The 72,089-nt window shown below is 41.9% G+C and overlaps 3 protein-coding genes across 5 annotated transcripts in view; 2 read left to right on the forward strand and 1 right to left on the reverse strand.

Moving 5' to 3' along the window:
* The first annotated feature begins 11,846 nt into the window (after positions 1–11,846).
* CHRNB1 (cholinergic receptor nicotinic beta 1 subunit) lies at positions 11,847–40,046 on the forward strand. Of its 2 annotated transcripts, XM_063449819.1 has the most exons (11): positions 11,850–12,155; positions 23,876–24,015; positions 25,070–25,114; positions 26,319–26,428; positions 26,528–26,636; positions 26,722–26,869; positions 27,070–27,261; positions 33,213–33,436; positions 34,006–34,169; positions 37,459–37,606; positions 39,734–40,046. In XM_063449819.1, the coding sequence occupies exons 1-11, from the start codon at positions 11,927–11,929 to the stop codon at positions 39,872–39,874; spliced, it is 1,650 nt and encodes a 549-aa protein (XP_063305889.1). In that variant the 5' UTR covers positions 11,850–11,926; the 3' UTR covers positions 39,875–40,046. The 2 variants fall into 2 exon arrangements, with proteins under 2 accessions (XP_063305890.1, XP_063305889.1); XM_063449820.1 differs by lacking the exons at positions 37,459–37,606; positions 39,734–40,046 and adding an exon at positions 36,643–36,806 and having other exon boundaries at positions 11,847–12,155.
* LOC134601568 (atypical kinase COQ8A, mitochondrial-like) lies at positions 18,635–20,561 on the reverse strand. Its single transcript, XM_063446089.1, is given in 4 exon segments — positions 18,635–19,326; positions 19,329–19,422; positions 19,424–20,032; positions 20,210–20,561. Coding segments are annotated over 4 exon segments (1,584 nt in total). The 5' UTR covers positions 20,498–20,561; the 3' UTR covers positions 18,635–18,733.
* A 29,854-nt stretch (positions 40,047–69,900) lies between the features above and the next one.
* LOC134601569 (thialysine N-epsilon-acetyltransferase-like) overlaps positions 69,901–72,089 on the forward strand; it is a 23,091-nt gene continuing 20,902 nt past the window's right edge. For both annotated transcript variants that reach the window (XM_063446090.1, XM_063446091.1), the window contains exons 1-2: positions 69,901–69,968; positions 71,518–71,569. In XM_063446090.1, the coding sequence (XP_063302160.1) occupies positions 69,906–69,968; positions 71,518–71,569 (115 nt within the window). In that variant the 5' untranslated portion in view covers positions 69,901–69,905. The remainder of the gene's footprint in view (positions 69,969–71,517; positions 71,570–72,089) is intronic.

Genomic DNA, 72,089 nt, shown 5'->3' on the forward strand with positions numbered 1-72,089 from the left:
ATCCTAACTATAAGATAAGGCCAGGGACTAATGAAAGTATTTAGAAAACTGGGCAGACTAGATGGGCCGAATGGTTCTTATCTGCCGTCACATTCTATGTAAGATGAGATATTAAAGGGAATTTTACCATCTACACCCTGTTCCAAATTATTATGCAAATTCTATTTAAGTGTCACAAAGATTAAATATTTAGTTTTTCAGTTTAACTCATTTTGATCTCTGAAAACAATCTCTGACACCTGTGATAATTAGATTGCCAGGTGAGCCCAATTTAAGGAAAAACTACTAAAGGAGGGTGTTCCACATTATTAAGCAGAGCACCATTTTCATGCAATATGGGGAAGAAAAAGGATCTCTCTGCTGCCGAAAAGAGTGACATAGTTCAATGCCTTGGACGAGGTATGAAAACATTAGATATTTCACGAAAACTTAAGCGTGATCATCGCACTATTAAGAGATTTGTGGCTGATTCAGAGCACAGACGGGTTTGTGCAGATAAAGGCACATTGAGGAAGATTTCTGCCAGATCCATGCATCGGATCAAGAGAGCAGCTGCTAAAATACCATTACATAGCAGCAGATATTTGAAGCTGCTGGTGCCTCTGGAGTCCCACGGACATCAAGGTGTAGAGTCCTCCAGAGTCTTGCAACTGTGCATAAACCTTCTATTCGGCCACCACTAACCAATGCTCACAAGCAGAAACGGCTGCATTGGGCAGAAAAATACATGAAGACTAATTTTCATACAGTTCTGTAGCCCATGGATCAGCGCAGCTAAGAGGAATAGGCCTTGACAGAGCCAGGAGGTAGGCATAGCAGCCACAGGAAGTTAGTGACAGCTAGCATGCTGGGTAGGGCGGAGCCATAAGGGGAGTATTTACACCAGCCATTATATGAAGTGGCCATTTTAACTGAACCTAAGCTTACCTGTCAGTTGTCCCTCCCACCCTCCCTGTATTTGGTTAGGTTAGTTGATTTCCCGTTTTTTCACAGCGGCGGGGAATGGCCTGGTTAAATCGGAGGGTAGATGGAGGAGAAAGTGGGCATCCTGAGGTTTAGTGTGGATTGGGCAGTGTTGCACGTGGTTGGTAGGTTCAAACCCATCGGTGGCTCCGAACCTGGGGGTGTGGTGGTGTCTTGGTACACCCTACACTGGAACTGGTGGGTAGCGGTGTCTTGGTACACCCCTACAATGGATATGGTGCGTAGCGGTTTCTTGGTACACCCCTACAATGGATATGGTGGGTAGCGGTTTCTTGGTACACCCCTACAATGGATATGGTGGGTAGCGGTGTCTTGGTACACCCCTACAATGGATATGGTGGGTAGCGGTGTCTTGGTACACCCCTACAATCGATATGGTGGGTAGCGGTGTCTCGGTACACCCCTACAATTTAACCTGGTGGAAATGTGGTCATATTGGGCGGCCAGTTTCTGTATTAACATGTTATTTAGATTGTTATCTATTGTTATTATTGTGGGGTTATTGCTAGAGGTATGTTATGTAAATGGGGGGATGTTAACTGTAATGAGATTTGTTGGCAATGACCCCATTTGTTATTCCTTAATAATTTTATTAATAATTTAATAAAGCTGTGGACTAATTATTTCCAACATTATAACCTGTGTCCGTGTTTTAATAGGGGTTTGGGTAAGGTTAGCGCATATGCCGGCAAATCCGACTGTGCGCCTGTCATGTTCACTGATGAGTGCCGTGCAACCCTGGATGGTCCAGATGGATGGAGTAGTGGATGGTTGGTGGACGGAATCATTTGCATAATCATTTGGAACAGGGCGTAAACCTAATATTGTTTTTAGAGAGGCTCCCAACCTAAGATCTGTTTTAAGACAAAATTATACTAAAAAATCTAGCAAGCACAAAACCAATTTTTTAGACTAACAGAGTTTTTTTTTTTTTTTTAATTTAGATTTTGTTCTGCCTGCAGATATGCAGATAATTATTTTAACACTTTAAGTAATTTGAAATCTACTGCCCTTCGCCACTTGGTCCTGGAGAGGCCTGCTTGCCAGCCTCCTCCCCTGTGACTATGCCCCCTGGGAGATTGTACCCTCTTAAATCAGCATTTGGGTTTATGGACTTTTATTGGACTGTGTATGGCCCTTTAAGAACCGTCTGTGGGCACATTGTGACTTTGGTGAACAATGCCCCTTTAAGTCCCTAGACGATATTGCCTGTTAAAGACTATTTTAGCAGATTGGATTTTAAAAGACTCTTTAACCCTTTAAATTACCCTTTAAATTGTATTGGAGCAGTTCTGCAGCTTTAAATTGGCACTTCGGATGCAGCCGAAGTGTCGAAGTAGTTGAAGTGGCCGCCATTCGACAAAAGAAACACGTGGCGGCGGCATCTTTGTTCATTCGAACGAGGTCAGCGGTATGTGTAGCCAAATCCATGGAACTGAAATCGGCTACACATTTCAACGAACACCGCTGACCCTTACCTTCTCCTACACTCCATTTTCAGCCACAGAGACTAAGTCCCGTTCGAAGATTCTAACGCACGTTCGATAATATGTGTTTTTTATGAAGATTGGATGTGTGGTTTTAAAGTTACAGTGTATGTGTAAAAACGGTATATTTTCTGCCTGTGATAATTAAGTTAGTCTATTGTGTTGAGATAATTGTATCACAGGCAGAGGGGAGGATTTCTGCTGGGATGAATGGGAGTGGTTTACTTTATGTTGTAAAGTTTTTATTGGTTGTTCTGAAAAACCCTGTGGGTGGTCCTATGTAAGGAAAACCTGCATAAAAGAAGGCCCTTTGGTGCCAAGTAAATGAGATCCTGTTTGACCCTCAATACGTAGCCTTGTCTCGTTACTGGAGGGAGCTGCTATAATCACACTGGGGATTTCTATGCTCTGCATACTCCTTTGAGCTTTTAATCACTTAGCTCTTTTAAGAGCTTGTTCCTGATGCGCTCTTGTGGAGGAGAAGTCTTCCCCACACGGTCCTGGAGGACAGAAGCTGATCCAGGGTGGACGGAAGACGGCGAGACTCCAGTTAAGCTATGGCGGTTGTGGAGTCTGCGGTGGTTATGGTGTCCGGTGCGGTGCTTGTGGTCCTCGCCGCAAGCTAGGAAGCGTGCATCAACGGATGGTACTCGGTCGGAGTACAGGGAGTTCCGTTACACATACATTTTTACAAACCCCAAAAAGTACCCTAAAATACAACACATCTCCTGTTCAAGGAGAAACGTGACAAGTGTATTATACTGTTTATATATATATATATATATATATATATACAGGGAGTGCAGAATTATTAGGAAAATGAGTATTTTGACCACATCATCCTCTTTATGCATGTTGTCTTACTCCAAGCTGTATAGGCTCGAAAGCCTACTACCAATTAAGCATATTAGGTGATGTGCATCTCTGTAATGAGAAGGGGTGTGGTCTAATGACATCAACACCCTATATCAGGTGTGCATAATTATTAGGCAACTTCCTTTCCTTTGGCAAAATGGGTCAAAAGAAGGACTTGGCAGGCTCAGAAAAGTCAAAAATAGTAAGATATCTTGCAGAGGGATGCAGCACTCTTAAAATTGCAAAGCTTCTAAAGCGTGATCATCGAACAATCAAGCGTTTCATTCAAAATAGTCAACAGGGTCGCAAGAAGCGTGTGGAAAAACCAAGGCGCAAAATAACTGCCCATGAACTGAGAAAAGTCAAGCGTGCAGCTGCCAAGATGCCACTTGCCACCAGTTTGGCCATATTTCAGAGCTGCAACATCATTGGAGTGCCCAAAAGCACAAGGTGTGCAATACTCAGAGACATGGCCAAGGTAAGAAAGGCTGAAAGACAACCACCACTGAACAAGACACACAAGCTGAAACGTCAAGACTGGGCCAAGAAATATCTCAAGACTGATTTTTCTAAGGTTTTATGGACTGATGAAATGAGAGTGAGTCTTGATGGGCCAGATGGATGGGCCCGTGGCTGGATTGGTAAAGGGCAGAGAGATCCAGTCCGACTCAGACGCCAGCAAGGTGGAGGTGGAGTACTGGTTTGGGCTGGTATCATCAAAGATGAGCTTGTGGGGCCTTTTCGGGTTGAGGATGGAGTCAAGCTCAACTCCCAGTCCTACTGCCAGTTTCTGGAAGACACCTTCTTCAAGCAGTGGTACAGGAAGAAGTCTGCATCCTTCAAGAAAAACAGGATTTTCATGCAGGACAATGCTCCATCACACGCGTCCAAGTACTCCACAGCGTGGCTGGCAAGAAAGGGTATAAAAGAAGAAAATCTAATGACATGGCCTCCTTGTTCACCTGATCTGAACCCCATTGAGAACCTGTGGTCCATCATCAAATGTGAGATTTACAAGGAGGGAAAACAGTACACCTCTCTGAACAGTGTCTGGGAGGCTGTGGTTGCTTCTGCACGCAATGTTGATGGTGAACAGATCAAAACACTGACAGAATCCATGGATGGCAGGCTTTTGAGTGTCCTTGTAAATAAAGGTGGCTATATTGGTCACTGATTTGTTTTTGTTTTGTTTTTGAATGTCAGAAATGTATATTTGTGAATGTTGAGATGTTAAATTGGTTTCACTGGTAAAAATAAATAATTGAAATGGGTATATATTTGTTTTTTGTTAAGTTGCCTAATAATTATGCACAGTAATAGTCACCTGCACACACATATATCCCCCTAAAATAGCTAAAACTAAAAACAAACTAAAAACTACTTCCAAAAAAATTCAGCTTTGATATTAATGAGTTGTTTGGGTTCATTGAGAACATGGTTGTTGTTCAATAATAAAATTAATCCTCAAAAATACAACTTGCCTAATAATTCTGCACTCCCTGTATATATATATATATATATATATATTACCTTTTGTGACAGAACCATCCGTCTGTCTATTTTTGGTGGATTCGTCTATTTTAATCCGTCCGTCCAAATGACTGTTTCCAGTATCATAACCATACGAATGACTGTTTGCCATGAATAAAACCACCCAGAAGAGAAGTGTGCTGCTGGTTAACCTTTTGATCCCAATTAGAACGTTGTGGTTAACCGCAGACACTTCTCAATTAAGCCGACTTCAGGGTGGCTGTCGTTCGTATGTCGACCACGAGGCAGCGGCCATTTTAAACCGCACGAAAGCCCAGCGGTGTTCGGCTCTGATTCCATGGAACTAAAAACGGACACTCTTTCTGTCGAACACTGCTGAAACTATGGGTCGCCTGGCTGTCTCGACAAATCCGTGCGAACACCGGCTGTTCGGGAGTTTTACCTTCGACGAAAAGTAGTTAACCCAGATAGCCTTCCCATGGAGTCAATCGCCTGCCGAAAGACTGTAAGAACTTTGATTCCATGGCGATTGAACTATACGTATGGGATCTGAGCGCTATTCGTCAAGAATGTGCCCTCAGATCCCGGCTATCTGGGGATATGTGATGTGGATATAAAATGTACAGTTATTATAAAGTTATGCATTTTTATGTATTTTCTGGGTTTATATTTAAAATGGCCTTTGTCCTGGAGATAATTGCATTTCTTCCCAATTATCTCCAGGGCAGGAAGGAGGAAACCACATTGCATTGTGGGAAAAGTCTGTAACTGTATGTCTGGAATGTCCTCCTGTACTTCTGTAATTTCAGTCTTCCATTTGGTCCCCTAGGGGAGTGTCCACCAAGTGGGAGACCCGCATAAATACGGGCGGGTAGCCCACAGTAAAGCCAGATCCTGTTTGACCCTCAATACGGAGCTTCTGTCTCGTTATTGGGGGATTTATTATTCCCGCTTAGAGACTGCTTATGGGAAACGTATGCCGCTTGGTGGATGTCGTGGTTCCGCTGTTAGCAGCAGTTCGTGGAGTTCTGTTCGGGAACCGGAGTCCTTTTACGGATCCTGTTCGGGAGATTACCGCTTCCCCTGGTTATGGTTCGTGGATTACAAATTATACGAACAGAGAATTGATACGGTGAGAGGGGAAGGCGAACTAAACGGCGCTTTTATTTATAGACACGGAAGGTGTCTTAACACCGTTTATCTCTGATTTTCTTTTTTTGGAATAGAAGTACTTTTACTGGACATGATCTTTTGCTGCTGAATCCTGAGCTATCCTTGGTGGGGATAATACCACCAAAACAAATTGGATTGCGCACACCTCATTTTGCTCTAAAGCATGTAGTTAGGTTTTTATTACTTTTACTGTGCTTGACACTCCAATTTTATGGTATGCACTATTGTGGTTTTTTTAATGTCTCTTTTATATATTCACGTAGGAATATCCACATCAGCTATATCCTAGAGAGGGGATCATACCACTTCACACATTACTTCTAGAACCAATACTTAGGCTCGAATACTAATAATAATAGTAATAATAATCTAAATAACATGAGTACAAATAATAATAGTAATAATAATCTAAATAACATGAGTACAAATAATAATAGTAATAATAATCTAAATAACATGAATATTATTAATAGTAATACTAATATAATTAACATGAGTACAAATAATAATAGTAATAATAATCTAAATAACATGAATATTATTAATAGTAATACTAATATAAATAACATGAATACAAATAATAATAGTAATAATAATATAAATAACATGAATATTAATAATAGTAATAATAATATAAATAACACGAATACTACTACTACTACTAATAATAATAATATAAATAACATGAGTAGTAATAATAATATAATTAACACGAATACTAATAATAATAGTAATAATAATAATATAAATAACATGAATACAAATAATAATAGTAATAATGATCTAAATAACATGAATACAAATAATAATAGTAATAATAATATAAATAACATGAATATTAATAATAGTAATACTAATATAAATAACATGAGTACTATTAATAATAGTAATAATAATATAAATACCATGAATACTACTAATAATAATAGTAATAATAATATAAATAACATGAGTACTAATAATAATAGTAATAATAATATAAATAAAATGAATATTAATAATAATAGTAATAATAATATAAATAGCACAAATACTATTAATAATAGTAATAATATAAATACCATGAATATTAATAATAGTAATACTAATATAAATAACATGAGTACTATTAATAATAGTAATAATAATATAAATACCATGAATACTACTAATAATAATAGTAATAATAATATAAATAACATGAGTACTAATAATAATAGTAATAATAATATAAATAAAATGAATATTAATAATAATAGTAATAATAATATAAATAGCACAAATACTACTAATAATAGTAATAATATAAATACCATGAATATTAATAATAGTAATACTAATATAAATAACATGAGTACTATTAATAATAGTAATAATAATATAAATACCATGAATACTACTAATAATAATAGTAATAATAATATAAATAACATGAGTACTAATAATAATAGTAATAATAATATAAATAAAATGAATATTAATAATAATAGTAATAATAATATAAATAGCACAAATACTACTAATAATAGTAATAATATAAATACCATGAATATTAATAATAGTAATACTAATATAAATAACATGAGTACTATTAATAATAGTAATAATAATATAAATACCATGAATACTACTAATAATAATAGTAATAATAATATAAATAACATGAGTACTAATAATAATAGTAATAATAATATAAATAACATGAATATTAATAATAGTAATACTAATATAAATAACATGAGTACTATTAATAATAGTAATAATAATATAAATACCATGAATACTACTAATAATAATAGTAATAATAATATAAATAACATGAGTACTAATAATAATAGTAATAATAATATAAATAACATGAATATTAATAATAATAGTAATAATAATATAAATAACATGAATATTAATAATAATAGTAATAATAATATAAATAGCACAAATACTATTAATAATAGTAATAATATAAATACCATGAATATTAATAATAGTAATACTAATATAAATAACATGAGTACTATTAATAATAGTAATAATAATATAAATACCATGAATACTACTAATAATAATAGTAATAATAATATAAATAACATGAGTACTAATAATAATAGTAATAATAATATAAATAACATGAATATTAATAATAATAGTAATAATAATATAAATAGCACAAATACTATTAATAATAGTAATAATAATATAAATACCATGAATACTACTAATAATAATAGTAATAATAATATAAATAACATGAGTACTAATAATAATAGTAATAATAATATAAATAACATGAATATTAATAATAATAGTAATAATAATATAAATAACATGAATATTAATAATAATAGTAATAATAATATAAATAGCACAAATACTATTAATAATAGTAATAATATAAATACCATGAATATTAATAATAGTAATACTAATATAAATAACATGAGTACTATTAATAATAGTAATAATAATATAAATACCATGAATACTACTAATAATAATAGTAATACTAATATAATTAACATGAGTACTAATAATAATAGTAATAATAATATAAATAACATGAATACTAATAATAGTAATATAAATAACATGAGAAATCTTAAATGTGTGTTGGCACTCTGCTACTAAATGGTGCTGGTATTAGAGGTGTTCCCCATAACAACATCAAAAATAATACAAAAAATATCAATCAATTCAATACCGCACTCAATATCAAGGTTTTGTGAAAAAGAGTTGAGAGTCAATTGATATATATGCAAAAAAAGGAAAAGTTAATTTATTATACAAATTCTATATATAAATTCATGGGTAAGCAATCTGAAGATATCCTTATAAATTCATCAATTTTACAAATGTCATCGTATATATACATCCCAGAGCATGTACAATTATTTACAATCTATGTACATAATACGAATGGAGTTCGACAGTTCATAGGTATTTTCAGGTGGATCCACCACTGAATAATTCTTTGCATTAAGAGTGATCCATAAGCTTCTCAAAAATTCAAAAATAAATGAAAATTTTAGAAAAACAAGAAAAAATAAGAAATGTAAAATATAAAAAAGAATCAGCACAAAAAGAAAAATCAAAAATCAAAAATCACAAAAAAATATTGGCAGAAATTAGGATAATTAATAGTTCAATGTATATGTAATGAAAAAAAGGGTATTGAATGCGGTATTGAATTTATTGATATTTTTTATAAATAACATGAGTACTAATAATAATAGTAATAATAATATAAATAACATGAATATTAATAATAGTAATAATTTAAATAATATGAATACTAATAATAATAGTAATAATAATATAATTAACCTGAGTACTAATATTAATAATAATAATAATAATAATAATAATAATAATAATATAATTAACCTGAGTACTACTAATAATAATAGTAATAATAATATAATTAACCTGAGTACTAATATTAATAATAATAATAATAATAATAATAATATAATTAACCTGAGTACTACTAATAATAATAGTAATAATAATATAATTAACATGAATATTAATAATAGTAATAATTTAAATAATATGAATACTAATAGTAATAATAATATAATTAACCTGAGTACTACTAATAATAATAGTAATAATAATATAATTAACATGAGTACTACTAATACTAATAGTAATAATAATATAATTAACCTGAGTACTAATATTAATAATAATAATAATATAATTAACCTGAGTACTACTAATAATAATAGCAATACTAATTTAATTAACCTGAGTACTAATATTAATAATAATAATAATAATAATAATAATAATAATAATAATAATAATAATAATATAATTAACCTGAGTACTACTACTAATAATAGTAATAATAATATAATTAACATGAGTACTAATAATAATAGTAATAATAATATAATTAACCTGAGTACTAATATTAATAATAATATAATTAACCTGAGTACTACTACTAATAATAGTAATAATAATATAATTAACCTGAGTACTAATATTAATAATAATAATAATAATAATAATATAATTAACCTGTGTACTAATATTAATAATAATAATAATAATATAATTAACCTGAGTACTAATAATAATAGGAATAATAATAATATAAATAACACGAATACTAATACTAATACTACTAATACTACTACTACTACTAATAATAATATAAATAACACGAATACTACTAATAATAATAGTAATAATAATAATATAAATAACACGAATACTAATAACAATAAGGTAGTGGAAGGTTTCCTGCCTGTTTTTAATTGCTGGTAAAGGTCCCGAATGAATCCTGAATTTATTTATTACCAGCTATTTCAATATCTGGAAACATTTGGAATGACATTGTGAATAGATAAAGTTTTTTTTTTGAGGTACAGAACAATCTTTCATAATTTTGAATTAATTGATTTATATATTTTCTGTGTTAATAAAGTATTTTAAAAGTCAGTCAAGTTTATGTCTCTCTCTCTCTCTCTCTCTCTCTCTCTGTCTCTCTCTCTCTCTTTCTCTCTCTCAGTGTATCTTTCGCCATCTCTATCCCCCTTACTCTCTGTCTCTCTATGTCTGTCTGTCTCTCTCTCTCTCTCAGTGTATCTTTCGCCATCTCTATCCCCCCCTTACTCTCTGTCTGTCTCTCTCTCTCTCTCTCTCTCTCTCTCTCTCAGTGTATCTTTCGCCATCTCTATCCCCCCTTACTCTCTGTCTGTCTGTCTCTCTCTCTCTCTCAGTGTATCTTTCGCCATCTCTATCCCCCCTTACTCTCTGTCTGTCTCTCTCTCTCTCTCTCTCTCTCTCTCAGTGTATCTTTCGCCATCTCTATCCCCCCTTACTCTCTGTCTGTCTCTCTGAATGTTTCTCTCTCTCTCTCTGTGTCTCTCTCTCTCTCTCTCTCTCTCTCTTTCTCTCTCTCAGTGTATCTTTCGCCATCTCTATCCCCCTTACTCTCTGTCTCTCTATGTCTGTCTGTCTCTCTCTCTCTGTGTCTAACTCTCTCTCTGTCTCTCTCTCTCTCAGTGTATCTTTCGCCATCTCTATCCCCGCTTACTCGCTGTCTGTCTCTCTGTCTGTCTGTCTGTCTGTCTCTCTCTCTCTCTCTCTCTCTCTCTTTCTCTCTCTCAGTGTATCTTTCGCCATCTCTATCCCCCTTACTCTCTGTCTCTCTATGTCTGTCTGTCTCTCTCTCTCTGTGTCTAACTCTCTCTCTGTCTCTCTCTCTCTCAGTGTATCTTTCACCATCTCTATCCCCGCTTACTCGCTGTCTGTCTCTCTGTCTGTCTGTCTGTCTCTCTCTCTCTCAGTGTATCTTTCGCCATCTCTATCCCCGCTTACTCGCTGTCTGTCTCTCTGTCTGTCTGTCTGTCTCTCTCTCTCTCAGTGTATCTTTCGCCATCTCTATTCCCCCTTACTTTCTGTCTCTCTATGTCTGTCTGTCTCTCTCTCTCTGTGTCTCTCTCTTTCTGTGTCTCTCTCCCTCTCAGTGTCTCTCTCTTTTTGTCTCTGTCTCTCTCTCTCCTTGTCCCCTTCTGTCTCTCTCTTTTTGTCTCTCTCTCTCTGTCTCTCTCTCTCTGTCTCCTTGTCCCCCTTTGTCTCTCTCTGTTTGTCTCTCTCTCTCTCCTTGTCCCCTTTTGTCTCTCTCTCTGTGTCTCGCTCTGTCTCTCTCTCTGTGTCTCGCTCTGTCTGTCTCTCTCTGTTTGTCTCTCTCTGTGTCTCGCTCTGTCTGTCTCTCTCTGTTTATCTCTTTCTCTCTGTCTCTCTCTCTCTCCTTGTCCCCTTTTGTCTCTCTCTGTGTCTCGCTCTGTCTGTCTCTCTCTGTCTCTGTCTCTCTCTGTCTCTCTCTCTGTCTCTCTCTCTGTTTGTCTCTCTCTGTGTCTCGCTCTGTCTTTCTCTCTCTGTTTGTCTCTGTCTCTCTCTGCCTCTGTCTGTGTGAATGGGGTACGCTGTGTGTATTTTCAGACATGTTGGCATGGAGGGGGTCTGGCTGGCAAACAGAGGACAGGTGCAGGGTGTTTGTGTGCGGTAAAGTCACAGACACCTTGTCCTGTCTGTCAATGGCGTATCCGGCAGCTGCTGCCAATCCCTCCGGGTTCAGGGAGAGAGGGGGGAGAGGAGATCAGAGACACAGAGACATGGAGGGACTGTGGACAGGAGCTCTGCTAGCACTGATCTGGGGAACACTCCTAGAAGGTGGGTGCAGAATCAGGAACTGAAAGGGGGAATAAAACACAGGGGGCAGGGGGTGACTGGGCATGGGGTATAAATGGGGAGAGACTGGGCATGGGGTATAAATGGGGAGAGACTGGGCATGGGGTATAAATGGGGAGAGACTGGGCATGGGGTATAAATGGGGAGAGACTGGGCATGGGATATAAATGGGGAGAGACTGGGCATGCGATATTGATGGGAGAGACTGGGCATGTGGTGTAAATAGGCAGATACTGGGCATCGGGGTATTGGTGGGGAGGGACTGGGCATAAAGTATAAATGGGCAGAGACTGGGCATGGGGTATAAATGGGGAGAGACTGGGCATGCGATATTGATGGGGGAGACTGGGCATGTGTTGTAAATAGGCATATACTGGTCTGGGCATCTGGGTATTGATGGGGAGGGACTGGGCATGGGATATAAATGCGGAAAGACTGTGCATGGGATATTGATGGGGAGGGACTGGGCATGGGGTATATATGGGGAGAGACTGGGCATGGGGCATAAATGGGGAGAGACTGGGCATGGGGCAGATAAGAACCATTCGGCCCATCTAGTCTGCCCATTTTTCTAAATACTTTCATTAGTCCCTGGCATTATCTTATAGTTAGGATAGCCTTATGCTTATCCCACGCATGCTTAAACTCCTTTACTGTGTTAACCTCTACCACTTCAGATGAAAGGCTATTCCATGCATCCACTACCCTCTCAGTAAAGTAATACTTCCTGGTATTATTTTTAAACCTTTGCCCCTCTAATTTAAGACTATGTCGTCTTGGTCTGGGCATCGGGGTATTGATGGGGAGGGACTGGGCATGGGGTATAAATGGCTAGAGACTGGGCATGGGATATTGATGGGGAGGGACTGGGCATCAGCTATAAATGGGTGAGACTGGGCATGGGATATTGATGGGGGAGATTGGGCATGTGGTGTAAATAGGCAGATACTGGGCATCGGGGTATAAATGGGCAGGGACTGGGCATGGGGTATAAATGGGGAGAGACTGGGCATCGGGTACTGATGGGAGAGACTGGGCATGTGATGTATATAAGCAGATACTGGGCATCGGGTATTGATGGGGAGAGACTGGGCATGGGGTATAAATGGGGAGAGACTGGGCATGGGGTATAAATGGGGAGAGAATGGGCATGGGATATTGATGGGAGAGACTGGGCATGTGATGTATATAGGCAGATACTGGGCATCGGGTATTGATGGGGAGAGACTGGGCATGTGATGTATATAAGCAGATACTGGGCATGGGGTATTGATGGGGAGAGAATGGGCATGGGATATTGATGGGAGAGACTGGGCATGTGATGTATATAGGCAGATACTGGGCATCGGGTATTGATGGGGAGAGACTGGGCATGTGATTTATATAGGCAGATACTGGGCATCGGGTACTGATGGGAGAGACTGGGCATGTGATGTATATAGGCAGATACTGGGCATCGGGTATTGATGGGGAGAGACTGGGCATGTGATTTATATAGGCAGATACTGGGCATCGGGTACTGATGGGAGAGACTGGGCATGTGATGTATATAGGCAGATACTGGGCATCGGGTATTGATGGGGAGAGACTGGGCATGTGATTTATATAGGCAGATACTGGGCATCGGGTATTGATGGGGAGAGACTGTTCATGGGGTATAAATGCGGAGAGAGAATGGGGAATTGCAATAATCCTACTAAACAGCTGTGACTATAGAGATCTTTGTAAATGTTATTTGTCGCAGACAGAAAACGTAAATGATAAATTAAAGGCAAGGTTGGGGTGCTGAGTATTGAATACATTGGGGCACAATACATTGAAAACAAGGGCGGAAATCATTCTTATGCCCCCCCTGACCCCACCAGTCAGCAGGGGGAGATACTTACTAAAACAGGAGGCCTAATGTCCCCCCTCTGGTCCCCACCTATTAGCTCTAAAAATCACATACAAAGGGGGGTGGGAATGCCATTGTCGTCCACCCCAGTTGGCTAGCCACCCACCTAATCCTCTAGCCACTTCCGCTTAAAATAAATTAACCCTACCCACCCTAATAATATTAAGGAGGTCATTAAAAATAATACTTAGAATCTTCTGTCTTGTAAACTTTCTTATCTTCAGCCCCAAAAAGACCAAATAAAAAATAAACCATAGTACATGGTCCTAAAAATAAAAAAACAACTGATTAACAAAAAAAAACCCAAGAAAACCAAAACCCTGACCCAACAAAAACAGATCCATTTGTGAAAAGTGCTTTTAGGCGCTTCAAAGAAAACACGTCTGAAATGCCAGTCTATCAGCTGCTGCAACACTGATACCCACCACGTATGGTATACAGGGCAGGTAAGGTGACGTAACAAGAATTGGGGGGACGTAACATATATGAGAAAAAAAAGGGGAGAATCTTATGGCGCAGTACGAATGGAAAGTGGAATAAACTGCAGATATATAAAAAAAACACACTCTCACAAGTAGAGAGCCAAGAATGGGAAGGTCGCTTTGGTGTACTTAGGTGACACCTTTCCCTCTTCTCGTTGGTTTCCTTGTGCTCAAAGAGAAAGCAGAGAGGGGGACTTCTAGTGCAGTGAATAAGACACCATTGGTGAAGTGCTAAATATATTATATATTGCTCACCTTTGCCAGAGAGTAAAATAAACCTGGCTCTGGGTGTAAACGCCTATTACCCACTAAAGGGGGGTAACCTGTAGGCACCCAGACCACTTCTGCCCATTGGAGTGGTCTGGGTGCCAACTCCCATCACCCTTAATCCTGCAAGTGTAATTATTGCAGTTTTTATAATTACCTTGCAGGGTTAACTCCTCCTCTAGTGGCTGTCTATCAGACTATCAGACAGCCACTACAGGGACTTACGGGTTCTTAAAACACAAAAAGTGTTTTAAGCAACACTGGACGTCCTCACGCTATGCATGAGGACCTCCAGCTTCGCCCGAATCCTCATAGGAAAGTATTGAATAATGCTTTCCTATGGGGAGGTCTAATGAGCGTGCGTGGCTAATGCCTTGCATGTGCTTTAGGTCTCCCCCACCGTCTGATGTCGGTGGGGGAGGAGCGTGGGCGGAGCCTGACCCAGCACCGAGGGCCATCGGCGCTGGATTTAGGTAAGTCACTGAAGGGGTTTTAACCCCTTCAGCAACATGGGATGGGGGATGGGAGGGAGAGGGACACTGCAGGATTTGTTTTCCTTGCGCTAGAGAGTCCCTTTAAGGACCAGGGCTGTTTTTACATTTCTACGGGGTGTTTGTGTTTAGCTGTAATTTTCCTCTTACTCATCTAAAGTACCTACACATATTATATACCATTGTTCTCACCATTAAATGGTCTTTCTAAAGATACAATTATTTCCATCATATCATATAATTTACTAGAATTTTTTTTATAAAATATGAAGAATTTTTTTTATAAAATATGAAGAATTTTTTTTTAAAACACACTTTTTCTAACTTTGACCCCCAAAATCTGTTACACATCTACAACAGCCAAAAAACACCTGTGCTAAATAATTTCTAAATGTTGTCCTGAGTTTAGAAATACCCAATGTTAACATGTTCTTAGCTTTTTTTGCAAGTTATATTATTATTATTATTACCATTTATATAGCGCCAACAGATTCCGTAGCGCTTTACAATATTATGAGAAGGGATTTAACCAAAAATAGGACAATTACAAGAAAACTTACAGGAACGATAGGTTGAAGAGGACCCTGCTCAAACGAGCTTACAGTCTATAGGAGGTGGGGTATAAAACACATTAGGACAGGAAACAGCAATCAAATAAGGTGGGAGTGAAGCGGAGCTGGAGGAGAGAGTAGAGTGCTGCCCTTTAGGAGAGAGCAAGAGACAGGTATGTGAGGTAAGGGTTAGTCTTGGAGGCCATAAGCTTTCCTAAAGAGATGGGTTTTAAGGCACTTCTTAAACGATTGAAGACTAGGGGAGAGTCTGATGGTGGTAGGCAGCCTATTCCATAGGAAGGGAGCCGCCCGTGAGAAGTCCTGCAAGCGTGAGTTGGCCGTACGGGTGCGAGCAGCGGACAGGAGAAGGTCACGGGCAGAGCGGAGAGACCGAGAAGGGACATACCTATGGATCTGTGAGGAGATATAAGAGGGGCTGGAATTGTTCAGTGCTTTATAGGTGTGAGTTAGTACCTTGAATTGACTCCTATAGCATACAGGAAGCCAATGTAAGGACTGACAGAGGGGTGAGGTGTGAGAGGACCGACTAGAGAGGAAAACCAGTCTGGCGGCAGCATTCATTACAGATTATAGCGGGGCAATACGGCTATTGGGAAGACCAATCAGGAGAGAGTTACAATAGTCCATGCGAGAGATTGCTAGAGCATGGGCAAGCTCTTTAGTAGAATCTTGTGTAAGAAAGGGGCGGTTGCGGGCAATATATATATATATATATTTTTTTTATTAATCTTTTAATGTAAATCAAAACTGTAACAATTCTGGCAAAAATACATATTTGCAGAGATGGTCAAAATATTTAGTGCAGCAAAGTCTAAGCTACAAACCAGACTGACTCGAGCAAAGCTTGCAATGCCCTCGGAAAGAACCGGTCATAGAAGGTGGATGGAACAAGAAGTCTAACTCCGTTACTGTAAATACTGATTGGAGCATGTGGATTGCTAGCAGTGAGGAGTTATACATTCTGCTGTCATACAAAGGACGGGTCTGGAATATCTCCAGTAATTTGGCACTTTCAGTAACAATGCAAGTTTGTGCATCTATAAACTGCTTCAATCCTCTCTGAAGAAGGGGACATTTCCCATTTTTTTTAACAAGGCTGAAGTTGCATTACTTTATTATCCTAGAAAATTCAAAGCAGTTATTTGTAAAAAATAAAATAAAATAAACTAAAAATAAAGCAATGAGAGAATACTAAAGCTATGCTTTCAGGATTAGCTTATCTTCCAAATAAACAGACGACAATGGTCTCCCAAGTCCCATAGTAGCAACCTTTGGAATTCTACCCGGAAGCTCTGCTAACACAAGTAGAAATGACAAAAGATCACTGCGTGTGTCACATTACCATCCAAACCTACATAAGAAAAACCCCAAAACACTGCCTGTATCCCCGATTACCACAAAATGTATTAACTTGTACCCTTCGTGTGAAACCAATAAATTCTAAACCCAATGAATCTAGTCCCAGTAACGATCAATAGCAAGCAGATTATCTCTTTCTTGATCACAAACATAACGTCACCAAGTATGTGATCTCTGTGACTGTATTAAGTGCTATTTAACCCCTTAAGGACCAAACTTCTGGAATAAAAGGGAATCATGACATGTCACGCATGTCATGTGTCCTTAAAGGGTTAATGGCATGGCACATACTGTCCAGCAATAGTCTATTAGATTCATAACTGCTTACGGCATACTAAACCTTGTGCATGTTAACAGGAGGGATTTTCAGACAGCCGCAAGCTCGTTACAGTGGAACTAATGGGGGTCTTTTGATTAGGCCAACGTTTCTCACAATTAAAAGTTAAAAAGCAAAATTCTCAGTCTGCTAAATTGTTGCCGATAGGATATCAAACTGTATCTTCTCGTTCCAGAACACATAGATTTGCAGTGTGATGTCTCTGACTTTTTAATTGAGATGTGTAAAGCGTGGAGGAATATAGGAATATATATTTAGCAAGTCAAGCAATATAGTTGGATTTTTAGGTTTTCATTTTGTACGTGGTTTCATTTTTTGAACCATGCATTTAAGAAATTGGTTTTTAGAGGCTCTTGTAATCCTCACCCTAGCAACTCACGACTCCTCGGATTAAAACCTATAAACCATGTCGTTGTGATCCCACCTAGTACCAAAGGACATTAATGTTCAGAGTCCACGGAGGAAATATCCAGATTGTTGGTTCTAGAGTATGGTAAAGTAAGCATCATATCTGCTCAGTCATCGAAACCAGTTGTTTATTTCAAAATAAGGTACAAAATGCCAATGCCAAAAAAATTATAATAATAAGAGTCCTATATTTAGTAATGTTCTCCCTCAACCTCCAAGGGTTTCCTTAACCAAGACAAAAAAAATAGCTTCTAAAATCATTTAAACCGAGAGCCCACTGTGATTAGACTGATCGCTCCAAAATCGGTTTCACTGTACAAAAAGCATTTAATTTGATTAGACAAAACCAAAGATGATTACAGAAAACTGAAGTGCACTGCAGTTGTAGCTTACATAAAGTAAAAACAAAATCTCTCCACCACGTTGCAGAGCAGTCTCCTTACTTTACTGTAGCGTTCAAACAGCATCACTTTACATCTTTCTACATTGGTCAGTGTATCTCCACATTTTGCCTCTCCTCTCAGAGCTAAAGATTTCTTCATCATCATCTTATAGTCTTTAAAAGGTCCAGATCTCCTGCTCACTTACAATTTACAATCTGGGATTTCCAAGCCCATCTTAAGCCACGGGGAAGAAAAAAAGGTCAAGGGTTGTTGTACCTGTGGCTAGAGGGACCCCCGAGCTTTATATACTGTTTTACTAGGATTAACAGACAAGAGACATCTGGAATAAGGTTAAATGGGCGAGAAGTTATGGTTTCTTGTCTTCCCTTCCCTTCCAATAATTCCTGTAGATCTCCTCAAACATGTTCTTGCAAGGAATCTGAGCCTTTAGCTTGGAGCAGATGAGGAAGGAGCCTCCCATCTTGCGATGCAGAGAGTATGTTTCCTCTGGTGGTGGGACGAGCCAGTGTTTTAACATGACCGGTATCAGACCGTGGATCCGCTCTGTGGTACTCTGGCAACCAAAATTGAATGGAGTATTTGAAGCAAAGGCTTCACCCAGAATCAAAACCGCTTCCAAGTGTGCATTTTCCATTGCCTTGGATTCATAACCAGTCAGGAAATTCATTTCAATGGACTTTCTTAACAGCTTCTCCCGGTCTCTGTCAGCAGCAGCCCTGATTACCTCAATGTACATGTCCGTGAAATGCTCATCAAAGCCTCTTGTTGCTCCAAAGTCCAACAAAGTAACCTTATGAAGTTGTGGGTCATAAAAGAAGTTGGACCAGTTTGGGTCAGTCTGCATGAATCTGAACTCAAACAGCTCTCGCAGACACAGGAGTAGAATATTGGAGCAGATTTCTTGGCTCAGGCCCTCTGCTTGGTCAAGGGGGAAACCAATTCAGTGGTCAAGACATGGTCACTGCACAGCTCATCAACCACGCTGGGGACGGAGAAGAATGGATGGTCCTTCAGCAACTCTTTAAATTTTTTTATCACAAGCTGCTTCCCTTTTATAATCGCACTCCAAGGCCAGCTCTCTGCTCAGAACGCCAATCAGGTGCTCCGGAAAGAGGCCTTCAGGAAGAGCGTTGCTCATATTCAGAACAGTCATGAGGTTAGTCACATCACTATGGATGCTCTGAGCCAACCCAGGATACTGAATTTTCATGGCAACCTCTCTTCCATCTTTGAGTCTGGCGAGATGGACCTGTCCAATGGATGCAGCAGCAAAGGGACGCTCCTCAAAGAAATCGAGCTGGTCTCGCCAGTTGGGGCCCAGATCTGCGTTTAACGTTTTCATCATTTGCTTAATGGGCATGAAGTCTGCACTCTGACGCACCCTCTCGAAGATCTTTTGCAGCTGGGGATTGATGAAGGCATCATCTTGAATGCTCAGCATCTGTCCCAGTTTTAAAGCCGCTCCACGGACCTTGCGCAGAGTCCTCACAATCCGCTCTGCATTGGCTTTGGACAAGAAGGGACTGGACTCCATTACAGATTTTTTACCGTTACTGTCCTCGGCTTTTGGAGATAAGCTTTTCTTTGCTACTTCAGCCAACGCGCCTAAACCCAGACCAACGCAAAGTAGATGGTGGGAACCGCACTCAATCCCAGCGGCCAAGGGTGCTCCGGATCAGGACCAGCAATCCCAGAATTATACACGAAAGAAGAAAGGACCACAGGCACTTCCAAATTGAAACCGTATGCAGATTTATTAGGAAAAAAATGCAACGCCAAGCAACGTTTCGACCAACAAGGGTCTTTTTAAACCCAGACCAACAGCCAAACCTCCAAAGTTGGCAAGCCTGCCGATCCGCGTGACTGGTACCTTCCGCTCACGTGCTCGTTCACTGAGCATATGTTTGTGGGGTTTGGGTTCAGTTTTGTTTTTCGCTTCTCTGGCCTTTTCAATATCCTCTGCTGGTAAGCCGCTGACAGAGCTGTGGTCCTGGTGGAAGCCCCTCTTTTGGCCTGCTGCAGCAAATGCACCAGCCGTATGTCTAATTTTGCCAAATAAGGTCCCATTGTCCTTTTGAGAATCTGGGTCCGGATGAAAAGGGTTGTCCATTTGACTTTGGCTCCTGTAGGTGTTATCAGTGTTGTGAATTTCCGATTTTGCTTCTGTGTGGTGGCTACTGATATGTTTTAATGCAAAGCAATAAATAATAGCTTTTTTTGTCAATGAGTAACATTGCATAGTTTATATTAGAGTAACATTGTGAAGGGCATAGGTGAATAACATCTGTAACATTAGACTGTAACATTGGGTTGAGTGCAGAGTAACATTGTGTGTAGGAGACTAATGTGTAACTTGTAGCTGAGTAACATTGTGTAGTTTAGAATAGAACTGTGTAGAGTACAGAGTAACAATGTGCAGTATACAGAGTAACAATGTACAGCGTATAGAGTAACAATGTGTAGTATACAGAGTAACAATGTACAGCGTATAAAATAACAATGTATAGTATACAGAGTAACAATGTACAGCGTATAAAATAACAATGTATAGTATACAGAGTAACAATGTACAGAGTATAGAGTAACAATGTGTAGTATACAGAGTAACAATGTGTAGTATACAGAGTAACAACGTACAGAGTAACAATGTGCAGTATACAGAGTAACAATGTACAGCGTATAGAGTAACAATGTGTAGTATACAGAGTAACAATGTACAGCGTATAAAATAACAATGTATAGTATACAGAGTAACAATGTACAGAGTATAGAGTAACAATGTGTAGTATACAGAGTAACAATGTGTAGTATACAGAGTAACAACGTACAGAGTAACAATGTGTAGTATACAGAGTGTAACGGACCGTTGCACACACAAGAGGATAAAACCCAGTTTAGGCGATATCCCCCTTTCCCATAGACCAGCAGCTACTGCAAGCACCAATCTCCCGGACTGAGTCTTGGGTCAATATAGGCAAAGTGTATTTGTGAAGGCAAAGTGTTATTCCTAACAACGGGAATATTATTATTATTATTATTCAAAATGTAAGCTCGTATAGTCAAAACGGGAATAAGATCCATCCCCTCTTTGGACCAGGGTCCTGGATTACCATTCCACCCGGTGATCTGGGGCCAGGTCAAAAAAAACCCAGTGGCAAAAACTCATATTTGAGGAAAAAAGCACATCTGGGGAAACTCTGAGTGAGGGCCATCCCCTCACGTTGACAGCATTAGTGACTTATAAAACCCTGCATTTGTAAGTAAATAGCTGGGTATCGGGATTGGGAAACATTTCTTGATTAGTTTCAAAAGGCCCATTTACATATTAAATCATGAGATAACTTATAATCAGCTTGTAATTCTAACAATAATCCCAATCATGACCTTGCATCCTATGTCTCCTAATTACATCCCTATTTCGATGGTCCAGTCATATCCACACTTAATAAATGGGAATCCATCCTTGGTACACTCAACATACATCAATGACACACATAGTACATCCATGCCTGAGTAAGTTAACACTTCCTCTCTCTCCGGCTAACTCTACAAAAATAAAAATAACAAAATAGTTCAATAGTCCAGCATAGTCCAGCATAGTCCTAAAAAATAGAATAAGTCTTTCAAGGAGAATAAAGAATGTTAGACACCATAAACTTTGTTCCATAATCTTAGACACCATAACATAGCTAAGGGTAGCAATATGGCTGACAACAAGACAATGTCAGCTTCCACGTACGAATCTTGTACGAATCTTCCAACTCCCGAACTGGAAACACACGAACCCTGGAATCAGCCGAACAGGAAAAGCATACAATCCGCTTACACTCCTGGCAGTCAGCATACAATCCAATTCCCCCAAAAACGAGACGACACATCGGTTTGAGGGTCAAGCAGAATCTGAGGTCCTGGCACACCCAGCCTGGTTTTTATTACGGTTGTGCACATACAGGACACACCCAGGGGGAGGCATAAAATAACCAATCAAGTAACAGTACAACCCACACATCCCCTCCCCTCAGATAAGCAGTTAACATAATTACTACATACAGTAAAAATACAGTTTCCACACATACTCTGTAACTTTAAAACCATACATCATATTCACATAAAAATACATATCCACAATCAATCCATTCAGGGGAACAACATATTAAAAAATGGCATGAATCGGACCAGAGGTTCAAAAGTTAGTAAAAGTATCTTTTGTTCCCCCTGGCTGGCAGTATTTTAATCTGGTCACACAGTAAAAGTAAAAACATCCCCACAATGCATCCTGGTTTCCTCCCTTCTGCCCTGGAGATAATTGGAGAAGTAATCCAATTATCTCCCAGGTCAAAGACAAAACTCCATTACACATGTGGGGACCTAAATACAGGATTATGTTTTAAAATATATAAAGTTACTTTTCATACATTAAACACAGACATGTAACATATCCCCAGATAGCTCAGGTCTGCGTGCACATTATTAGGTGAATGGCACGCAGACCACACAAATACAGTTTAATTGCCATGGAGCCAGTCTTTCCCATAGTCTTTCATTATATGAATAGGCTCCATGGCATAGCTATCTGGGGGTATCACTGCTCACACAGGGTAAGTACCGAATGGCCCCACTGTGTTTAAAGGGCCAGAATGAGTGACATGCACTCTGTTAGGACCGAATACGTTTTGTAAAAGGGCCCAATCTCCCAGGGCCATAGTCCAAAGGCAAGAGGCGGGCAAGCAGCCCCCTCCAAGGACACGTGGCGAGGTCGGTTTCGCCACACAGAGTAACAATGTACAGAGTACAGAGTAACAATGTGTAGTATACAGAGTAACAACGTACAGAGTACAGAGTAACAATGTGTAGTATACAGAGTAACAATGTACAGAGTACAGAGTAACAATGTGTAGTATCAATGTACAATGTACAGCGAGTAACAATGTACAGCGTATAAAGTAACAATGTATAGTATACAATGTATAGTATACAGAGTAACAATGTACAGCGTATAGAGTAACAATGTGTGGAATACAGAGTAAGAATGTACAGAGTACAGAGTAACAATGTGTAGAATACAGAGTAAGATGTTACAGAGTACAGAGTAACAATGCATAGTATACAGAGTAACAATGTACAGCGTATAAAGTAACAATGTATAGTATACAGAGTAACAATGTACAGAGTATATAGTAACAATGTGTACAATACAGACTAATGTGTAACTTGTAGTAGAGTAACATTGTGTAGTTTAGAGTAGCATTGTGTAGCAGAGTAACATTATAGTAAAACTACCTCAGTTGTCCCATCATGCTTTTCCCTCTTATTTCCCTTGCCCCCTCTGCCTTCTCTGCCCCCTTTGAGCCTGTCCTTTTCCTGATGGGTGGTTCACTGTGGTACGGCAATGGGGAGTCAGTGCTGCTAATTACAGATCTCTCTCCTGTCTCAGCGGGTATTTAGATATCGTAGCAGTAAGTACATTGACTGGTTTGTTTCCTGTTAGGCTTTGTAGCTGCTCACGATGAAGGCTCCCTGAGAGACAAACTCTTTGAAAATTACAGCGCCAACATCCGTCCGACCAGGAAACACAACGAGAAAGTTACAGTGCAAGTGGGCATGACATTGGCTCAATTCATCAGCCTGGTAAGGAAGCAGGTCTAATATATATAATAATATATCCCAACCCCTGACAGGAGCAATTGTAACAATATAATAAACGTTATACATTAAACGTTAACATTCACCTGTCCGTGGGATTAATGTCGTGACCAATTAGTGTATGTAAAGGGGATATTTTAGTTTTTCTTTTTAATAAGTGTAATACAATATTTATCTATTGTGTGTAGATAAAATTAGTAATTTGGACAATTGTATAATAAGGCTACAAGATACAAAAGACTTGAATAAAAATTGAAGGGGTCTGAATACTTTCTGAATGCACGGTATATAACTTTATTAAATAATTAAATACTGGATTTTGTTTTTGTGGTCATTATTAAAATAATTGTGCTGGAAAAGGTCCCAAAATATGCTACATTAAGGTTTTACAGGAAATGCATGTTCTTTTAAAGTTTTGATTTCTTCTTTCATTAGCTAACTTTACCTAAACTCACACAGGAGCCTGCTCTTCACTAGCTGACTATTAATAAAAAAACAAACAAACAAAAAACAACAACCTGTAAACAGGAAGTGTGTAAGGATGCGATCTGATTGACAGCCAAGGGGGGTGTGGCTAGGGCTGAATAAACACAGTTCTTTAAACTATATCACAGAGAACTGAGCAGATAGAATGATTTATACACCAAAACCACTTCATTAAGCTAACATTATTTTGCTCCTTAAAGTGTGCCTTGAACACCAAACACTGGCCTCCATTTAATTTTTTTGGATAAGCTCTTCAAATTATTCAAATCTGTTACAAAAACTTTCCCAATTACCTATCTACAAAAAAATTCCGAGATGTTTTAATGGGGAATTCTGTAGATAAATTATTTGTAAAGTTTTTTCTAACAGTGTTGAATCATTTGAAAATGAATGCAAATGATTAAATTGAAGTCCATGGAGCATTAAAATTATGTAACTGTAGGTGCTTATTGTGTAGTACAGTAGAAAGGAAAAGTCCAAGATTCCAGTAGGACCCATTCAGGGAAATCCGTAGTGTTTCACACCTTCTCACTAACCTCTTCTCTTTCTATAGAATGAAAAGGATGAGAAACTCAATACGAAAGTGTACATGAATCTGGTTGGTATGGCGTGTCTACAGCCCCGTTACAGTGTTACTTGGTTGCATCTATCTTGGTGAAGGACTGTGTGCACTCTGATAATAATGTATTATCAATATATTATCAATATATTAGAAGCCATGGCAGGTACAGGTTCCAGCCGTTTCATTGATTTGGCAACATTATAAACTCATTAATGTGACAACACAACCGATGATGTCAAAAAGTGGGGCACACTCGGTTCCTCCAGGAAAATTAAGAGGATAACCCTAAAAGGAGACCAAATAGTTTTGTTGGGCCCGACACTAATTATGTTTAAGATCACTGGGGGAGATGGGGAAGGGGGCCAGCAGAACCCCAAATCATTAATTAAAGTGAATAAAACAATGGAAATTTTTATTAATTCATTGTAAAAACACATAAAACAAAAACACACCAAAATAGTGAACTCTCTATCATAAAGTGTACGCACTAATGGAAGAAACTGGACGTTTGAGTAAATATAGATTTCTAAGGGCTCATGGAATGACTTGATATGTGGATCGTAGTCAACAGGCAATTCCTCAGGTTTCGGAGACTAATGATCACTCCAACTCAACTCTTGTTCACTCACAGGGAGATGTCACCACTGCCAAAGGGTGGTCAAAGAATGAATTTGACATGATACAAGTATGGTGGTATTGTAACCAAGTAATCATTTCACAAAAAAGGCATTGTACGTAACTACAAGCATATTGTTAGATTCTAGAAGAAACAGATAGGGAGTAGATAGCCTGGCAATCAGCTTTGTACACTTCACAGAGGACCAGGCAACGTACAGGAGTAAAGTCAAATGTAGATAGGTAAGTTAATAAAGACTAGTTTAGGTAGATCCTACATAATACATGGTGTATCATGCTTATCAGCCACGAGAGTGGGAACACTACATCGAATGACCCCACAAAATCCCCACAAAATCCACCCCAATCACATGACCATATCCTAAGTATTCGTTACTACCACTGGACCTGTACATAAACTGGTCCAGTTTCTTTAATCAGATAGAGGGTTCACTTTTTGGTGTGCTTGTTTTCTGTGTTATACCTCGTTCATAGCGTTTTCATACCATTTTATTGATTTGTCCCTCCGTCAGATCTATTTCCTAGGTCCCACTAGTTGTTTTTTTTCCATCTTTCCTCCATTGCTTCCGATGTTTTAATCAACTTCCTTTCCCCATTTCCTCAGGTCTGGACGGATTATCGCCTAACATGGAATCCCAAAGAGAATGATGGTATCACATCTTTACGAATATCCTCGGGAAACGTCTGGAAACCAGATATCATCTTAATGAACAAGTGAGAGACCTTGTGGGCTAACGGTCACAAGATGGGAGGTTCCTTCTATGCTTGTCTCCAACATTCTTTGCTTCTCTTTACTTCTCTCATTTCTCGTAGTTATGATGGGAACTTTAACATGGCTCTGGATGTAGATGTTTTGGTCGCATCCAATGGAAGTGTGACTTGGGAGCCACCGGGTGTGTTCCAGAGTAGCTGCAGCATTGAAGTGAGTTACAGGACAATTAGTGTGATGTGTAAAGTGCTTGTTGGGTCTCACGTTGGTTTAAACAATCCTGTCTCTGTCTGAAAAGGTCCAGTACTTTCCCTTTGACTGGCAGAATTGCAGTATGGTGTTTCGTTCTATCACGTATTCTGCGGAGGAGGTAACACTTGTCCATGCCAAGGATGCTCAAGGAAAGGACATAACACAAGCCGTTATTTTCTCCAACACATTCGAGGGTGAGTGATAAGGACTTCTAAATGAGTAAATCCATAAACCAATTCAATATTGATTAGATCAAGCACAGGGTCCAATCAACGACAAGTGACACTTATTATATCATTATAATCATTTGTGTTTATAGTCCTTGGTCTAGAATAAAGTTATTTTTTTTGTTTATTTTGTTAATATTTTTCATTTGTATTTTTGTTTCCTACAGAGAATGGGCAGTGGGAGATTCGACATCGCTCTTCACGAAAGAACACAATCCCCACAGATCCATCGTACGAAGATATCACGTTCTACCTGGTGATTCGGAGGAAACCTCTCTTCTACATCGTGAATATCATTGTTCCATGTGTTCTCATCACCATCCTGGCTATTTTTGTCTTCTACCTTCCCCCAGATGCTGGTTAGAACCCAAATCTTATAGTAATATTCCTACAAGTTATTTTACTGATGAAAGTGTCTTGTCAATCCACATTTTTTATTAACCATAAAAATATTAATCTCCAATGGGACGTGGGACACAAAGGAACTGGGGCAAAGAGTGAGATGGTAAACGATAACAGGTCAGTAGTGAGTGAGAACTGAAATCAGCAGTTGGTAAGAGGAATCTAAAGATTATAGCTGTAAAGACAGATTAGTAGTTTGTGGGGATATTTATGGGATAATAATTGTAAACAGAGAGAATTGCCCACGAGTTTCAATTCTCAGATCCCTAATCGTTATCGTTATAAGTGAAAGGTAAAACCATATACCGGTAATTAAAATCACAAATTGTTATAAAAATATAATTTTTATTTTTAACAATTTAAATTAATAATGATGAGTAACATGCATGATAATAATCAATGGAATTCGAGTATAACAATATGCAATACAATATGGCAATAATCAATGAATATTCAGTATAAAACAATATGCAATACAATAGGCAATTTACTTCCTGGTTAGTACAGCATAGACTCCATTAGCTGTCAAGACTGATTTACGATAGGTTTCAGAGAAGGAATGTGAGTTTCACACTGAGCTGCAGTGTAGGGCAATAGGACTTAGCTAGCAGTTAGAAATAACCCTTTCAATGCTGGCTAGACCTCTTCTAGGGATTTAAGATCTACTCTTGTGTAATTTTAAATAAAAATAATATTTAAATAGTCAGTAACCACTCCTTGATCCATCCAATGAGAAATCTACATGTTACATAAGCTGATATTTTAATTAATTTGTCTAAATAGATATTTTATCTTATTTTAGAGCCAATCAATACAGCTGGATAAATGGTCATGATATGCTAACGTGATATTAATCACACAAATACATTAATGGCTATATTAATCCCAGCTGCAGATGGGATGCTATAACCATATATATATATCCTTTAATAATTAAGATTTCTAAATATGAAATCTAATCACGATTTATCCAGTCATATATCATGCTATTAATTTTAATTAATTTAAATTAATTAATTAAATGCCTGTATATTTACCAGTTAAGTAGATATATTATCATCAGATGTTCTCAGGTAGCTAAGTGTCATGGGTCTCTTTCTCTGCATGGAGTGTAAGAGTTTCTTGGTTACTCTGATCGCCCGATTCTGCCTGGATCTCTCTGAATCCCCCCAGAGTGTTTTAATGTCTCTCTCTTCAATCTTTGAATTTTCGAATCTTCCCTTGTCTTAACTTTTTAAAGGGAAAAATTCCTTAGGTGATAGCCAATCACAAATGTGGGGTGTGGTTGCCTTCTTCTACACATACCTATCCAGGAAAGAGTTAACTTTTCCTGGTGGCTTTTTTTGACGTCATTTACGTTATCTCTATGTTTGCCCTAACTCAAATCTTCTGTCAGATCAAGAGGATTTCTTCAGACTATGCGTCTGCAAATTCTGCTATAATTCCTAAAATTGATAGTTTGTGAACTAAGTTTCACCTTAAACTATAATGGGACGTTGTACAATATCGAAAGAAAAATGTAATTATTTAATCCTCTGTCACCCAGGTCTGGGTTTTTAGAATTTATTATATTCCATTAGTACCTAGACAGTCTGTCCACCCCCATTCTCAATGTCTTATCTATTTGGTTTGTTTATATACACATTCCATTCACCTTGGGCAAAGCAGTCAGTTTTAGAGAAAGGATAGAATTTCTGTGTCTCTTTTGTTAGCTTGAAACTAACAAAATGGAGTCTTGTCTGTTCAACAATGACTTCAGAGTATACACTTTGTATTTCTATCATAGCACAAAATGTCTGCCGATATAAATACCCTGACAAGTTGCTGTGAGGAGTTCAGTTGGTACAGTGTAAATATTCAGCCTGCTTGCTACATATTATTTAAAAAGAAAAAAGTAAAGAGCTGTCCTAATTCCTGTACAGGGCAGAATAATTGGAACACGAGAGATCATTCAGTTACCCTCACAATGATTAGTGTGATGTGGTTGAATATAAAATTGCTTACCACCTAAATTCATTCTGGGCCCCAGTACCTAACATTCGTTACAAATTGTAACGGATCACCTGTACTCCGACCGAGTACCTTCCATTGATGGACGCTTCCTAGCTTGCGCCGAGGACCATAAGCACCGCACCAGACACCACAACCACGGCAGACTCCACAACCTCCGTAGCTTAACTGGAGTCTCACCGTCTTCCTTCCACCCTGGATCAGCTTCTGTCCTCCAGGACCGTGTGGGAAAGACCTCTCCTCCAGGAGAGCGTATCAGGAACAAGCTCTTAAAAGAGCTAAGTGATTAAAGCTCAGGGGAGTATGCAGAGCATAGCAATCCCCAGCGTGAATATAGCTGTCCCCTCCAATCACGAGATAAGACTACGTGTTAAGGGTCAAGAAGATCTGTTTTAATCAGCAAATGCAGGTTTTACACACAGTTACCACCCACATGGTTTTGTAGAACAGCGAATCAAACACGTACAATACAGTTAAACACTCCAGCAAAATCCTCCCCTCTGCCTGTCATAGAATTACTGTACACAATGGGTTAATGTAATTATCACAGGCAGGAAAATACAGTTTTTATACAATTCTTATAACTCACAAAATATACATACAATCTCCATCAGCATACTTCAAATACAAACATACACAAAAATCAGACAATTCCCTCCAGTGGTTAAAAAGTTAGCTGGAAGTCCTTTTTGACCGCCCGTAAGCATGGCTTTCCTGCCCAAAACAGTTCCATAGATTTGGGCTGTGCGGTTGGTCTATTTTACACTGAAAAATAAGTAAGTCCCATTCGAATGCACGAATGGGGCACCGTTCGTGCAAATGGCTTAGTATAACTGTGTGTTCGAATCGTTGAACGCACTTCGATTTTAGCCAAAGTATTGAAGCGGAGGAGAAGGTAAGGGTCAGCGGTATTCGTGCAAATGTGTAGCCGATTTTAGTTCCATGGATTTGACGGCACACACTGCTGACCGCGTTCGACTAAATAAAGATGGCCACCGCCACGTGTTCGACTGTACGAACGGCGGGCACCCAGCGGTCGGCAATTAACCTGCGGTTAACCGACAGCCTGGGAGGTAAATTGCCGGCACACTTCCACTTGTGTGTGGTCCGCCTGTGCAGTAATTGGTTCGGTAAGCCCCATTTACCGAACCAAGTGGGAAAAGGACATGAGCAAGTTATTTTCACAGTCTGGGGACTCTGGGGACACGGTTTTAAATGGGCACTGTTCCATTTTTCACTAAGTCCCAGTAATGTGCTTAAAGGGCCAGCACTAGTCCAATAAAGTCCATAAGCCCAAATAATGTTTTTAAAGGGCCATACACCCCAGGGCCATAGTGACAGGGCAAGAGGCTGGCAAGCAGGCCTCTCCAGGACCAAGTGGCGAAGGGCACTTTGTCACAGAAATAAACTCAGGAAAACATGTATCCAATATAAAGAATTAACCTCCAGCTCTCGGAGATGGCATGATAACTAGTGTTGGGTGTAAAATACTTGTAGTGGCCACTAGATGGGGCTCGTGTCTACTTTACTAACAAGCCAAATCTATTGTCCACAGAAAGATCAATACATAGAATATTGATTATGGGTTCTGAGGTCACCTATATCAGAGCCGTATAAGAAAACGCCGCAACGAGGTACAGATAATGTAAGAACCTCGATTTGGTAAATTAGGTCCACCCTAATGAGATTGAGTACTGTCTCATAGTGAGTACACTTACTGGATCATGGTCGACTAACCCCATGATGGGCCGTTCTAAACTGGGTCAATGTGGGAATAAACACAGGGGGTTTATAAATGGAACAAGCTAGTAATACTGTCCTACACCACGGCTGATACAGACATATCAACACAGCCTGCCATACCCTATAGATGGCATTGGATATAGTATATATGTAGCGGAGAGACGATATTTCACAGCTATACTCCACTAGAGATCCCAGTGAGGCTCAGGAACAGGATGATGATAAATCCACAGGCAAGGTTTCCAGCAGGTAAAATAATACAGCAGTATCCCAACGCAATCCCAATAACTGGACGACACACAGTTTCAGGAGCAGAACTGACAATCTTTATTCTACAGTGCCTTATAAAGCATGCTCCCATGCAAGGGAGTAGTTTCTAACAATCAGTACAGTGCCCAATCGGTGATTAGTAACCTCCCACACATCTCCTCCCCTCCTCTCACATCATAATCCCCTTATACTGTACCCGAATTTCCCCAGTTTCTGGATGTACCCCTAAACGTAGGGGTACACCTTTAAGAATGGTATCCCCTGATAGCCCTGATCTGGGTGAGCAACATACTCAAAAATCACCCAGATCGGACCAGGGGTTCGGGAGTTATGACCAGGTACAGATTTGACCGACCGCATGGGTAAAGTATCCGAAAACAGTTCCATGCATTTTGGCCCTGCGGTCGGTCACAAACAAGGGAATAGAAATAGGTGAATTACTTGTGTTATGTAGCCTGGGGAGGATTCGAATGAATCCCCCAGTTCGTGGGGTTCTTTCTACCGAACAGCGGGCCGTTCGGTAGTTTCCCCACGAAGTACTGGAAGTCTGGAGGTCTCAGCGGTGTTTGCCTAGTCAAGTGTCCGATTTCAGTTCCAGACACTCGACGGCAAAACACCACTGTTCGGTACTCTAAGATGGCCGCCCGCCACGTGTTCGTATCCCGAATGGCGGCCACCCAGAGAACAAAGACCACACTGCACGGATGGCTAATTACCCGTTTGCAACATTGTTGCAAACGGTAATTGAAGGCACCCTTCACACAAGGAGGTCTGGTTGTTCGGTAGTCTCATTCCCTTGCTTTATTCGAATGATTCTACCGAACAACCAGAGGAATACATTATTTTACACACATAAAACTGGCAATATACATGAATACAGTTATTCCCATGAATTTCGTAGGACAGCCCAGTACCAATCCGCTACAATATATATACTGTCTATACATCAGATGAAGTACGAAACCTGATTGTCTACCTTGGACAATAATGACATATATGTTTAGAGAGGGGTGGTGGTGATGGTATAGAGAGGGTGGTGGTGGTATAGAGAGCAGTTGGTGAGATGGTATAGAGAGGGTGGTGATGATGGTATAGAGAGAGCAGTTGGTGAGATGGTATAGAGAGGGTGGTGATAGTATAGAGAGAGCAGTTGGTGAGATGGAATAGAGAGGGTGGTGATGGTATAGAGAGAGCAGTTGGTGAGATGGTATAGAGAGGGTGGTGATGGTATAGAGAGAGCAGTTGGTGAGATGGTATAGAGAGGGTGGTGATGATGGTATAGAGAGAGCAGTTGGTGAGATGGTATAGAGAGGGTGGTGATAGTATAGAGAGAGCAGTTGGTGAGATGGTATAGAGAGGGTGGTGATGGTATAGAGAGAGCAGTTGGTGAGATGGTATAGAGAGGGTGGTGATGGTATAGAGAGAGCAGTTGGTGAGATGGTATAGAGAGGGTGGTGATGGTATAGAGAGAGCAGTTGGTGAGATGGTATAGAGAGGGTGGTGATGGTATAGAGAGAGCAGTTTGTGAGATGGTATAGCGTTATTGTGATGGTGTAGAGGAAGGTCTGTGACTGTTAAACTTCCTACTTTGATGAACACATTTCTCCATCCCCTTCATTCTTTCTTCTTCCTTAATACTCCCACATTGATCAAATATCCCCCCACATTGTCTAATATCCCCCCACATTGTCTAATCTCCCCCCACATTGTCTAATATCCCCACACATTGTCTCATGTCTCCCCACATTGTCTCATGTCTCCCCACATGCTCTCATGTCTCCCCACATTGTCTCATGTCTCCCCACATGCTCTCATGACTCCCCACATTGTCTCATGTCTCCCCACATTGTCTCATGTCTCCCCACTTGCTCTCATGTCTCCCCAGGTGAGAAGATGACTCTCTCAATCTTCGCCTTGCTCACTCTCACTGTGTTCCTGCTGCTTCTTGCAGATAAAGTGCCCGAGACTTCATTAGCAGTCCCCATCATAGTTAATTACCTCATGTTTACTATGACGCTCGTTACCTTCTCTGTCATTCTGAGTGTCGTAGTCCTGAATCTCCATCATCGCTCGCCCAACACGCATCAAATGCCTCAATGGGTGCGCCAGGTAATGAACAAATGTATATTCTGATAGGAAAGATTTGCTATTACATGTAATTATTATTATTAATTATTATTACTTATGACTATAGGCAGTTGTTATATGTGTGTAGTAAAACCAGTTTAAAGTTTGTATCATGGAAATGTCACCAGCTAAGAACAATATGTGTGTAAGTTGGTTAATGCACCAATTGAATAACTTTTTCAATGTGGAGTCCATGGATTAACTGAGCCCCTCACCTTCCAATGAACATTCTGAAATGATTGAAAATCTCACATTACTACCATTGGTCTCCTAGAGGCCGCCTGAGTCCCCTAATTGTTAATCCTGTTCTGCTGGTAAAACACACTTTGGGACATATTCCCTAAACTGAAAATTAAAGATAATTTTTACCCTAAAACCTAAATACCTGTATGTTCTGCTTAGGTTCTGCTTATGACCAAGGATCAGAACGTCACATTCCTGCTTTTTGTGTGAATGAACTATTGTATTCATTCCCAATCTGCTCCCTATATTATATTTTAGCCGCTCTCTTTACGCCATTTCCCTGAACCTTGCGCTCACTCTAATTCCAGATATTTATCTTACATCTACCTCGATACCTTCGAATCCGCCGACCCAAACCAGAGCCGTCGCTGCCAGTGCTACCTTCACCACGCCCGGTCACTGCGCCACGGCACGCCGATGAGTACTTTATACGAAGGCCGGAAAGTGACTTCATCCTGCCTAAGGCTGACAGGTGCGTACTGAGTATACCATAGAATGGTGGTGAGTATCTGTACAGGAGGGGAGTAACAATGTATTTATAATCATACTTTCATATTATTTCCATTTTATTGAGATATGGTCTCCAGGATCTACTGAAATCTCAATGTATCCTCCTGGTAACATAGTGTTTACTTATACTACTGTGATACTATGTATTAAATAGAAAAAAGGGATTTGTGGGCACACCCGGAACATGCATTCTGCAGGAATGATGCTACCGTAGAAACCAGAATGTATTCATAATACAGATTAAGGAGCAGCACACACATAAGAATACATCTTTAAATTCTATAAGGCTACTTTTAATCACCTATCTCAGCAAACAAATATGGGGATGCAGACCCACTATATGGTCATCTCGTGTTAAGCCCACTGCTACTTCAAAGTACCCCAATATCCGTGCGTCCTACACTAATTATATCACAGTACCCCAATATCCGTGCGTCCTACACTAATTACATCACAGTACCCCAATATCGGTGGATCCTACACTAATTATGTCACAGTACCCCAATATCGGTGGATCCTACACTAATTATGTCACAGTACCCCAATATCGGTGGATCCTACACTAATTATGTCACAGTACCCCAATATCGGTGGGTCCTACAGTAATTCAAAAGTGGAAGACAAATTAAACAGTGCTAGTGCTAAATGTATTTTAATAATCTGTTTATGGGCATTGTGAATATATATCATGCAAAATGAATGTGAGTGCTTTGATGTATATACACACAATGCATATAATATATCTGCTCTATGAAAATTATAAATAAAGGGACATTATTATCCAAAACCTCCTCAAATGTATACCTTCCTGTGATCACCACCAAAAGGGGCCTCTGAAGCTGAGATAAGTCATTTCAAGTAAATTTGTAATATTTAAAACTGTATTTGTGTGTGTGTGTGTGTGTGTTGTTCCTTAATCTGTGTTTACTAGTAGAGTTGAGCGGACACCTGGACGTTCGGGTCCGGCGGGTTCGGTCGAACTTTGAAAAAAAGTCCGGGTTCGGGCTCGAACTTGACCCCGAACCCCATTGAGGTCAACGGGGACCCGAACTTCTGGCCACAAAAATGCCTCTAAAAATGTCCTGGAAAGGGCTAGAGGGCTGCAAAAGGAAGTAAAATGGGGGTAGGAGTAGGACAAGTGCCCTGCAAACAAATGTGTATAGGGAAATCACTTAAAATAACATAAAATAAGCAGCCGCTTAGTAGATAACTCCCTAATTCCCACGGTATCAGGGAGCTATCTGCCAAAAGGCTGAAAGACCTAAATTGGTCTTTCAGCCACATTTACTAATACTAAGTATTAGTAAATTCAGCCCCTACTTGCTATACCGCGAGTAGGGGCGTGTCTAGCCAGTGGCTGCTCACAGTAAAAAAAACAAAAAAACACCTAATGCCCCCACCCCTGTGCGACGAGTGGGGCCCTAAATAAAAATGTGACGGGGGGGACCTACTGTGCGGTGGGTGGGGGCCATAAATAAAAATGGGGGGGGGAACCTAATGTCCTCCCCCCGGCCCCAACCCCTGAGCGGTGGGTGGGGGCCATAAATAAAAATGGGGGGGGGGAACCTAATGTCGTCCCCCCGGCCCCAACCCCTGAGCGGTGGGTGGGGGCCATAAATAAAAATGGGGGGGGGGGACCTAATGTCGTCCCCCCGGCCCCACTCCTGCATGGCAGGTGGGGGCCATAAATGACAATAGGGGGGATCCTAATGTGACGGAGCTGTGGGGGGAGTGGTGTGTGGGAGCCATAAATGAAATCCCCCCCCCAGGTGACTAGTCCCCTAGTCACCCCCCTCCCCCCAAAAAAATGACCCCTACCTACCCCCCTCATCCTAAAAATAATGAGGGGGGAACCCTTGTCTAAATACCTGTTAAAAAAAAATAATACTTACCATTTGATGTCTTCTTTCTTCTAAAATCTTCTTTTTTCAGCCCCAAAAAGGGCAAATAAAAATCCAGAATAACCGACACACTGTAAAAATAAAAAAAATAAAAAACTAAGGGGAATGGAGGGCTCCGCGCAGACTGAGCTCTGCAGGGCGGGGGAAGGCTTATAAAGCCTTGCCCCGCCCTGCAATTAGGCTCAGAGCACTCTGATTGGTGGGTTTAAGCTATCCAATCAGAGTGCTCTGACAGGTAAATGAAGAGACTGACAGGTAAGTCTCTACATTTACCTGTCACTGCACTCTGATTGGTTGGCTTGAAATCCACCAATCAGAGTGCTCTGTGTCATTTTACACAGCAGGTACCATGAAGACCCCTACTCCCATAATATACAGTGTATAGTGTTACTGAGCAGGTACCATGAAGACCCCTACTCCCATAATATACAGTGTATAGTGTTACTGAGTATCTCTCTGTCCCCAGGTACCGTGCAGACCCCTACTCCCATAATATACAGTGTATAGTGTTACCGAGTATCTCTCTGTCCCCAGGTACCATGCAGACCCCTACTCCCATAATATACAGTGTATAGTGTTACCGAGTATCTCTCTGTCCCCAGGTACCATGCAGACCCCTACTCCCATAATATACAGTGTATAGTGTTACCGAGTATCTCTCTGTCCCCAGGTACCATGCAGACCCCTACTCCCATAATATACAGTGTATAATGTTACTGAGTATCTCACTGTCCCCAGGTACCGTGCAGACCCCTACTCCCATAATATACAGTGTATAGTGTTACTGAGTATCTCACTGTCCCCAGGTACCGTGCAGACCCTTACTCCCATAATATACAGTGTATAGTGTTACCGAGTATCTCTCTGTCCCCAGGTATCATGCAGTCCCCTACTCCCATAATATACAGTGTATAGTGTTACCGAGTATCTCTCTGTCCCCAGGTACCGTGCAGACCCCTACTCCCATAATATACAGTGTACAGTGTTACTGAGTATCTCTCTGTCCCCAGGTACCGTGCAGACCCCTACTCCCATAATATACAGTGTATAGTGTTTATGAGTATCTCTCTGTCCCCAGGTACCATGCAGACCCCTATTCCCATAATATACAGTGTATAGTGTTGCCGAGTATCTCTCTGTCCCCAGGTACCATGAAGACCCCTACTCCCATAATATACAGTGTACAGTGTTACTGAGTATCTCTCTGTCCCCAGGTACCATGCAGACCCCTACTCCCATAATATACAGTGTATAGTGTTACCGAGTATCTCTCTGTCCCCAGGTACCGTGCAGACCCCTACTCCCATAATATACAGTGTATAGTGTTACCGAGTATCTGTCTGTCCCCAGGTACCATGCAGACCCCTACTCCAGGGATATGCGGTGGTTTTTGGAGGGTCCCAGTCTTGGTCTCACTCTCCCTCCTGACCTCCAGTCTACTGTCAGTGCTATCAGATACATCGCTCAACAACTGCAGGAACAGGAGGACTATGATGCCGTGAGTGTGATAGTCTGCAGAATTCATATGGATTAGTAGGGATAATCACGGAAGGGATAGGAGTGGAATAGTCTGCAGGGATCACATGGGAGAGATCAAGACACAATACTCTGCAGAAGTGTCATGAGTAGGGTAAGGGAGTGGTTCTCTGCAGGCCTATTGTGGGAGGGAGTGAGTGTAATACTCTGCAGGACTGTCATGGAATGCTAGGGGCGAGATACTCTGCAGGCCTATTGTGGGAGGGAGTGAGTGTAATACTCTGCAGGACTGTCATGGAATGCTAGGGGAGAGATACTCTGCAGGCGTATTATGGGAGGGAATGAGTGTAATACTCTGCAGGACTGTCATGGAATGCTAGGGGCGAGATACTCTGCAGGCCTATTGTGGGAGGGAATGAGTGTAATACTCTGCATGACTCATGGAATGCTAGGGGAGAGATACTCTGCAGGCCTATTGTGGGAGGGAATGAGTGTAATACTCTGCAGGACTGTCATGGAATGCTAGTGGCGAGATACTCTGCAGGCCTATTGTGGGAGGGAATGAGTGTGTAACGGACCGTTTCACTTACAAGAGGATAAAACCCAGTTTAGGCGATATCCCCCTTTCCAGATGCACAGGCAGCTACTGCAAACACCACTCTCCCGACTGGAGACACAAGAACACTGGATCCGAGAAACCTTTTAAATTCTCCCAAGCATATGAATGCTGTAGACCGTTGAATAGGAACCATACGAATAGGCTTACACTCCTAGCAGTCAACTGGAACAGCATGCAATAAATCCTTCCCCCCAATAATGAGACGACACATCACTTTGAGGGTAAAACAGGAACTCTGGACTGGCTCATCCAGCCTGGCTTTTATTACAATAATACACATCCAGGCCACACCCAGGGGGAGGCATAAAATAACCAATCACATAGATGTTACCTCCCACACATCCCCTCCCCTTAGTGTGACACATAATCCCATTATGCATACAGTTTAAAATATACTTTCCACACACACACTGTAACTTTAAAACTATACATCACATTCACATAAAAATACATATCCACAATCAATCCATTCAGGGGAACAACATATTAAAAAATGGCATGAATCAGACCAGGGGTTCAAAAGTTAGCAAAAGTATCTTTTGGGCCCTGGCTGGCAGCATGGAAAGTAAAACATCCCCACAATGCATCATGGCTTCCTCCCTTCTGCCCTGGAGATAATTGGAGAAGTAATCCAATTATCTCCCAGGTCAAAGACAAAACTCCATTACACATGTGGGGACCTAAATACAGAATTATGTTTTAAAATATATAAAGTTACTTTTTATACATTAAACACAGACATGTAACATATCCCCAGATAGCTCAGGTCTGCGTGCACATTATTAGGTGAATGGCACGCAGACCACACAAATACAGTTTAATTGCCATGGAGCCAAAGTCTTTCCCATAGTCTTTCATTATATGAATAGGCTCCATGGCATAGCTATCTGGGGGTATCACTGCTCACACAGGGCAAGTACCGAATGGCCCCACTGTGTTTAAAGGGCCAGAGTGACATGCACTCTGTTAGGGCCGAATACGTTTTGTAAAAGGGCCCAATCTCCCAGGGCCATAGTCCAAAGGCAAGAGGCAGGCAAGCAGCCCCCTCCAAGGACACGTGGCGAGGTCGGTTTCGCCACAGAGTGTAATACTCTGCATGACTCTCATGGAATGCTAGGGGAGAGATACTCTGCAGGCCTATTGTGGGAGGGAGTGAGTGTAATACTCTGCAGGACTGTCATGGAATGCTAGGGGCGAGATACTCTGCAGGCCTATTGTGGGAGGGAATGAGTGTAATACTCTGCAGGACTGTCATGGAATGCTAGGGGAGAGATACTCTGCAGGCCTATTGTGGGACTGTCATGCAATGCAGCAATAATTGATGCTCTGCAAGGTCTTGTGAGAACGAGAGAGAGTGATAGTCTGCTGTGCTGTGGTGAAATGGATAGAGGAGTGATCGTCTGCAGTCTATTGTAGAACGGCTAGTTATATTCTTCAGGGCTTTCAGAGAAGGGATAGGAAGTGATGCTCTGCAGAGCTCTGGTGGGAGCGATAATCTGCACTTTTAACCATTTCTCATTCTCTTGGCAGCTGAAGGAGGATTGGCAATACGTGGCAATGGTCGTTGACCGTCTCTTTCTCTGGACATTTATCATTTTCACAAGTCTCGGGACACTCGCAATCTTCCTGGACGCCAGCTACAATTTACCCCCGGAAACCCCGTTCCCATGAAACCAAATAACCTCACATTTTACAAACAGGTACAAATTGTGGAGCCTTCGTCTTCCAATATAACTCCGCCACAGCCTAACGTTCTACTGCACCTTCCCTCCCTCAACGCACAAATCTAATCTTCCACTAACACATAGAACCTCACTCTCAATCAATCAATCTCCAAATAGAACCTCACTCCCAATCAATCTCCAAATAGAACCTCACTCCCAATCAATCAATCTCCAAATAGAACCTCACTCCCAATTAATCAATCTCCAATAGAACCTCACTCCCAATCAATCAATCAATCTCCAAATAGAACCTCACTCCCAATCAATCATTCAATCTCCAAATAGAACCTCACTCACAATCAATCAATCTCCAAATAGAACCTCACTCCCAATCAATCAATCTCCAAATAGAACCTCACTCCCAATCAATCTCCAAATAGAACCTCACTCCCAATCAATCAATCTCCAAATAGAACCTCACTCCCAATTAATCAATCTCCAAATAGAACCTCACTCCCAATCAATCAATCAATCTCCAAATAGAACCTCACTCCCAATCAATCAATCAATCTCCAAATAGAACCTCACTCCCAATCAATCATTCAATCTCCAAATAGAACCTCACTCACAATCAATCAATCTCCAAATAGAACCTCACTCCCAATCAATCAATCTCCAAATAGAACCTCACTCCCAATCATTCAATCTCCAAATAGAACCTCACTCCCAATCAATCAATCTCCAAATAGAACCTCACTCCCAATCAATCTCCAAATAGAACCTCACTCCCAATCAATCAATCTCCAAATAGAACCTCACTCCCAATTAATCAATCTCCAAATAGAACCTCACTCACAATCAATCAATCTCCAAATAGAACCTCACTCCCAATTAATCAATCTCCAATAGAACCTCACTCCCAATCAATCAATCAATCTCCAAATAGAACCTCACTCCAAATCAATCAATCAATCTCCAAATAGAACCTCACTCCCAATTAATCAATCTCCAATAGAACCTCACTCCCAATCAATCAATCAATCAATCTCCAAATAGAACCTCACTCCCAATCAATCAATCAATCTCCAAATAGAACCTCACTCCCAATTAATCAATCTCCAATAGAACCTCACTCCCAATCAATCAATCAATCAATCAATCTCCAAATAGAACCTCACTCCCAATCAATCAATCTCCAAATAGAACCTCACTCCCAATTAATCAATCTCCAAATAGAACCTCACTCCCAATTAATCAATCTCCAAATAGAACCTCACTCCCAATCAATCAATCTCCAAATAGAACCTCACTCCCAATCAATCAATCTCCAAATAGAACCTCACTCCCAATCAATCAATCTCCAAATAGAACCTCACTCCCAATCAATCAATCTCCAAATAGAACCTCACTCCCAATCAATCAATCTCCAAATAGAACCTCACTCCCAATTAATCAATCTCCAATAGAACCTCACTCCCAATCAATCAATCAATCTCCAAATAGAACCTCACTCCAAATCAATCAATCAATCTCCAAATAGAACCTCACTCCAAATCAATCAATCAATCTCCAATAGAACCTCACTCCCAATCAATCAATCTCCAAATAGAACCTCACTCCCAATTAATCAATCTCCAATAGAACCTCACTCCCAATCAATCAATCAATCTCCAAATAGAACCTCACTCCCAATCAATCAATCAATCTCCAAATAGAACCTCACTCCAAATCAATCAATCAATCTCCAAATAGAACCTCACTCCCAATCAATCAATCAATCTCCAAATAGAACCTCACTCCCAATCAATCAATCAATCTCCAAATAGAACCTCACTCCAAATCAATCAATCAATCTCCAAACAGAACCTCACTCACAATCAATCAATCTCCAATAGAACCTCACTCCCAATCAATCAATCTCCAAATAGAACCTCACTCCCAATTAATCAATCTCCAAATAGAACCTCACTCCCAATCAATCAATCTCCAAATAGAACCTCACTCCCAATCAATCAATCTCCAAATAGAACCTCACTCCCAATTAATCAATCTCCAATAGAACCTCACTCCCAATCAATCAATCAATCTCCAAATAGAACCTCACTCCCAATCAATCAATCTCCAAATAGAACCTCACTCCCAATTAATCAATCTCCAATAGAACCTCACTCCCAATCAATCAATCTCCAAATAGAACCTCACTCCCAATCAATCAATCTCCAAATAGAACCTCACTCCCAATCAATCAATCTCCAAATAGAACCTCACTCCCAATCAATCAATCAATCTCCAAATAGAACCTCACTCCAAATCAATCAATCTCCAAATAGAACCTCACTCCCAATCAATCAATCTCCAAATAGAACCTCACTCCCAATCAATCAATCTCCAAATAGAACCTCACTCCCAATCAATCAATCAATCAATCTCCAAATAGAACCTCACTCCCAATTAATCAATCTCCAAATAGAACCTCACTCCCAATTAATCAATCTCCAAATAGAACCTCACTCCCAATCAATCAATCAATCAATCAATCAATCAATCAATCAATCTCCAAATAGAACCTCACTCCCAATTAATCAATCGATCAATCAATCAATCAATCTCCAAATAGAACCTCACTCCCAATCAATCAATCAATCAATCAATCAATCTCCAATAGAACCTCACTCCCAATCAATCAATCAATCAATCAATCTCCAAATGGAACCTCACTCCCAATCAATCAATCAATCAATCTCCAAATAGAACCTCACTTCTTATCAATCAATTAATCCCCAAATCAAATCAATCAATCAATCAATCAATTAATCCCCATGTAGAACCTAACTTCCTAAATATCAATCAATCCCCAAAACCCATCATCGATTTCCACCCTCATATATTGGACACAAAAAGCTTCTAATTCTCAGACTGAATATTATGTTCCTCAGCCATAGTTTGATATTGCAGTTTGGAAGATAACGTGGATTCTGGCAGCAACGAGAAGAGAGGTCGATGACGGAGGAAACCTGGTGGAGGTTGGACACACTGCTATTTGCAAGGAGTTCATGTTATATCTCCTCATTTTTGTACATCGAAGGAAAATTCATATATTTCTCTCAGAGCTCTAATATCTAATATCTTGCTCCCACAGTTAATACCATTTATTGGGGTGTTACCTCAACAAGAGCGAACATCACAGACCCTGAGACATCTTTCAACTCAGATATCTCCAACTTCACAAAGTTATAAAGGGCATAAAGTGAAAAAAGACATTGTTTTGGCTCCATTACAGTGTCATTGTAGAGAATGTTTCTCCTAAAAGCTGCCAATCCAGGGCATTGATTTACATTATGTACATATGACACTAGATCCAAACATTGATCAAATGTATTCAAACTCTTTAGTCGAAAGAGAAAAGTAAAGATTTATATGTAGAGCCTCTACTTATAGTGTGTGCTGGCCAGGTGTGTGCATTGATAATCAGGTAAACGTAACGTTGAACCTTATAATGAAGTGAAGACGAGAAGGTCCAGCTGGTGGTTACGCAGTGAGGTGGCCGACAAGGCGAATGTTACATTTAGTATAATTTTAAATTGTGCGCTATCATTTATATTCAAATCAGATCTGTGCATTAAGCGGGCACTCCAGCATGGAACTCGTCTATTCTTTATTTTAACCTTTCAAAATAAATATTAAAATTGTAAAAACCTAACTTGAAAAAAAAAAAGCGAGTTAACACGACTGAAATAAAAATACTCACTTTCAACTTGTCTAGTTCTTTATTTTAGAGGGACATCCCACACATTACATCTTCTTCCCTGACTACTGACCTCTCCTGGAAGTAGGAAACACTGAAGGCACTTCTGGACATTCAGAAATTGTTAACACTTGAGAATTGGTGTGAAATACTGATCGACAGCTCCCTAAAGCACACATTTCTAGAAAGAGAACCCCTCCTACAGAAGTACAGAAATAGTTAATCCTACACAAAAATGAATCCTTACTCCAATCATCTCTCCATTTAATCCTTACCCCAATCATCTCTCCAATTAATCCTCACCCCAATCATCTCTCCAATTAATCCTTACCCCAATATCTCTCCAATTAATCCTCACCCCAATCATCTCTCCAATTAATCCTTACCCCAATCATCTCTCCAATTAATCCTTACCCCAATATCTCTCCAATTAATCCTTACCCCAATATCTCTCCAATTAATCCTCACCCCAATATCTCTCCAATTAATCCTTACCCCAATATCTCTCCAATTAATCCTTACCCCAATATCTCTCCAATTAATCCTCACCCCAATATCTCTCCAATTAATCCTTACCCCAATATCTCTCCAATTAATCCTTACCCCAATCATCTCTCCAATTAATCCTTACCCCAATCATCTCTCCAATTAATCCTTACCCCAATATCTCTCCAATTAATCCTTACCCCAATATCTCTCCAATTAATCCTCACCCCAATATCTCTCCAATTAATCCTTACCCCAATATCTCTCCAATTAATCCTTACCCCAATATCTCTCCAATTAATCCTCACCCCAATATCTCTCCAATTAATCCTTACCCCAATATCTCTCCAATTAATCCTCACCCCAATCATCTCTTCAATTAATCCTTATCCCCAGTATATCGCTCCAAATAATCCTTACCCCTATATCTCTCCAATTAATCCTTACCCCAATGATCTCTCCAATTAATCATTATCCCCAGTATATCTCTCCAATTAATCCTCACCCCAATATCTCTCCAATTAATCCTTACCCCAATATCTCTCTAATTAATCCTTACACCATCATCTCTTCAATTAATCCTTACCCCCAATATCTCTCCAATTAAGCCGTACCCCAGTATCCCTCTAACTAATCCTTACACCAATCATATCTCCAACTAATCCTTACCCCAATATATCTCCAACTAATCCTTACCCCAATATCTCTCCAATTAGTAATTACCCCAATCATCTATCTAAGTAATCCTTACCCCAATATCTCTATAATGAATCTTTACCCTAATCATCTCTCCAATTAATCCTTACCCCAATATCTCTACAATTAATCCTCACCCCAATATCTCTACAATTAATCCTTACCCCCAATATCTCTCCAATTAATCCTTACCCCAATATCTCTTCAACTAATCCTTACCCCATCATCTCTCCAATTAATCCTTACCCCAATATCTCTCCAATTAATCCTTACCCCAGTATCCCTCTAACTAATCCTTACCCCAATATATCTCCAACTAATCCTTACCCCAATATCTCTCCAATTAATCCTCACGCCAATATCTCTCCAATTAATCCTTACCCCAATCATTTCTTCAATTAATCCTTGTAGCGGAGAGGCAGTATAATCCACAAGGTCTCCGCTGGTAGACAGGAACACAGGCATTAATCAGCATAGGCAGGTACAGCATACAATATTCCAGGTAGCGTAGTAAGAATCCTTCCCTCCCAAGAACTAGACGAGACATAGGCTGGGAGTCAACTGAGTGCTTTATTCACAGGTCACAGTATTTATGCAATTCCCCATGCAAGGTGTTTCCCTCCTGATATTGCAGGGGTTGTACAGAAAGGGGACTACATGGGGAACTTAGCAACCTAGACATTTCTCCCATAATACACTGCTGCACGAGAGGGACACTCCCACCAGAATATACAGTTTAGTGGATTATCCCCTCGTAGAGCAGAACCAATATTACACATAAAAATCTATAACTTACACAATATTCGTCTGATTTAAACGAATGGACGTTCGGTAGATAGCTGGGGTCTGAGCGCACGTTTCGTAAAAGTGCCGCTCATATCCCAGCTTAAATAACCGAACGCCGCACAAAATACACATTATTTCTAAGTTACCTTCAAACTTCGAATGACTCTATAGAAACACATTACCGAAGGACCAGGGCTCCCGAACGGCTTGGAAGTCCAGCGGTATTCGTGCCGTCGAGTAGCCGATTTTAGTTCCAGGCGCTCGACGACCAAATACCGCTGGGCTAAACAAAGGATCCAAGATGGCCGAACCACGGCCACCCTGAATCCTCTTAATTGCCGATTGCAACCATGTTGCAATGCTTAATGGGGGCCACACGACCTCCTGTGTGTGGTCTCCATTCGGTAGTTTGGTCGTTTCACGAATGGTGTTGAAATTCACCGTTCGTGAAACGATTACATGAATGCTGGCGGTTTTCGTAGCATATGAACGCTATGATTTCCCTGAACCATTTTACACAGAGTACATACGCTTGGTTCTTAAAGGTGTATACACGTATGCATAACATTATATATACATAAAAGACAATGTACAGTGGCTGGATTTGCCACAATCCTTACCCCAATATCTCTCCAATTAATCCATACCCCAATATCTCTCCAATTAATCCTTACCCCAATCATCTCTCCAATTAATCCTTACCCCAATATCTCTCCAATTAATCCTTACCCCAATATCTCTTCAACTAATCCTTACCCCATCATCTCTCCAATTAATCCTTTCCCCAATATCTCTCCAATTAATCCTCAACCCAATATCTCTCTAATTAATCCTTACCCCAATATCTCTCTAATTAATCATTATCCCCAGTATATCTCTCCAATTAATCCTTACCCCAATATCTCTCCAATTAATCCTTACCCCAATATCTCTCCAATTAATCCTTACCCCAATATCTCTCCAATTAATCCTTACCCCAATATCTCTACAATTAATCCTTACCCCAATATCTCTCCAATTAATCCTCACCCCAATATCTCTCCAATTAATCCTTACCCCAATATCTCTCTAATTAATCCTTACCCCCATCATCTCTTCAATTAATCCTTATCCCCAGTATATCGCTCCAAATAATCCTTACCCCAATATCTCTCCAATTAATCCTTACCCCTATATCTCTCCAATTAATCCTTACCCCAATATATAGCCTTCCAGTGGGAGCAGTAACAGTGATATAGAAAGGGTAGTAGATACCTGGAATAGCCTTCCAGGGGAAGCAGTAAAAGTGATATAGAAAGGGTAGTAGATACATGGAATAGCCTTCCAGTGGGAGCAGTAACTGTGATATAGAAAGGGAAGTAAATACATGGAATAGCCTTCCAGTAGGAGCAGTAACAGTGATATAGAAAGAGTAGTAGATACATGGAATAGCCTTCCAGTGGGAGCAGTAACAGTGATATAGAAAGGGTAGTAGATACCTGGAATAGCCTTCCAGTGGGAGCAGTAACAGTGATATAGAAAGGGTAGTAGATGATGTGGGATTATTAAAAATCTTTATTGTACTTGTATTGAATTATTGCACTAACTCCATTTTAACTTTATACTGTGACAATCCTCCATTTTGTCCTCCTAACCTGACTTCTTCAATCCTCCATTTTGTCCTCATAACCTAACTTGTTCATTTTAAAACTACCTTACATGACAGAATTTCCCAGCACATCTAATACAATAAGACAAAGACTGTATGTTCTAACAAAGACATGATTAACACAGGAATTGCTGACTTTTCCTTAACTTGCAACATAGTATAATTTGAAGGCCATGAGAACACAGTAGTAATGAAATGTTCTATTCATAAGAGACCTTGCACCTGGCCACGAGGCCTGAGATCACCGACTGTGTAAAATGACGCTCAAGACCCCTTGTCCCCACCCGTGTCCAGAACAATCCCACCTCTTGGTGGGTGGGCACGGGACTAACCACTTAGTTTTTGAGCCAATTAATAATATTGATAGGAGGACACTAATCCCGACACTTAACAATTAATCCAATTAATGATGTTTATTTGCTGATATTCTAATAATCAATGATGACGTAAAATGTCTCTTAAAAGGGCCTGCGCGCCCGCTTTTTAATCACTTGCTAATAAATTTTCTCGAAGTTATTTTAACCTGAACCTTGTGTGTCAGACTTAATTACTTCAGCGTATATACGCAATTCAATTTTATTAATTTGGACAGGAACAGATAGACATTTAAACATTTTGGTTTACTGCTAAAAAGTACCATAACAACTTGGCGCCCAACGTGGGGCATCGGGCTATGTCCGGCCGGTGAGCCGTCCTAAGGAAGACAAGGGTGGACGGAGGAATCCAGGGGGAAGGAAAGGAGATTGATCACCTCCAGGTACACGGTAGAGACTTCTGCAGAGCCACCGGTATGTTCCGGCCCCTTTGATTGACCCGTCCACGTGTCTGTGACTGCATCCCGGGAGGACATCAAAGACAGGTAATATCTTGCCCGGTGCCTCGTTACTCACTTGTTTACCTGCATTTTAGTCTATCTGTTGCCTGGGTGTGTTTGAATTGTTTGCCTGTTTCCCCATTTTGAGATAAAGGGGGGTGGACCTGCGGGGGATTTGCCTGGGGTTCTCTGTCTTGCTTGTTTTCCCCTTTTTGGGATAAAGGGGGGGTGGACCTGAGGGGACTTGCCTGGGTCTTCAGTTTGTTAGTCTATCTGTTTGTATTTTACCCCTTTTGGGATAAAGGGGGGTGGACCTGAGGGGATTTGCCTGGGTCTTCAGTTTGTTAGTCTATCTGTTTGTATTTTACCCCTTTTGGGATAAAGGGGGGTGGACCTGAGGGGATTTGCCTGGGTCTTCTGTTGCCTGTTTTACAGTCTAGCTAGCGTTTTGGTAACCCACAGCTTCGGCTGAGGGGAGTCCGGTTTTGGTAACCCACAGCTTCGGCTGAGGGGAGTCCGGTTTTGGTAACCCACAGCTCCGGCTGAGGGGAGTCCGGTTTTGGTAACCCACAGCTTTGGCTGGGGGGAGTCCGGTTTTGGTAACCCACAGCTTCGGCTGGGGGGAGTCCGGTTTTGGTAACCACAACCCTGAGCGCTGGGGCTGGTGGAATTCCAGTTTTCTGTTTTATTTGTGAGGGGGGCTTAGTCTTGTGGCAGGGGACTCAGTTTCCTGGGGGGATTCAGGCAGGTATTGCTTGTTTTCCGCATCACGTGGTAGTGAGACTTATAAGTGGGTTTTATAGGGGCACTACGGGAGTGAGGATAGAGGTGGCCACATTCTTGTGGACTACTGTGCAGAGGGAGGCTGACGGAACTCGGACCGGTGTCAGTTGTTTTCCGTGGCCGCTGGTAGTGAGACTTATGAAAGTTGTTCTCCGAGCGGAGACACTACGGGGTTGAGGGAGGTGACTTTGGAGTAAGCACACGAGTAAAGGAAAGGAATTACTGTTGATTTCATTTGAACTGTGATGCATGCACTGTATTTCAACTGTATTGTTGTCTTGTTTGTTTAATGAGGAGTCTCATGAACTCCTGTGTCTGTCTCTAAGGATTTTCCTTGCCTTTCATCTTTTCTACACTTCCTATATTGTTATACTATCCACTCCCATTCCTCTTAAAAGAGAAGTGATTGGTCACACACTTCTCACCTCGCTCCAATCCGTGTCTACCACCCCGGGTAGGCGGATTCAGTGACTAGTCTACGTTTTGGGAAGACGCACCTGAGAAAGTCCCACGGTTCTCGGGTGGCAGTCGAGCATTGTAGACGTTCCTGTTCAATTTTCCTTCTCTCTCTCTATATCTAGGACGCTGGTATAGGGGTAAAGGGACTATGGGACAGGATTTAGATAAGCCCAGCAAGGGCTGGTTAGCATGTGATTTAGTAGAGAACAGAGAGGGTGAGGAGATGGTTAAAGGTGTTGAAAGGATTGCAAAAGTATGTAAAATTGCTGTACCGACATGTGGAAGATTGCAACCAGAAAGCTGGCGCAAGTTACTGGCAGAAATGAAAGGCAAGCTCACAGATAATGATTTATTAAAGACTGCTGAAGCATGGCACAGAGTAGCGAAGGCTATTCAGCTAGAAGGTTGGGTTGAGGAAGAAATAAATCACAAAGGTGTGAAATTGTTTGTGTATCATAAGAATTGTGTTGCTGGGGTTTACCCTCAGCCAGCGCCCCAAAATGGCGCCCAGGGGATGTCTATCCCCAAGGTTCAGTCAGCAGTAGGTCATAGCCAGCTGACTATGTTCCCCACTCCCAATCCTCCCGAATCCCATCCCATCACCTCCCCTGTCTGCCCGGTCCTGAATTCTGATGGATCCTTCTTTACCCCTTCCCCGTCTCTAACAGTCCCATCATCCTCATCCATCCCGACGCTACCTTCCATGCCTAATCCTAACATTTCATCTGCCATTTCCTCCCTGCAATCCCTCTCCGTAGCTAATCCCCTCCCATCAGCATCCGCCCAACTAACTACCCCTCCCTCCCTTCTGCACCCATCCCCACCAATCCCGTCCTGTCTCCTCCCATAACCAGCTCCACCCCAGTCCAATACCCTACCTCCTTAAATGTACCTACCCACCCTACTCTACTGCCCTCCCCTGCCTGGCCCTACCCCTTCCCATATCCCATGGCCCTGCCCTACCCCGGTTACCCTCCCTTTCCCCAAGCCACTCCCCAGGTTCCGGTCATGCCCAGTCCGGCTCAGTCTGCCCCGAAAGTGCCCATATCAAACATGGCCGCCACTTATTCCCTTAATCCTAATGCAACTCCTTTTCCCGCCTCCAATATGGCGGCCCCCAGTTCAGCCCTGATGCCGGTAATCCCCGGTGACTACCTGTCCCCAGGTTATGACTCGCTAGCCACCCCTGCATCTGGGGCTCCTTCCCATCCCCCGATCCTTTCACCTCACGCGGGCCCTGCACCACGTAAGAGAGCCAATATCATAGAATTCGATGACGAAGAGGAGGACAGGGTCTCCCATGTCTCATCGGAGGTTGCTGCGGGAGCCTCAGCTCATCGTTCTATCGATGATCCCTTCGGCCACAAGGGTCGGGGAGAACGGGCCCCTCCTAAGTATGTTGCTTTTAACCCCACTCAAGCTAGTGCTTTAATGAAATCCCTCCCTGACCCAGAAAAGCAGCCTATGCCCTTTTACCGAGGGATAGTTCAAATCCAAAAGACTTATTCCGCCGCATGGCGTGATCTACTGAGCATTTGTGCTATTAAAGCAGGGGATGCATATTGGCCAAGCATGGCCCGACACCTCAGTACAGATCTGCTCGGCAGTGACATTGATTACCCCTCCGGAGTAACTTTTTGCAACCAATTAAGAGATTGGGCTAAGGACAAACTTGCAGATCAGGCTGCTGGCCTTACTGATGTTATACAAGATAAAGGAGAATCAGTGGAAAGGTTTCATGCAAGACTGTATCAAATGTTCACAGATTTGGGGTTTGATCTTACTGACAAGATTCATTCACAAATGCTGTCCGGTGCTTTTGTCCAAGGTGTTAAAGACCCAATACGCAAGAGAATTATCGCTGCCCGCCCTGAATATAAGGTTGTTCCCCTGGATACTTTACTCCTAGTTGCTAGGGGCCTAGAGTCTGCCCAGACCCCCAGAAGGCCAAGCTCTGCTCCTCTTATGGTGGCACGCACTACCCCTATTCCCAAGGGTACCAGACCAGAGGATGGTGTTTGTTTTAATTGCAAGGTCAAAGGGCATTTTAAAAGTGATTGCCCGGAACCCAGGAGAGAGCCAAGAAAGCCATCCTGGCCTGCCCCGGCCCCAAGGCCGAGAAGGAGGTTCCAATAATTGAGGAACCAGATGATTAGGAAATTGGCAAGCCTGTGTCATTAACCCCTGTTATGGCAGTGTCTACAGGGGATAAGGGGGGGCCACTTGCTACAGTGACTTTACCCATTGAGGGCCAACCAACCACATTTCTTGTTGACACAGGTGCAGCCCGTAGTGTTCTGAGAGAACAAGACCTGCCAGACCCATCTTTCTTGTCCAATATTGATGTCTCTTGTGTTGGAGTGGATGGCCAGCCAAGACACAGCCCTTTAACAACTCCACTACGAGTTGGCTCTAGCCTGCTTGCTCGTTTTGTGGTATCCTCCACTTGCCCAATTAACCTGTTAGGTGCTGATGTTCTCTCACGCCTGCAAGCATCCATCACCTTCACCCCAGATGGGCAAATAGAAATGACTACACCTCTATCTGAATCAGACACCTCAGCCTTGTGCTCCTTGCCTCTGATGCTGCATTTGGAAAAACCCAGTGAGAAAGCAGCAGAATTAAGGTCCAATTTCCCAGAGGTATTAAAAACACAGGTGCCCGCCAAGTTATGGTCCTCAGGCCCAGAGGACATAGGTCACCTAAATGTTCCCCCTGTGGTGGTAAAGCTTATTCCAGGAGCTAAGTTACCAAGAAAGCCACAATATCCATTGAAACCAGCACAGGCTGCTGCCATTTCTATCCACATCAAGGCACTCTTGGAGAAGGGTGCCCTGGTAAAATGTAAATCTGAATGCAACACCCCATTATTCCCTGTGAAAAAGAAAACTCCAAAAGGTGAGCCAGAGAAGTACAGGATGGTTCAGGATCTCCGTGCTGTCAATGAAGCTACCGTCCTGGACACCCCTCTTGTACCAAATCCCCATACTCTGCTCTCTGGAGTCCCACCATCTGCAAAATTTTTCACAGTCATAGACCTGGCCAATGCCTTTTTCAGTGTCCCACTGGACCCATCTTGTCAATACCTGTTTGCCTTCACCCATGAAATGCAACAGTATACCTGGACTGTCATGCCCCAAGGGGCACAGAATTCTCCAAGTCAATTTGCAAAGGCCATGGCCACCATCCTTGACCCATGGCAAGCCGAGCACCCAGAAGTTGTTCTGCTCCAGTATGTGGATGATTTGTTGCTTTGTGGAGATGATATACCCACTACTGAAAATTGCTCAATTAGTCTCCTTTGCTATTTGGCAGAACAAGGATGCAAAGCCTCGCTCATCAAGCTCCAATTCTGCCAACCTTCAGTAATTTTCCTTGGACATTGCCTATCTCAAGGCACCAGACATCTTACTCGGGACCGGGTAAGAGCTGTACTGGACATTCCACCTCCAAGGACTTCAAAGTCTCTTCATGCCTTCCTAGGCCTCATTTCCTACTGCAGAGCATGGATCCCAGAAGCCTCTCTGCTTATGCAACCTCTCTATGATGCACTTAAGTCTGACCCATTCTGTTTGACTAATGAAGCTCTGGACAATTTCAATGCTCTCAAACGTGCCATTGCTTCTGTTCCTGCCTTGGGCCTACCTGACTACTCCAAACCTTTCAAATTATTTGTCTCTGAAAGACAAGGCCATGCAACAGGAGTTCTCACCCAAACTAATGACTTAAGAGGCCACCAGAGGCCTATTGGATATTTCTCATGTCAACTGGACATTGTGGCCAGAGGGACTCCTTCCTGTCTCAGGGCTATTTTTGCTGCAAGAGAGCTCATAGAAAGAACCTCAGACCTGGTCCTTGGCCACCCTCTGGTTGTTTTGGCCCCTCATGACATTTCTGCCATCATCAACCAAGTCCAGCTCAAGCACGTGTCTCCAGCCAGACACCTACGCCTACAGTGTCATCTTCTTCTACCTGACAACATTTCCATCCAAAGATGTCAAGTTCTTAACCCATCCACCCTTCTTCCACTCCCTGAGGGGGGTATCTATTATGGATTTATCACGGATGAAACCTACATTTACCTGCTCTGTGGATGTATCAAGAAAGTCATGCATCCACATTTGACATTTTATGAAGATGAAAAGCCTCTCTGTGAAGGCCCAGATTACGCCTTCTGTACCATGTGGTACAAACCAAACATTACTCCCGAACCTTGCTATGAAGATGAGCTTTACCACTGGAGTGATGTGAAGCTCACTGCTCAAGATTTCTATTGTGACTCTGAAGGCAATAGCATGGTCTTGGTCCAACTACCTCAACAACTTAACTACCTCTACCGCCATTGGGATACTGCTATCCCACATATTCCTGTTACCAAATTGAAGACAAGGTCATGGAATGATCTTGGGCCCATGGCGAAGCTATGGGCCACCATGGATGAAGAACAGCTACAGGAAAATGGTATTGCCAAATACCCAACAACTGACCTTCTGGAAGCATGGCCACGCCACTTCCTAGAAAAAGAATTTCAAGATCTGGTCATAGTGAATGATTATGACCCTGAAACACCTCATGACTGTTTTGAACAGATGAAAATGGAGACAGTGCACCTACCAACTGTGCATGAGAATCCATTACCAGATCCAGATTTTACCCTGTTTGTGGACGGTTCAAGATATGCTGATGAAGAAGGAAGATATCATACAGGATATGCCGTAACCACAACAGATGAAGTTATCAAATCATCATCCTTACCGCCAGCAATGTCTGCGCAAGAAGCTGAATTACAGGCTCTGACTTCAGCATGCAAAATTTCCGAAGGAAAACGTGCCAACATCTATACAGATTCAAGATATGCTCTGGGTGTGGCACATGACTTCGGCCTAATTTGGAAGACAAGAGGATTTCTTACCACCGCCGGTACACCAGTCAAGCATAGCACTGCAATCAAGGAGCTAATGGATGCCCTCCTACTCCCTAAAGAAGTGGCCGTTTTGAAGGTAAAGGCCCATGGGAAATTGGATACAGATGAAGCAAAGGGCAACCATTTGGCTGATCAGGCTGCTAAGCTAGCAGCCAGGGATCTGCAGGAAGTGGATGAAGAAGTGTCCGGACAAGAAGAAGAAGAAGTCCCTATTTTTGCTCTGCAAACTCTTCCTACTGATTTGCGAATTTTGCGAGAACAACAAGCTGCAGTCACTCCTGAAGAAATCCAGAAATGGAAAAAGAAAGGAGCTGTCCAAAAGGACGGAGTATATTACAACAACTTCAAATTTTGTCTTCCCAAAAATTTATATCCAGCAGTTGTCCAATGGGCACATGGGCCTGCACACCTGTCAAAGGAATTGATGGCCGCCCTCATACAGAAGTATTATGAAGCACCTGGAATTACAACATTGATCAATAGCTTCTGCAAGGCCTGTGTCATTTGTGCAAAATGCAATCCAGGAAGACCAATCAAGGTGCCTGCAAAACACCTGGCAAAGCCCACGTACCCCTTCCAGCGAATTCAAATTGACCACATCCAAATGCCCAAGAGTGGGCCCCATGAATATGCACTAGTCATAGTGGACATGTTCTCAGGATGGCCAGAGGCCTACCCAGTGGCCAATATCACTGCAAAAACAACCGCAAGACGCCTACTTACAGAGATAGTATGTAGGTTCGGACTCCCAGAAGTCATTGAGAGTGATCAAGGCCCAGCTTTCACAGCGACAGTGACTAAAGAAATTTGGACTGCTCTAGGGGTGACTCTAGCCTTCCACACCCCTTACCACCCACAAAGTAGTGGTAAAGTAGAGCGCATGAATGGCACTCTAAAAGCCAGAATGTTAAAAATGTCACAAGAAACAAAAATGCCCTGGCCAGAAAGCCTGTCAATAGCTTTATTTAGTGTTAGGCACACACCTAGAGGGAAGCATTCACTGTCCCCATATGAGATTCTATTTGGGACAGCACCCAGACTAGGTTGTTATTATCCGCAGCAGTTACAGCTCCAATCAGATGTTTTAGTAGACTATGTAACTGAACTTGCAAATGCCTTAGACAAAATACATGCCCAAGTTTTCTCTTCAATTCCAGATCCCGAATTGGATACAAGTACCCATAACCTGCTTCCCGGAGATTGGGTTCTGGTCAAGAAGTTTGTGCGGAAAAATACCCTGGAACCAAGATTTGACGGTCCATTCCAAGTTCTCCTGATTACCGCAACCTCCGTCAAACTGGCCGGTAGGCCAAATTGGATCCACGCTTCCCACTGCAAGAAATCTCCTGTCCCCGAGGAAGCAGATACCGCACAAGCATGTACCTCTGGTACACCTTCTCCTTAATTAGCCTCATAAAGGCCCAGCAAGTAGCCATCACCAAAGATATTAGTGGGTATACCTTCTGGTACAATTCATCATGCACCCATGTGGCTACTTACACCTTTGACTATTGTGATATCGTAGAATGCCCATTTCCCACATCACAAATCCAGAGTATCTATAGAGATATCCCTCATTCAAAAGACCCATATGTTTGTGTAGTTGACAAGCAATGGGGGCACAATTGTAACCATTGGGGGGCGGCGGGATGGAATGCCGGGCCTGCCTGGGGTTACAAACCAAAAAGTGCCTTATCTAAAGTAGATGATCATGGTAGATCCCTTCTCCAGAGAATGACTTTGAGAAAGCCTGGGGGGGGGTACACCTATGAAATTAATCCTTAACATTGAGCATCCAAGCCCAACAGATGCAGACCAGTATGTGATGGGAATGTATTGGAAAAAGGGTTCCTACCGTAAATTAGGGCATTTCTACCTCAAAGATATGTGTAACTCTTCTGAGTGGCAAGGGGCTACCCATATGGTTCCTAACCCATTAAAACCTCATATCCAGACCTTTCAAGACATGATGGCCATTGCTAACCCCACCTTTGAAGATACCATGGCCGCTGAAACAGGTTTTAATGATGTAAATTTAGGGTTAGAATGGATGAAATATAATGCTAATAAGCATAATAAGACCGCATGCTATGTGTGTGGCGGTGCCCGGCCTCACCTGGGTACTGTACCTCTAATCCTGCCAGTAGATGTAGAGGAATGTGTTTTAAGCCTTTTTGCCTATCACTATTGTAACGGATCACCTGGCACTCCGACTTGGTACCTCCGTTAATGGATGCTCCTAGTGCTTCCTGAGGACTCCAAGCACTCTGGCAGACACCATAATCACCGAATCCAAGAAACCTTTAAATTCTCCCAAGCGTATGAATGCTGTAGACCATTGAATAGGAACCATACGAATAGGCTTGTACCCCTAGCAGTCAACTGGAACAGCATACAATAAATCCTTCCCCCAATAATGAGACGACACATCACTTTGAGGGTAAAACAGGAACTCTGGACTGGCTCATCCAGCCTGGCTTTTATTACAATAATACACATACAGGCCACACCCAGGGGGAGGCATAAAATAACCAATCACATACATGGTTCCACCCACACATCCCCTCCCCTCAGATAACATTAAACTCAATTATCCGGTACACTTTTTCAGCCAAGTTCTGGATGTACCCCAAAACCCGGGGGTACACCTTTAAATCCAGCATCGCTGGATAGCCCTTATTCAGGGGGGAAACATATCCAAAATTCAAGTAATTCGGATGAATGGTTCGTGAGATATGGGGTTCCAAAGATTTGACCGACCGCATGGGTAAAGTATCCGAAAACAGTTCCATGCATTTTGGCCCTGCGGTCGGTCACAAACAAGGGAATGAAAACAGGCGAATTGCCTGTGTTATAGAGCCTGGAGAGGGTTTGAATGAATTCCCTTGTTTGTGGGGTTCTTTCTACCGAACGGCGGGTCATTCGGTAGTTTCCATACGAATTTCTGGAAGTATGGAGGTCTCAGCGGTGTTTGCCTAGTCAAGTGTCCGATTTTAGTTCCAGACACTCGACGGCAAAACACCGCTGTTCGGTAGTTTAAGATGGCCGCCGCCACGTGTTTGTTTCCCGAATGGCGGCCACCCAGAGGACAAAGAATACATTACACTGATTGCCAATTACCCGTTTGCAACATTGTTGCAAACTGTAATTGGAGGCACACTTATTCCTGGGTGGTCTGGTTGTTCGGTAGTTTCACTCAATATAATGAATGGAGTGATTCTACCGAACAATCAGATGAATGCTGCATACATATCCCAGGTTAAACTTAATACACATATAATATTACAGGCAGTACACTAGAATATGTATCACAGTCTTAAAGGGACAGTAGTCCCAAAAGTCCCAATATGTCCATAGATGCTGTTAAAAGGGCCAGTAGCAGCAATATACAGTACAATATGCCCCAAATAACCCAGGGGCCATAGTCAGCAGGTAGGAGGCTAGCAAACAGGCTTCTCCAGGGCCCAGTGGCGAGGTTGGTTTCGCCACAACTATGATTTTAACAGGTCCATATGTATTGCATGGACAAAGGAGTATCCTCTCCTAACCAAGGATGTCAAACCCCCAGATGGTATTACCGTGTATAAAGGTAATTACACTTGTTATGCTAATTATGATGGAATTGGTAAATTCTTAGGTAACTTCTCTAAGGGGTATTGTGCTACCTACAGAAATGTCTCTATGGACTTGTTGCAGTTTCACACCAGGTCATTGGGGGATATTTACTGGTTGTGTGGGGATTTACAGCTAAGATCCAGAATGGACAAAGAGTGGTGGGGGGAGTGTACTCTGGCTAAAGCCATTATGCCTATACATATCATCTCTGACACACACCTCGTCACCCATGAGTCCAGGCACACTAAGGTTAAGCGTGACGCCCCAGTGAAAGGAAGTTTTGATCCTCATGTGTATATTGATGCCATTGGAGTGCCTAGGGGGGTACCCAATGAGTTTAAAGCAAGAGATGAAGTTGCTGCAGGATTTGAATCACTTTTTGCCATAGTTACCACAAACAAGAATTTAAATTGGATAAATTACATTTATTATAACCAACAGCGTTTCGTTAATTATACCAGAGACGCCCTCCAGGGGTTGGCCGAACAGTTGCAGGCCACATCCCAAATGGCTTTCCAGAATAGAATGGCCCTAGACATGATCCTAGCCGAAAAAGGAAGGGTTTGTAAAATTTTGCCCGACACCATGACATGTTGTACCTATATCCCAGAAAACACAGGCCCTAATGGTAAAGTTACATTAGCCATTGAGAAATTAAATGACCTGTCTGAAGAGTTAAAAAGGAATTCTGGGATAAAAGATCCCTGGGAAAGATGGTTTGGTTGGATGACAGGATGGCAAAAGGCTTTAATGCATATTGGTATGGCTATACTAATTTTTCTTTTTATCTTTGCTCTTCTCTTTTGTTGTATCCTCCCATGTCTGAGAAAGTCCCTCATGAAGACTGTTGACCAAGCGGCACCCACTTTCACCCATCTCGAAGTTGATGACCAAGATTTCCAAGACATCAACTCACCCTGTCTGCCGCTGCAAACAATCCCTTTTGTTGATAAAGTGCAGGAATTCTAGGAAGGGACTAGCTTAGGGACAGCATCTGTCAGTGAATGGTAAAGGCCCCGTGTGGAGAAGTGGTGGGTTAGCTGCCATGGGACACCCATGGGTGTGAAGTGTTCGAGAGCCATACTGACGATGAGTTAGCCTATCAGGGTCAGATCTAGGGACAGTCTTGCACTTTGCATTAACACCTAGCTAGCGGCCACGGGGTTTCTGTGCCTTTGGGTTAACACGTCTTCCTGGTACTAACCTAATAAAGTTTTTATCTCTTAGAATCTAACATTTCATAGGGGGGACTGATGTGGGATTATTAAAAATCTTTATTGTACTTGTATTGAATTATTGCACTAACTCCATTTTAACTTTATACTGTGACAATCCTCCATTTTGTCCTCCTAACCTGACTTCTTCAATCCTCCATTTTGTCCTCATAACCTAACTTGTTCATTTTAAAACTACCTTACATGACAGAATTTCCCAGCACATCTAATACAATAAGACAAAGACTGTATGTTCTAACAAAGACATGATTAACACAGGAATTGCTGACTTTTCCTTAAACTTGCAACATAGTATAATTTGAAGGCCATGAGAACACAGTAGTAATGAAATGTTCTATTCATAAGAGACCTTGCACCTGGCCACGAGGCCTGAGATCACCGACCGTGTAAAATGACGCTCAAGACCCCCTTGTCCCCACCCGTGTCCAGAACAATCCCACCTCTTGGTGGGTGGGCACGGGACTAACCACTTAGTTTTTGAGCCAATTAATAATATTGATAGGAGGACACTAATCCCGACACTTAACAATTAATCCAATTAATGATGTTTATTTGCTGATATTCTAATAATCAATGATGACGTAAAATGTCTCTTAAAAGGGCCTGCGCGCCCGCTTTTTAATCACTTGCCAATACATTTTCTCGAAGTTATTTTAACCTGAACCTTGTGTGTCAGACTTAATTACTTCAGCGTATATACGCAATTCAATTTTATTAATTTGGACAGGAACAGATAGACATTTAAACATTTTGGTTTACTGCTAAAAAGTACCATAACATAGATACCTGGAATAGCCTTCCAGGGGAAGCAGTAAAAGTGATATAGAAAGGGTAGTAGATACATGGAATAGCCTTCCAGTGGGAGCAGTAACTGTGACATAGAAAGGGAAGTAAATACATGGAATAGCCTTCCAGTAGGAGCAGTAACAGTGATATAGAAAGAGTAGTAGATACATGGAATAGCCTTCCAGTGGGAGCAGTAACAGTGATATAGAAAGGGTAGTAGATACCTGGAATAGCCTCCCAGTGGGAGCAGTAACAGTGATATAGAAAGGGTAGTAGATACCTGGAATAGCCTTCCAGTGGGAGCAGTAACAGTGATATAGAAAGGGTAGTAGATACCTGGAATAGCCTTCCAGTGGGAGCAGTAACAGTGATATAGAAAGGGTAGAAGATACATGGAATAGCCTTCTAGTGGGAGCAGTAACAGTGATATAGAAAGGGTAGTAGATACATGGAATAGCCTTCTAGTGGGAGCAGTAACAGTGATATAGAAAGGGTAGTAGATACCTGGAATAGCCTTCCAGTGGGAGCAGTAACAGTGATATAGAAAGGGTAGAAGATACCTGGAATAACATTCCAGTGGGAGCAGTAACAGTGATATAGAAAGGGTAGTAGATACCTGGAATAGCTTTCCAGTGGGAGCAGTAACAGTGATATAGAAAGGGTAGTAGATACCTGGAATAGCTTTCCAGTGGGAGCAGTAACAGTGATATAGAAAGAGTAGTAGATACCTGGAATAGCCTTCCAGTGGGAGCAGTAACAGTGATATAGAAAGGGTAGTAGATACCTGGAATAGCCTTCCAGTGGGAGCAGTAACAGTGATTTAGAAAGGGTAGTAGATACATGGAATAGCCTTCCAGTGAGAGCAGTAACAGTGATATAGAAAGGGTAGTAGATACCTGGAATAGCCTTCCAGTGGGAGCAGTAACAGTGATATAGAAAGGGTAGTAGATACATGGAATAGCCTTCCAGTGGGAGCAGTAACAGTGATATAGAAAGGGTAGTAGATACCTGGAATAGCCTTCCAGTGGGAGCAGTAACAGTGATATAGAAAGGGTAGTAGATACATGGAATAGCCTTCCAGTGGGAGCAGTAACAGTGATATAGAAAGGGTAGTAGATACCTGGAATAGCCTTCCAGTGGGAGCAGTAACAGTGATATAGAAATGGTAGTAGATACATGGAATAGCCTTCCAGTGGGAGCAGTAACAGTGATATAGAAAGGGTAGTAGATACCTGGAATAGCCTTCCAGTGGGAGCAGTAACTGTGATATAGAAAGGGTAGTAGATACATGGAATAGCCTTCCAGTGGGAGCAGTAACTGTGATATGGAAAGGGTAGTAGATACCTGGAATAGCCTTCCAGTGGGAGCAGTAACAGTGATATAGAAAGGGTAGTAGATACATGGAATAGCCTTCCAGTGGGAGCAGTAACAGTGATATAGAAAGGGTAGTAGATACCTGGAATAGCCTTCCAGGGGAAGCAGTAAAAGTGATATAGAAAGGGTAGTAGATACATGGAATAGCCTTCCAGTGGGAGCAGTAACTGTGATATAGAAAGGGAAGTAAATACATGGAATAGCCTTCCAGTAGCAGGAGTAACCGTGATATAGAAAGGGTAGTAGATACATGGAATAGCCTTCCAGTGGGAGCAGTAACAGTGATATAGAAAGGGTAGTAGATACCTGGAATAGCCTTCCAGTGGGAGCAGTAACAGTGATATAGAAAGGGTAGTAGATACCTGGCATAGCCTTCCAGTGGGAGCAGTAACAGTGATATAGAAAGGGTAGTAGATACCTTAATAGCCTTCCAGTGGGAGCACGAACAGTGATATAGAAAGGGTAGTAGATACCGGGAATAGCCTTAAAGTGGGAGCAGTAACAGTGATATAGAAAGGGTAGTAGATACCTGGCATAGCCTTCCAGTGAAAGCAGTAACAGTAATATAGAAAGGGTAGTAGATACCTGGAATAGCCTTCCAGTGGGAGCACGAACAGTGATATAGAAAGGGTAGTAGATACCGGGAATAGCCTTCCACTGTGAGCAGTAACAGCGATATAGAAAAGGTAGTAGATACCTGGAATAGCCTTCCAGTGGGAGCAGTAACAGCGATATAGAAAGGGTAGTAGATACCTGGAATAGCCTTCTAGTGGAGGTAGTAACAGTGATATAGAAAGGGTAGTAGATACTAGCCTTCCAGTGGGAGCAGTAACAGTGATATAGAAAGCGTAGTAGATTTCTGGAATAGCCTTCCAGTGGGAGCAGTAACAGTGATATAGAAAGGGTAGTAGATACCTGGAATAGACTTCTAGTGGGAGCAGTAACAGCGATATAGAAAGGGTAGTAGATACCTAGAATAGCCTTCCAGTGGGAGCAGTAACAGTGATATAGAAAGGGTAGTAGATACATGGAATAGCCTTCCAGTGGGAGCAGTAACAGTGATATAGAAAGGGTAGTAGATACCTGGAATAGCTATCCAGTGGGAGCAGTAACAGTGATATAGAAAGGGTAGTAGATACCTGGAATAGCCTTCCAGTGGGAGCAGTAAAAGTGATATAGAAAGGGTAGTAGATACATGGAATAGCCTTCCAGGGGAAGCAGTAAAAGTGATATAGAAAGGGTAGTAGATACATGGAATAGCCTTCCAGTGGGAGCAGTAACAGTGATATAGAAAGGGTAGTAGATACCTGGAATAGCCTTCCAGTGGGAGCAGTAACAGTGATATAGAAAGGGTAGTAGATACCTGGCATAGCCTTCCAGTGGGAGCAGTAACAGTGATATAGAAAGGGTAGTAGATACCTGGAATAGCCTTCCAGTGGGAGCACGAACAGTGATATAGAAAAGGTAGTAGATACCGGGAATAGCCTTCCAGTGGGAGCAGTAACAGTGATATAGAAAGGGTAGTAGATACCTGGCATAGCCTTCCAGTGGGAGCAGTAACAGTGATATAGAAAGGGTAGTAGATACCTGGAATAGCCTTCCAGTGGGAGCACGAACAGTGATATAGAAAGGGTAGTAGATACCGGGAATAGCCATCCAGTGGGAGCAGTAACAGTGATATAGAAAGGGTAGTAGATACCTGGAATAGCCTTCCAGTGGGAGCAGTAAAGGTGATATAGAAAGGGTAGTAGATACCGGGAATAGCCTTCCACTGTGAGCAGTAACAGCAATATAGAAAGGGTAGTAGATACATGGAATAGCCTTCCAGTGGGAGCAGTAACAGCGATATAGAAAGGGTAGTAGATACCTGGAATAGCCTTCCAGTGGGAGCAGTAATAGTGATATAGAAAGGGTAGTAGATACCTGGAACAGCCTTCCAGTGGGAGCAGTAACAGTAATATAGAAAGGGTAGTAGATACCTGGAATAGCCTTCCAGTGGGAGCAGTAACAGTGATATAGAATGGGTAGTAGATACCTGGAATAGCCTTCCAGTGGGAGCAGTAACAGTGATATAGAAAGGGTAGTAGATACCTGGAATAGCCTTCCAGTGGGAGCAGTAACAGCGATATAGAATGGGTAGTAGATACCTGGCATAGCCTTCCAGTGGGAGCAGTAACAGTGATATAGAAAGGGTAGTAGATACCTGGAATAGCCTTCCAGTGGGAGCAGTAACAGTGATATAGAAAGGGTAGTAGATACATGGAATAGCCTTCCATTGGGAGCAGTAACTGTGATATAGAAAGGGTAGTAGATACATGGAATAGCCTTCCAGTGGGAGCAGTAACTGTGATATGGAAAGGGTAGTAGATACCTGGAATAGCCTTCCAGTGGGAGCAGTAACAGTGATATAGAAAGGGTAGTAGATACATGGAATAGCGTCCAGTGGGAGCAGTAACAGTGATATAGAAAGGGTAGTAGATACCTGGAATAGCCTTCCAGGGGAAGCAGTAAAAGTGATATAGAAAGGGTAGTAGATACATGGAATAGCCTTCCAGTGGGAGCAGTAACTGTGATATAGAAAGGGAAGTAAATACATGGAATAGCCTTCCAGTAGGAGGAGTAACCGTGATATAGAAAGGGTAGTAGATACATGGAATAGCCTTCCAGTGGGAGCAGTAACAGTGATATAGAAAGGGTAGTAGATACCTGGCATAGCCTTCCAGTGGGAGCAGTAACAGTGATATAGAAAGGGTAGTAGATACCTGGAATAGCCTTCCAGTGGGAGCACGAACAGTGATATAGAAAGGGTAGTAGATACCGGGAATAGCCATCCAGTGGGAGCAGTAACAGCGATATAGAAAGGGTAGTAGATACCTGGAATAGCTTTCCAGTGGGAGCAGTAACAGTGATATAGAAAGGGTAGTAGATACCTGGAATAGCCTTCCAGGGGAAGCAGTAAAAGTGATATAGAAAGGGTAGTAGATACATGGAATAGCCTTCCAGTGGGAGCAGTAACTGTGATATAGAAAGGGAAGTAAATACATGGAATAGCCTTCCAGTAGGAGGAGTAACCGTGATATAGAAAGGGTAGTAGATACATGGAATAGCCTTCCAGTGGGAGCAGTAACAGTGATATAGAAAGGGTAGTAGATACCTGGCATAGCCTTCCAGTGGGAGCAGTAACAGTGATATAGAAAGGGTAGTAGATACCTGGAATAGCCTTCCAGTGGGAGCACGAACAGTGATATAGAAAGGGTAGTAGATACCGGGAATAGCCATCCAGTGGGAGCAGTAACAGTGATATAGAAAGGGTAGTAGATACCTGGAATAGCCTTCCAGTGGGAGCAGTAAAGGTGATATAGAAAGGGTAGTAGATACCGGGAATAGCCTTCCACTGTGAGCAGTAACAGCGATATAGAAAGGGTAGTAGATACCTGGAATAGCCTTCCAGTGGGAGCAGTAACAGCGATATAGAAAGGGTAGTAGATACCTGGAATAGCCTTCCAGTGGAGGTAGTAACAGTGATATAGAAAGGGTAGTAGATACTAGCCTTCCAGTGGGAGCAGTAACAGTGATATAGAAAGCGTAGTAGATACATGGAATAGCCTTCCAGTGAGAGCAGTAACAGTGATATAGAAAGCGTAGTAGATTTCTGGAATAGCCTTCCAGTGGGAGCAGTAACAGTGATATAGAAAGGGTAGTAGATACATGGAATAGCCTTCCAGTGGGAGCAGTAACAGTGATATAGAAAGGGTAGTAGATACATGGAATAGCATTTCAGTGGGAGCGGTAACAGTGATATAGAAAGGGTAGTATATACCTGGAATAGCCTTCCAGTGGGAGCAGTAACAGTGATATAGAAAGGATAGTAGATACCTGGAATAGCTTTCCAGTGTGAGCAGTAACAGCGATATAGAAAGGGTAGTAGATACATGGAATAGCCTTCCAGTGGGAGCGGTAACAGTGATATAGAAAGGGTAGTAGATACCTGGAATAGCCTTCCAGTGGGAGCAGTAACAGCGATATAGAAAGCGTAGTCGATTCATGGAATAGCCTTCCAGTGGGAGCAGTAACAGTGATATAGAAAGGGTAGTAGACACCTGGAATAGCCTTCCAGTGAGAGCAGTAACAGTGATATAGAAAGCGTAGTAGATACCTGGAATAGCCTTCCAGTGGGAGCAGTAACAGTGATATAGAAAGGGTAGTAGATACCTGGAATAGCCTTCTAGTGGGAGCAGTAACAGTGATTTAGAAAGGGTAGTAGATACATGGAATAGCCTTCCAGTGGGAGCAGTAAAAGTGATATAGAAAGGGTAGTAGATACCTGGAATAGCCTTTCAGTGGGAGCAGTAACAGTGATATAGAAATGGTAGTAGATACCTGGAATAGCCTTCCAGTGGGAGCAGTAACAGTGATATAGAAAGGGTAGTAGATACCTGGAATAGCCTTCCAGTGGGAGCAGTAACAGCGATATAGAAAGGGTAGTAGATACAAGGAATAGCCTTCCAGTGGGAGCAGTAACAGTGATATAGAAAGGGTAGTAGATACCTGGAATAGCCTTCCAGTGGGAGCAGTAACAGTGATATAGAAAGGGTAGTAGATACCTGGAATAGCCTTCCAGTGGGAGCAGTAACAGCAATATAGAAAGGGTAGTAGATACATGGAATAGCCTTCCAGTGGGAGCAGTAACAGCGATATAGAAAGGGTAGTAGATACCTGGAATAGCCTTCCAGTGGGAGCAGTAATAGTGATATAGAAAGGGTAGTAGATACATGGAATAGCCTTCCAGTGGGTGCAGTAACAGTGATATAGAAAGGGTAGTAGATACCTGGAACAGCCTTCCAGTGGGAGCAGTAACAGTAATATAGAAAGGGTAGTAGATACCTGGAATAGCCTTCCAGTGGGAGCAGTAACAGTGATATAGAATGGGTAGTAGATACCTGGAATAGCCTTCCAGTGGGAGCAGTAACAGTGATATAGAAAGGGTAGTAGATACCTGGAATAGCCTTCCAGTGGGAGCAGTAACAGCGATATAGAATGGGTAGTAGATACCTGGCATAGCCTTCCAGTGGGAGCAGTAACAGTGATATAGAAAGGGTAGTAGATACCTGGAATAGCCTTCCAGTGGGAGCAGTAACAGTGATATAGAAAGGGTAGTAGATACATGGAATAGCCTTCCAGTGGGAGCAGTAACTGTGATATGGAAAGGGTAGTAGATACCTGGAATAGCCTTCCAGTGGGAGCAGTAACAGTGATATAGAAAGGGTAGTAGATACATGGAATAGCGTCCAGTGGGAGCAGTAACAGTGATATAGAAAGGGTAGTAGATACCTGGAATAGCTTTCCAGTGGGAGCAGTAACAGTGATATAGAAAGGGTAGTAGATACCTGGAATAGACTTCCAGGGGAAGCAGTAAAAGTGATATAGAAAGGGTAGTAGATACATGGAATAGCCTTCCAGTGGGAGCAGTAACTGTGATATAGAAAGGGAAGTAAATACATGGAATAGCCTTCCAGTAGGAGGAGTAACCGTGATATAGAAAGGGTAGTAGATACATGGAATAGCCTTCCAGTGGGAGCAGTAACAGTGATATAGAAAGGGTAGTAGATACCTGGAATAGCCTTCCAGTGGGAGCAGTAACAGTGATATAGAAAGGGTAGTAGATACCTGGCATAGCCTTCCAGTGGGATCAGTAACAGTGATATAGAAAGGGTAGTAGATACCTGGAATAGCCTTCCAGTGGGAGCACGAACAGTGATATAGAAAGGGTAGTAGATACCGGGAATAGCCTTCCAGTGGGAGCAGTAACAGTGATATAGAAAGGGTAGTAGATACCTGGCATAGCCTTCCAGTGGGAGCAGTAACAGTGATATAGAAAGGGTAGTAGATACCTGGAATAGCCTTCCAGTGGGAGCACGAACAGTGATATAGAAAGGGTAGTAGATACCGGGAATAGCCATCCAGTGGAAGCAGTAACAGTGATAAAGAAAGGGTAGTAGATACCGGGAATAGCCTTCCACTGTGAGCAGTAACAGCGATATAGAAAAGGTAGTAGATACCTGGAATAGCCTTCCAGTGGGAGCAGTAACAGCGATATAGAAAGGGTAGTAGATACCTGGAATAGCCTTCTAGTGGAGGTAGTAACAGTGATATAGAAAGGGTAGTAGATACTAGTGGGAGCAGTAACAGTGATATAGAAAGGGTAGTAGATACCTGGAATAGCCTTCCAGTGAGAGCAGTAACAGTGATATAGAAAGCGTAGTAGATTTCTGGAATAGCCTTCCAGTGGGAGCAGTAACAGTGATATAGAAAGGGTAGTAGATACCTGGAATAGACTTCTAGTGGGAGCAGTAACAGCGATATAGAAAGGGTAGTAGATACCTAGAATAGCCTTCCAGTGGGAGCAGTAACAGTGATATAGAAAGGGTAGTAGATACCTGGAATAGCATTTCAGTGGGAGCGGTAACAGTGATATAGAAAGGGTAGTATATACCTGGAATAGCCTTCCAGTGGGAGCAGTAACAGTGATATAGAAAGGGTAGTAGATACCTGGAATAGCTTTCCAGTGTGAGCAGTAACAGCGATATAGAAAGGGTAGTAGATGCCGGGAATAGCCTTCCAGTGGGAGCGGTAACAGTGATATAGAAAGGGTAGTAGATACCTGGCATAGCCTTCCAGTGGGAGCAGTAACAGTGATATAGAAAGGGTAGTAGATACCTGGAATAGCCTTCCAGTGAGAGCAGTAACAGTGATATAGAAAGCGTAGTAGATACCTGGAATAGCCTTCCAGTGGGAGCAGTAACAGTGATATAGAAAGGGTAGTAGATACCTGGAATAGCCTTCTAGTGGGAGCAGTAACAGTGATATAGAAAGGGTAGTAGATACATGGAATAGCCTTCCAGTGGGAGCAGTAACTGTGATATAGAAAGGGAAGTAAATACATGGAATAGCCTTCCAGTAGGAGCAGTAACAGTGATATATAAAGGGTAGTAGATACATGGAATAGCCTTCCAGTGGGAGCAGTAACTGTGATATAGAAAGGATAGTAGATACCTGGAATAGCCTTCCAGTGGGAGCAGTAACAGTGATATAGAAAGGGTAGTAGATACCTGGAATAACATTCCAGTGGGAGCAGTAACAGTGATATAGAAAGGGTAGTAGATACCTGGAATAGCTTTCCAGTGGGAGCAGTAACAGTGATATAGAAAGGGTAGTAGATACCTGGAATAGCCTTCCAGTGGGAGCAGTAACAGTAATATAGAAAGGGAAGTAAATACATGGAATAGCCTTCCAGTAGGAGCAGTAACAGTGATATAGAAAGGGTAGTAGATACATGGAATAGCCTTCCAGTGGGAGCAGTAACTGTGATATAGAAAGGATAGTAGATACCTGGAATAGCCTTCCAGTGGGAGCAGTAACAGTGATATAGAAAGGGTAGTAGATACCTGGAATAACATTCCAGTGGGAGCAGTAACAGTGATATAGAAAGGGTAGTAGATACCTGGAATAGCCTTCCAGTGGGAGCAGTAACGGTGATATAGAAAGGGTAGTAGATACCTGGAATAGCTTTCCAGTGGGAGCAGTAACAGTGATATAGAAAGGGTAGTAGATACCTGGAATAGCCTTCCAGTGGGAGCAGTAACAGTAATATAGAAAGGGTAGTAGATACCTGGAATAGACTTCCAGTGGGAGCAATAACAGTAATATAGAAAGGGTAGTAGATACCTGGAATAACATTCCAGTGCGAGCAGTAACAGTGATATAGAAAGGGTAGTAGATACCTGGAATAGCTTTCCAGTGGGAGCAGTAACAGTGATATAGAAAGAGTAGTAGATACCTGGAATAGCCTTCCAGTGGGAGCAGTAACAGTGATATAGAAAGGGTAGTAGATACCTGGAAAAGCCTTCCAGTGGGAGCAGTAACAGTGATATAGAAAGGGTAGTAGATACCAGGAATAGCCTTCCAGTGGGAGCAGTAACAGCGATATAGAAAGGGTAGTAGATACATGGAATAGCCTTCCAGTGGGAGCAGTAACAGTGATATAGAAAGGGTAGTAGATACCTGGAATAGCCTTCCAGTGGGAGCAGTAACAGTGATTTAGAAAGGGTAGTAGATACCTGGAATAGCCTTCCAATGGGAGCAGTAACTGTGATATAGAAAGGGTAGTAGATACCTGGAATAGCCTTTCAGTGGGAGCAGTAACAGTGATATAGAAAGGGTAGTAGATACCTGGAATAGCCTTCCAGTGGGTGCAGTAACAGTGATATAGAAAGGGTAGTAGATACCTGGAATAGCCTTTCAGTGGGAGCAGTAACAGTGATATAGAAAGGGTAGTAGATACATGGAATAACCTTCCAGTGGGAGCAGTAACAGTGATATAGAAAGGGTAGTAGATACCTGGAATAGCTTTTCAGTGGGAGCAGTAACAGTGATATAGAAAGGGTAGTAGATACATGGAATAGCCTTTCAGTGGGAGCAGTAACAGTGATATAGAAAGGGTAGTAGATACATGGAATTGTCTGGGGGCAGATACTCTGTAAATGTAAGAGTGGCTGTGTTACAGAATGCGGAGTATGGCGTGGGAGGAGACAGCATCGGGGGAGGGATAAATGGCACTGGGAGGGAGGTATGAGTGAGTGATAAAGGAAGCGTTTCAGTCACATTGTGTCTGTAGCAGAGACTCAGGAATGGATTATCACATCCGATCAGCTGAGCCCAGGGACTCCCCCCACATTATGGCCATGATCCGGGTATAGTGAGACTATCACACACTGCGGACACTGCGCACACTGCACAGGGACACCGTCACACACTGCGCACACTGCACAGGGACACCGTCACACACTGCACAGGGACACCGTCACACACTGCACACACTGCACAGCGACACCGTCACACACTGCACACACTGCACAGGGACACCGTCACACACTGCACAGGGACACCGTCACACACTGCACAGGGACACCATCACACACTGCACACACTGCACAGGGACACCGTCACACACTGCACAGGGACACCATCACACACTGCACACACTGCACAGGGACACCGTCACACACTGCACAGGGACACCATCACACACTGCACAGTGACACCGTCACACACTGCATACACTGCATAGGGAGCACACAGACACCGTCACACACTGCGCACACTGCACAGTGACACTATCACACACTGCACACACTGCACATGGACACCGTCACACACTGCGCACACTGCACAGTGACACTATCACACACTGCACATGGACACCGTCACACACTGCGCACACTGCACAGGGACACCGTCACACACTGCACACACTGCACAGGGACACTATAACACAGTGCGCACACTGCACAGGGACACCATCACACACTGTGCACACTGCATAGGGACACTATAACACACTGCGCACACTGCACAGGGACACTATCACACACTGCACACACTGCACAGGGACACCATCACACACTGCACAGGGACACTATAACACACTGCGCACACTGCACAGGGACACCGTCACACACTGCGCACACTGCACAGGGACACTATAACACACTGCACACACTGCACAGGGACACCGTCACACACTGCGTACACTGCTCACTGACACCGTCACACACTGCGTACACTGCACAGGGACACCGTCACACACTGCGTCATTGCACACACTGCACACACTGCACAGGGACACTATAACACACTGCACACACTGCACAGGGACACCGTCACACACTGCACAGGGACACTATAACACACTGCGCACACTGCACAGGGACACCGTCACACACTGCGCACACTGCACAGGGACACTATAACACACTGCACACACTGCACAGGGACACCGTCACACACTGCACAGGGACACTATAACACACTGCACACACTGCACAGGGACACCGTCACACACTGCACAGGGACACTATAACACACTGCGCACACTGCACAGGGACACCGTCACACACTGCGCACACTGCACAGGGACACTATAACACACTGCACACACTGCACAGGGACACTGTCACACACTGCACAGGGACACTATAACACACTGCACACACTGCACAGGGACACCGTCACACACTGCACAGGGACACTATAACACACTGCACACACTGCACAGGGACACCGTCACACACTGCGCACACTGCTCACTGACACCGTCACACACTGCGTACACTGCACAGGGACACCGTCACACACTGCGTCATTGCACACACTGCACACACTGCACAGGGACACTATAACACACTGCACACACTGCACAGAGCAATGTATAATGATTTGATCTATTTTATGTAATTACAGGAACTGGCAGAATATGAAAAAATTACTCACTTTATCAAACTGACTGAGGAAGGTAAGGAATGGAAAAAGGGGTTCAGTTACAGAGAATGGGGGTAACAGGATAGAAAGGGGTTCAGTTACAGAGAATGGGGGTAACACGATAGAAAGGGGTTCAGTTACAGAGAATGGGGGTAACAGGATAGAAAGGGGTTCAGTTACAGAGAATGGGGGTAACAGGATAGAAAGGGGTTCAGTTACAGAGAATGGGGGTAACACGATAGAAAGGGGTTCAGTTACAGAGAATGGGGGTAACAGGATAGAAAGGGGTTCAGTTACAGAGAATGGGGGTAACAGGATAGAAAGGGGTTCAGTTACAGAGAATGGGGGTAACAGGATAGAAAGGGGTTCAGTTACAGAGAATGGGGGTAACACGATAGAAAGGGGTTCAGTTACAGAGAATGGGGGTAACACGATAGAAAGGGGTTCAGTTACAGAGAATGGGGGTAACAGGATAGAAAGGGGTTCAGTTACAGAGAATGGGGGTAACAGGATAGAAAGGGGTTCAGTTACAGAGAATGGGGGTAACACGATAG

Source organism: Pelobates fuscus, chromosome 3, assembly GCF_036172605.1.
Source record: "Pelobates fuscus isolate aPelFus1 chromosome 3, aPelFus1.pri, whole genome shotgun sequence".
Classification (NCBI taxonomy): domain Eukaryota; kingdom Metazoa; phylum Chordata; class Amphibia; order Anura; family Pelobatidae; genus Pelobates; species Pelobates fuscus.

Coding starts and splice junctions, on each gene's coding strand:
- CHRNB1 (XM_063449819.1), top strand. CDS start 11,927: ATGTTGGCATGGAGGGGGTCTGGCTGGCAAACAGAGGACAGGTGCAGG. Junction 26,429..26,527: donor GATATCATCTTAATGAACAA/GTGAGAGACCTT, acceptor CATTTCTCGTAG/TTATGATGGGAACTTTAACA. Junction 26,637..26,721: donor AGAGTAGCTGCAGCATTGAA/GTGAGTTACAGG, acceptor CTGTCTGAAAAG/GTCCAGTACTTTCCCTTTGA.